Below are 72089 nucleotides of genomic sequence, written 5' to 3'. Positions count from 1 at the left end.
CTCTATTATGACATGCTGCCATGCTTGAATATGATGTCCTTCAATTTCTTATTCTACTATAGGGAACATACATGTAGAGGCTGATAATGTGAGAGTGTGCAATCTTGTGAGTGATTATTGGATTATATTGGATCATAAATTCAAAGTTTGAAGTGACCTTAGAGATCATTGAATCAACCATCCCACTCCCTTAGTTAGAGGAAACTGAGGCCTAGAGAAATTAATGACTATCCTTGAGTTATAGAACTAGCAAATATCTGAGCGAGAATTTAACCCAAGTCTTCCTGATTTCAAGTCTATCTACTTCCGTCTGTATGTGGAATCACACACACACACACACACAAGTTTATAGATATATGGCATATATGTATACATGTATATATATATGTCAATATGGAAGATCATAAAGTGAAATAAAGAATTTTAGAAAAATCTTTGTAATTTCCTAAAGGTAATCCAAATATATCTGTACAATCTATAGATATATCCATGCATCTTGGGCATTATGTATGTATGTGTACATTTTTATATATGTGTGTATCTGTCTGTCCACCTCCTATCTAGCTAGTCATATATCTTGGATACATACTGCAAAAAAACCATGAGTTAGGTTCAGGACTGAACAGAAAGAAAAGAATGGGCTAGATTACCTTTGGGAAACAGCCAGTTTCTTTTAATAATCATAAATGTCTTCCTGAAAGAAATACACATCTTAAAAAAAAACACCAATATTTTTCCAGTTATCTTATGTAATTGTGAGTCATGGAACACAATAGTCTCAGAATAATTGAAGTTGAAGATCACCCAAAGAGGTAATGGAGGCCTGCCTGGTTACCAGAAAGGTTGAGAAATGAAAGCTAAGGTCAAAGGATAAAGTATAAATGAGGACATAGCCTGCCTGGCTAAAGGGTGAAGGGAAAATACAGGAAAAAGAAAGTAAACAACGTCATTGAAGAAGAAAGACCCTAACAAGAGAACTTGGCAAGACACTCAGCATATTGGGTGAACCTCCTCCCCTAGCCTCCTGGAAACTTAAAGAGACACACAAAGGACAGGTAGACATGGCTGGGTCATGATCTGCATCTCTGGAGGGAACATGAACATCGACGAGATCTCATAGAAACATTATCTCATTTGTTCCTCAAACAATTCATTGAAGTATATGAGGAAACTGGGGCCCAGGAAAATTAAGTGATTGACTCACAGTCACATAGCACATAAGTGATAGAAATTGGATTTGAATACAGATCTCTCTGGTCTCTGAATTTAGCGTCTACCATGGGGTTAGACCAGCTGGCCTCTAAAACCCTGGGATCTTATTATTTCTCATCTTTTTTACCCAGTCTTTGAGGTTTGACATTTCTGCTAATTCAACACTGAATCTAATGTTAAAATAGAGATTCTTTGCCAGTAGCTATAGTTTCCTTTCTGCCATTTATTATTCTAGGTCTTACGTTCAGTATCTTAGCTGTTTCCAACTGATACTTGGGGCTTTCTGGCCTAATATTTACTGACTTGAGGACACATCTTAATTAATACAGGTTTATCTTGATTCTATGGGCTTACTTGTCTACTTTCTCTATGGAAGGTCATCTGGGGAAGGGTATCCCCATGACATGGTCTTTGTTCCCTAGAAGAACTTAAAAAACATCAGGAAGCTGAGACAGAAAAGGGCCTGAGAGCAGGTAAAGTATCCAGGGTAAAAGTTTCTGTCTGGTCTTTTGGCTGGTGGACCACAGAATAGACATCTGAGCATGTTTAATATGAGCATGTTTCAAGTATACATAGTAATAATAAATATATCTAACATTTACATATCACCTGAAAGTTTATAGAACACTTTACAAATATCTCATTTGCTCCTCACAGCAACCCTAAAAGTTAGGTGCTATTATTATCCCCATCTTACAGATGAGAGAAACGGAGACTGATAGAGGTTAAGAGACCTGCCCAGGGTCACATAACTAGCAAACCTCTGAGCCAGAATTTGAACTTGGGTCTGCCAGACTCCCCATCCAGCATGCTATCCATTATGCTTTCTTAGGTTCTTTCAGGTCTCCAACTGAATCCCACCCATCCTAGAAGGCAAATTGTACATGTACTAAATTAGTGATCCCTAAACCATGAAGATGGGAGGCAGCAGGTAGTACTCACTCGCTTGTGCCTCCTGGACCAAGCAAAGGTATCAGAACCAAAGATGGATCCATGAGTCCTTACCTCCACCAACTACCCTGAGCCTAGAGGATCCAGAAGCCAGGTTGGGGGAGCCAGGCAGTAGGGTGATGGACAGAGAGCTGAAGAAAAGAGTGGGGAATGGGGCACAGGAATATTAAACTCCTCCAGTTTCCCAGGAAGGCTCACAAAACAGGTTTTATGAGAGGCTGTGTCCTCATTTATATTTTATCTCTCGACCTTAACTTTCATTGCTCAACCTTTCTGGTAACTTACCTCAAGGAAGTTGCAAAGTTTACCTTTTTTATGAACAAGCTCATTTTCAACACAGCAAGTGTATCTTATGAAACTTGAGTAAGTTGTTTCTTCTTTCTCATGATACATTCCATTGGGTATAATTCTTTACAACTTGACTGTTGTGTAAATAAGTTTAATATGAAGATGTATGTAGAAGCCATATCGGATTACATGCCATCTTGGTGGGGGGGAGGAGATGGAGAGGGAGAAAATTTGGAACTCAAAAACTTGTGGAACTGAGTGTTGTAAACTAAAAATAAAAAAAAAGAAATTAAAAAAACAAACTTGAGTAAGAAAGGTTTTAGGGGAAGTCATTACATAGCAGGCTTGTAAAAGGTTTTCGAGGGAGCAATTAGAGAAAATTCTTCTAACACCCTGATCACCAGGGTTGTCCATATTAAATGCAAAGATAACTTTCACAGGACTTAGGAGACCTCTCACACCACTCCCTTCATTCAGGTTACTCAACCAAGGGTGACTTAAGGAAGTGAGAAGGTGATATAATTATGTAATCTTGGAAGAAGGAAAGCTTATCTCAGATGCATTTCACAATCTAAGAGAAGTTAAATTTCAATTCATTCCAATTGGATGAATGTTTCTAAGTACTTCCTGTATATAGAACACCGTTTGGACACTGGAGAAATAAGGTTTGAAGAGGAAATCTAAGCTGTTTGGCTGTAAGTCAAGGAATAAATGTGACAGTCTCCAAAGAATTAAAATTTATGGTCATCCTAAGTACAGCAGAGAGGTACATGCTGGGAGTGTGATACCTCTAACACTTTATGAATGAAGAATTAAGTGAGAGAAGCAGAGTAAGGGCATCATAAAGGAAATGTCTGACTAGAAAAAATTATGGGGCAGACATGGAGAAACACTGAGTCGTAACTGATAGGTTGCCATGTACTCCATTGGTATCCATGTGGTCTAGAAGAAAGCCCCCATCATGTTGGCTAGACTTTTTGTGGAGGGTTTATGGGAGAATATTGATATGAGTCATGTAGGATGGGCAGGCATAGGTAGGTTGCAATGTGCATCACTGAAGGTTATATCTGCACTGGCAAAATCACAGATCCATTGAAATATCAAAGAAGATATCATCTTTGCCCTCATGGAATTTTCTGTTGTTGTTTGGTCATTTCCGTTGTATGTGGCTCTTCGTCACCTCCTCTGGACATGCTTAGGCTTGATGATATCCACCTTTAAATATTGGCCCTTGAACTGATTTTAATGCTCCCAATGTGGCATGATCAGGGATTTTTACCCATGGTCCTGGGAACTATGCCACCACTTGATGCAACTTAAGATTTCATTGGTTTGCTTTGTCTACTGTTACACTATGGAATCAAGTTGAGCTCACAATCCACTAAAACTCCAAGTTCTTTCCCAACACACACATGTCCCCTGTTGCGCTTCTATAAAACCAAATGAAAAACTTCTTATTTATCCCCATTAAATTTTAATTCTTGGCCAGGTTGGGGTTGAACTAGACAGACTTTGAACTGCTTTCTAGCTCTGAAGTTCTGTGATTCTGAACCTGAATCTAGGTTGTTTTTGTGTTTTCTTTTGTTTTATTTTATTTTGTTTTTGCAATTTCTTGTGTCATAAATTTAGGACTAAAGATAGTTTTAGAGATAATTTGTTGCAACTCTTCTTTTTACAGATAAGGAAACTGAGGACCAGAGAGGTTAGACTACTTGCCCAAGGTCACACAAGTAATAAGTGGCATAATCAAGTTTTAAACTCAGCTCCTATGACTCCAAGTATAGTCTTTCAAGTACGCCATGTTGTTTTCCAACTTCTACCCATTGCTCTCTGTCTTCCCTCTGAACAGATCAAGTATAATTCTTCCTTTGCAAGATCATTGAAGATAGCTATCATGTGCCCCCTAAGTCTCCTTTTCCTAAGCTAAACATTTTCAGTTCCTTTGATTTTGTTTTTAGTATGGCCTCCAGTTCCCTCTCCATTTTGGTCACCGTACTCTGTATATGCTCAAGCTTGACAATTTCCATCTTAAAATGTTACTCCTAGAACTGAATTCAATATTCCAGATGAGATATAATCAGGGCAGAACCATCGGGATTATTACCTCTCCAAGGTGACCCAGGCTTTTTAAAAATTTTTGATAATATTTTGATAATAGTTTTAAACTTTTAAAATAATATTTATCATATTATAAAATGCCAAGATGATCATTTCTCAAATTTCTGTCTCTCAATAAAGGGGTAATAGCTCTTTCTTTTGCATTAAAATTCCAAGAGAAATGAAATTTCTCTCTTATTCATAGATTCTTTGAGGTTCTTGTAGCACCACCCAAGATTTTTCCAAAGTATTCTTTAGTAATTTTCTCTATTTTCAGGGTGATTTCCAAGGGGGTGGTGTGGAAGATCATGATCTTGATTTCTGTCTCCTGTCTTCATTGAGCCAGTACCCTTCCTATATTCATGGGCTTTGACATTTCTGGTATTTTAAAAATGCTTCTTAAAAGTCCATTCATGGGTGAATGCTGAAACCACAACATTCCCATTCTGATTCTCAACAATTGTTCCTATGTAGTGCTAGGTCTGCTCAACTTGCAACCTGTTCCAATACCCACCCCTTTATCTTCCGTGCTAAAGTAAAACATTCTAAATTTGGGGGTGTCCTTCTTAATGGATGCCATATTTATGAACTTGTGTCTCCTTCATAAGAATGCCCTTATTCTGGATGCTTGTCAGCTCTTTGGAGAGGAATGATTAACTCATGGCTATTGTACATATAAGCCTCACCCTAGAACGTGCCCTTCAAAGGAAAGAAAATGGGTTTGGCATACATGAAGAACAGACTTGGACCCTTGGGGGATCTTTGAGGACACTGAACTAAAAGTATTACTATTCCCAAAGTTCTAGGGTTCAGAGTCCTGGACATACTTAACAAGATTTGATGGGAAATGGTGGTCAAAGTGGTGGTAGCCTGGTGCATGCTGCATTCTGTCTCTCTCTTAGGGCTCTGTCTCCCTTGCTGCTTCAACTAGGCTGGCATGCTTACCCTCTGGGTGGCAGTTGGTGGGGACAGCTTACCCCTTTTCCATAGGAATCGCTTTCCCAAATGATGGCTGGTCTGAAAGCAAGAATGGTGGTTTGTAGGGGGTGTTACCACTCCCTAGGCTCCTATCCCAACCTGTCTGTTGGTGGCACTTGGTTAGTAGTTGTTAATATGATTATATTATTGCCTAATCCATATATCCTATCTTCTCCACAAGGATAATATGAAATACTTTATTAAAAGCTTTGCTAAAATCTAGTTAAACTATATCCATAGCATGCACTTCATTTATTGGTTTAATAATACTGTGAAAAAAAGAATTTAAGTTAGTCTGGCACTAGTCCTTGGCTATTTATAATCACCTCTTCCCTTTCTAGCTATTTATGATAATCCTTTAATGATCCATTCTAGAATTTTTCCAGGCTTCAGAGTGAAACTCACTGACCTGTAGTTTCCAGACTCCGTACCCATTTTTTTTTAAAATTAGGATATTGTCCCTTCTCCAAATATCCCTGTTATCACATCTGGCAATTTTTTCAGGATCTGAGGACATGATCAAGTGACTTGAATTTAGTAAGGATAGCTAGGTGCTCTCTTATCATCTCCTTACTTATCTTGGGTATTCAGGGAGAACTAATGTCTCTGGTGTGAGGGCTTTCTGTTCCCTTTTCAGAGCTACTCATCTACCTTTTGGTGTCCACCTTTCACCCAATTCTCACCCCTGGCCCCAAGAAGCTGTAGCATGCATAGCAGGCACACTCTGATAAAACTGTCTTGGCAGATAGGCTAAACTAGGTTGGTCAGTGAAGAGAATTTCTTCCCCAAGCATATGAAGACTTCGCCTAGTGGAATTTGTAGATGAGGACAGTTTGATCCGATGACCATGAAGGTGGCAGAAGCAGGTCCTATGGAGCACTTAGAGCTTGACAGATATTGAAGACACCATGGTCACCCACTACATCATGGGCCATAGCCATTTGTCCTGACGTGTCTTGCCACCTACTTTGATGACTCTGGAAGAGAGTGAGGCTGATACATTTATGCAGCTCTGCCTCATTTAAATCCAGTTCATGGACAAGTCAAAATATTGCCCCATGATGTCACTGGTACTGTTCAAAAATGAAGGATGAACAACAACTTATCTTGAGTATCAACTCTCCATTAGCCATTTTTGTTTCCAATATAAAGATCATTCTCCTTTGCAGAAGAAATAAATAAAATGAAAATTAATCCCATTCCTTTGCCTTGCCATCTGCCCTGCTTGGATTGCATTCTCTCCTTCACTCAATCTCACAGAGTCTTTTTCTTCCTTTAAGATACAGATCAGGCACCATTTTTGACTACATGAAGCCTTTCATGGCCCCCTACCTGCTAGTGCCCTTCCCCTCAAACTACCTAATATTTAACAACGTCTGCATATACTTATATCTATTAACTTTATATTCATGCTGCGTATATTTTATATGTGCTTGTTTATTGTCTCCTTCTTTGTACTCATATCCCTATTACCTAGCACAGTGCCCAGCACTTAGTATATGCTTAATAAATCCTACTTGATTGATTCTTTTCTTTATCATAAACTCTAGAAGGAAATGATTTCTTTCCTCCTGTTCCCATCATTTTCACCCCTTGGCAACCAATTACTCCATATTAGTGAGAATCCAATCCAAAACACAATTTCTCCTTGTTGTCTCCTCCACCTTGAACAGGCTAAGTTATCACTACGGCAAGTCAAAAAGCTATTAGCTGCTTTGTCAGAGAGCAAGCTCAAAGCAGATATCTGGATAACTGAAGCCTCTCATCACTATTATGCCTCTATGTCTGACTTGTGACATTCCTCATTTTTTTGCTTTTTTGCCCCTGTGGTCTATATTCCATCCCCATGACAAAAATCATTTCTATTTTTCTGTCCTTTGACTTTTATCTTAATATTCTCTATCATGTTTCCATGCTCTGATAATTGGACTTCATTGCAAGTATGCCTGCTTACACTGAAACCTCTTTTACTTCCCCTGTTTATTCTGAATACAGTATGCAGATCCAGAGCCATAGTTCAGTCATGACTTTCTTCATATCTAGTCTCAGTGATATCTATGAATTCAACTTTGCCCCCTTACCTTAAGACTTTTACTTCCTCTTGTATATAGACACTTGAGGGCATGATTTTTACTACTGACTCCTCATGTCTTCAATTGTTGTCTCCTGTGAATTAATGGGTATTCAAGCTGCCTCAATTTACTCATCTGTAAAATGGTAGGGGGGAAGAGGAATTGGATCAGTGGACTTTTAAGGTACCTTCTGCCCTGTGATTCTAGGATTATTTGGGCCTCTTTGCTGTTCATCTATTAATGAAGTGCCACCGCCTGCCCCTTCCTTACTTGGCCAGGAAATTGGGAACAGATAAATGGGGGGTTTTGTGTCTCTTGAGTTGATGGTTGGAAGGAGTCAAATGGAAGTAGAAAACAGATGCTAAAAATGAAGCTATACTGGAAACAGCAGTCACTGAGGATTGTATTTATTTCCACAGTACATTTTGATAGCTTGCTTAACCACAGGCACCAAATGGGAAATAAAAGCAATCCATTTTCATTCCTGCCACGTTCAAGAAGTTAACGCAATCAGCTTTCCAACTGAGGGCAGTTCCTTGGGCTCAGAGTAATGTAGCACTCTCTCTCAGAAAGATATTTTGGAAGTCTTGCATCAGGGAGAAATCAGAGTCCTTGGGACACTATAAAATCATCCTGGAAAATCCTGGAAACAAATTCCAGAATCTTGAAGTAGGAAATCTTCTAAGAAGTCCTATCTAAGCTCACACCCAGAACCATAGACAACAGAGTTGGAGGGGACATTAGTACACCTGAGGCAGTGTGGAACATGGACAGTGCTGGGCTGGACGTCAAGGAGAAACTGGGTTTGAATTCTACCTTATATACTTATTAATTTTGTAACTAGAGAATCATAGAATCACATTTTTCTAGGAGGAAAAAAGTCTAAAGGTTATCTATCAACTCATTTACTTTACAGATGAGGAAACTGAGGCTCCTAGAAGTTAAATGACTTGTCCTGAATAAAGTAGGTATTGAATGAGTTGGTGGCAACAGGAGAGGATTACTCAAGGTCATGACAACTGCCCGGGGAAAGTTTTCACTTCTGCTCTAGAATGTGGGAATTGCAAATTTTGCAGGGTGAAAGTGGGGAGAAGTATGAGTTCTTTCTAGGTCTCTGAGTATTGTTTGCTGTTTAAGAAGTAGGACAGGAAAGCAGATGGATATGCAGAGGGTATTTCTTTCCTCAAATACTACCATCAGTTTTTCATTTGTATTCTTATTGCCTAGCACAATGCCTGACACATAGAAGAAGCTTAATAAATATTAACTGATTGACTGACTGATCTAAATGTTCAATGTTAGGGCCAGTTTCAATGGTCAGTAAGCCCTCTTACATTGATCTTCCATAGTCCCATCTTTTGTCAAAAAAGGTTTATGAATAAATCTACAAGTTTTTACTGACTGCCAATAAAATTCTCCCCAAGTGTCTCATACCAGCATCATGGTGACTACTGGTTCTGAAAAACTGTACCAGGTGAAGGAAAGCTAGAAAGCTTTAGCTCTAGTCTGGCTAGAAAGGCTCCTCACTAGAAGGCTGAACCATAGGTGATGAATTTTATTTTGGTCAAAGTACCTTGCAAAGACACCTAAATCTACAATGGAATAGAAAGATTGATATTTGCATTGTCACAGGGAGTGAAATTCATCTTTGAAGATCTGAAGCAGGTATATACACAGCACCATGGGGACTGCAATGACTAGAGGTATGATCTTTGCTCCACAATGGGCTTATTGCCTAGGCAGAGGAACAAACATGATTTGGAACCAATTAAGTGCTAAAGAAATGGGTCCTGATTAAAATTGTTACGGGAGATCAAATCAATGTAGGCTACATTAGTTGTTGAGTTGGGCTGGGATTTTAACAGAGAAATGGAACTTAAATCAGGGGAGAAGGAAAAGGGATATATTCCAGATGTTATTAGTGAAAGTTGTTCCAACAAAAGGATCAGAGAGGAGATAGGAGTTCAATGCAAACACAGCAGAACTACTCAGCTCTGGTTTTGTTTGTATTTTTGTTCTCTCCTTCCCACCAAAAAAAAAAAAGGAAAATGGTAGTCTTCAACTACTTCAATGGCATAGCGTACTTCATTTTTATTCCCAGAAAAACCCAGACTATCGTAAAATGTTTTGTGTGTGTGTGTGTGTGTGTGTGTGTGTGTGTGTGTGTTTGCATTAGAAAAGGAAAGCAATGATCACTAGAACCAACATAGCTTCTTCAAGAGTAGACCATGCCAGACTAACTTCATTGTATTTTTTAAATGGTTTATTAGACTGAAAATGTTTAACAGTACTTGTTAGATGAGGAAATGCTATAGACATAGCATGCCTCCATTTTAGGAAACCATTTGGCAAAGTCTATCATGTTATTTGTATGGACAATGTAGAGGCATTGGATAGACACATAAAAGTTAGGCAGCTTCATCTCTAATTGATTGGCTGGACCCAAAGTGTGTTCATTAATAAATTAGTGTCAACCTGGGGGTTTATCTCCAGTGGCTTGGACCAAAGAAGACTCACTGACATTTTTATGGGTGAAAGCCCCACCTCCAAAAGCCTTAGAGTATCCTGGAACTCTGAGGGACATTGTAGGAAGCCTGGCCCCAAGAGAATAAGGCCAGAGCATACATGCTACTTGAAGAAAAAAAAGGGTTGAGTCCTTTAAGAAGAGAAAACTGAGTGAGAGAAGACTTAGAAGCTCTTTCAAAGAGAACCCTGAGCGCTCCAGATTTCCTCCACAAACAAGACAAAATAGTGCTTCATGGTGAATGTAGAGTGGCAAAAATAAACAAGATTTGGGGCAGGGCAGTTGTCCTCCTGGGACAACTGGAGAAGACCCCAGGATGAAATTTCCACCTGAGTGAACTACAAACCCCTCCAGGCTATCTTTACCAAAACAATGAACCGCAAGCCTTGTCAGCTGGGTTGGGAGCCTCACCTCACAGTGTGGGGGGGTCAGACATCTGAGCAGGGGAAGATTGAAGGACCCTCTGCTGCTGAGGGACACCAGGTCTAACTGTGCTGCTGATCCGTAGTTCCAGGCTGTGGTTGAAGGTGAGAAAAAACCAGTACGTGCCTAGTGAGTACAAAAGCAGTGGTGCAGGGACTCTGCTGCCTATGGAACATACAGGAGAGCTGAGTTCGTGACAATAGTGAGCGGAAAATGGGATGGAGGGAAATACACAAATATTAATTATAACTTTGAATGTGAATGGGATGAATTCACCCGTAAAACAGAAATGTATATCAAAATGGGTTAAAAATTAGAATTGGACAATATGGTGCTTACAAGAAACATTTAAAAATAAGAGATACACATAGAGTTAAAATAAAGGGCTAGAGTAGAATGCATTATGCCTCAGTCACTGCAAAAAAAGGCAGGGATAACAATCATGATATCAAAGTCGAAGCTAAAATAGATTTACTTAAAAGACATAAAAGGGAAATGACATTATGATAAAAGGTACCATAGATAATGAAGCAATATCCATACTAAACTTATATGCACCAAATACTATAGCATCTAACTTTTTAAAAGAAAAGTTAAATGAATTATGGGTAGAAATAGATAGTAGTACTATAATAGTGGGGGACTTTAATCTTCCCCTTTCAGAACTAGACAAATCTAACCAACAAATAAATGAAAAAGAAGTAAAAGAAATGAGTAGAATTTTAAGTAAGATAGATATGATAGATATCTGGAAAGAATTGAATGGAAATAGAAAGAAATACACCTTTTTCTCAGTGGTGCATTGTAACTTTACAAAGATTGACTGTATATTAGGGCACAAAAAGTTTATAGGTAAAAACAGAAAAGCAGAAATATCAAATGCTCCCTTTACAGAACACCACGCAATAAAATTATATTTAGCAAGGGAGCATGGAAACACACAAAACAAAATAATTAGATACTAAACAACCTAATCTTAAATAATCTATGGGTTAAAGAACAAATTATAGAAACAATCTGTAATTTCATTAAATAAAATAGCAACATAGCAAAACCTATGGGATACAGCAAGAGATAGAAAGAGAAATTCCATTCAAAGTTTCTGTAGACACTGTAAAATATTTGGGAGTTTATCTGCCAAGACAAACCCAAGGCCTATATGAACATAATTATGAGACACTTTTCACACGAATAAAGGTAGATCAAATAAATGGAAAAATATCACTTGCTCATGGTTAGGCCAAGCTAATATAACAAAAATGACAATTTTACCTAAATTAATCTATCTATTCAGTGCCATACCAATTGAACTACCAAAAAATTATTTTACAGAACTGGATAAAATAATAACTAAATTTATCTAGAAGAACAAGAGGTCTAGAATATCTAGGGTATTAATGAAAAGAAATGCTAGAGAAGGTGGCCTAGCCATACCAGATATTAAACTGTACTATAGAGCAGCAGTCATCAAAACTACCTGGTACTGGCTAAGAAACAGAGGTTTGGATCAGTGGAATAGGACAGGTACACAAGATGGAGAAGTCAACGACTATAGCAATCTACTCTCTGATAAACCCAAAGAGGCCAGCTTCTGGGCTAAGATTCACTATTTCACAAAAACTACTGGGAAAATTGGAAAATGGTAGGGCACAAACTGGGCATAGACCAATATCTTACACCATATACCAAAATAAAGTCAAAATGGGTTCATGATTTAGGAATAAAGGCTGAAACCATAAGCAATTTGGGAGAGCAAGGAATAGTTTGCCTATCAGATTTATGGAAAAGAAAAGAATTCACAACCCAACAAGAGATAGAGAGCATTACAAAATGCAAAATGGATAATTTTTATTATGTTAAATTGAAATGTTTTTGTACAAAAAAGCTAATGCAACAAAGATTAGGAGGGAAGCAGAAAATTGGGAGAAAATCTTTACAGCTAGTGTCACTGATAAGGGCCTCATTTCCAAAATATACAGGGAACTGAGCCAAATATATAGGAATGCAAGTCATTCCACAATTGAGAAATGGTCAAAGGATATTAACAGACAGTTTTCAGAGGAAGAAACTAAAGTTATGCTCTAAATCACTGCTGATTAGAGAAATGCAAATCAAAACGACTCTTAGATACCATCTCTTTCCTGTCAGATTGGCTAAAATAACAAAACAGGAAAATGATAAATGCTGGAGAGGATGTGGGAAAATTGGTGGACAACACTGGTGGAGTTGTGAACTGATCCAGCCATTTTGGGGAGCAATTTGGAACCATGCCCAAAGGGCTATGAAAATGCTTATACCCTTTGACCCAGCAATACTACTTCTAGGATTGTATCCCAAAGAGATCACACAAGTGGGAAAAGGACTCATATGTACAAAAATATTTATAGCTGCTCTTTTTGTGGTAGCTAAGAATTGGAAATCAAAGAGATGCTCATCAATTGGGGAATGGCTGAACAAGCTGTGGTATATGAAGGTAATGGAATACTATTGTGCTATAAGAAATGGGGATGATACGGACTTCATAACAACCTGGAAAAACCTACATGACATAATGCTGAGTGAGTGGAGCAGAGCCAGGAGAACATTATACACAACCACAGATATATGGATTCTGTCAGGACTAACCCTGACAGACTTTGCTTGTCTCAGCAACACAATGCGCAAAGACAGCTCCAAAGGACTCACGATGGAGAATGCTATCTACATCCAGAGAAAGAACTATGAAGTATGAATGCAGATTGAAGCACACTTCATGCTAGCCTTTTTCTCCCCCTTTTTTTCTCTCTTTAGTATTTGTTTTGGGTTGTGTTTTTTTTTTGGTTTTGTTTCTTCTTTCTCATGATTCATTCCATTGATCATAATTCTTCTCCACAACTTGACTAGTGTGTAAATTAATTCAATGCGAAGTTATACATGGAAGCTATATGGGATTCCATGCCATCTTGAAGAGGGAGGCAGGGAGGGAAGACAATCTGGAACTCAAAATTATGTAGAACTGAGTGTTGCAAACTAAAAATAAAAATAAAAAATAAAAAGGAAAAAATAAAAAAATAATAAAAACCTATGGGATACAGCAATAGCAGTAATCAGAAGAAAATTTATGTCTCTAAGTGCTTATATCAACAAAAAAAGGGAAAAAGAAGACCAATGAATTGGACATGCAGTTAAAAACTAGAAAAAGAACAAATTCAAAATCTCCAATTAAAACATTAAATTGAAAATCCTAAAAATTAAAGGTGAAATTAACAAAGTTGAGTGTATGCAAATCACTGAATTAATAAATAAAACTAGCAGTTGGTATCATGAAAAAATCAATAAAATCAATAAACAATTGGTTAATATGATTTAAAAAAGAGAGCAGAAAACCAAATTACTAGTATCAAAAAGGAAAAACGTGACTATTTCACCAAAGATGCAAAGCAAGTATAAGGACTTATTTTGCCCAATTATATGCCAATGAATTTAACAACGTAAGTGAAATGGGAGAATGTTTACAAAAATACAAACTGCCCAGATTAGCAGAAAAGAAAACAGAATATCTAAATAGACTTATTTTAGAAAAAGAATTTGAACAGGTCACAAATGGGCTTCCTGAGAAAAAAGCACCAGAACCAGATGGATTTAAAGGTGAATTTCATCAAACATTTAAAGATCAACTAATTTTAATATTAAATAAATCATTTGTAATAATAGGCAGAAAGGATTCTACCAAATTCCTTTTATGACACAAATATAATGCCAATACCCAAACCAGGAAAAGTAAAAACAGAGAAAGAAAACTATAGACCAATTTCATTAATTAATATGGATGTAAAAATCCTAAATAAAATATTAGCTAAAAGATTGCAACAATATATTACAAAGATTACACATTATGACCAAATAGGATTCATACCAGGAAGGCAGGGGTGGTTTAACATAAGGAAAACTATTAACATAATTGATTATATCAATAATAAAAGTAACAAATTCATGTGATAATATTAGTAGATGGAGAAAAAAAAGTCCAATCCTCATTTATACTAAAATCAATTAAAAAGAACAAAAAAAGTATAGGCATAAATGGGGTTTTCCTTAAATCAATAAAAAGCATTTACCTAAGGCCATTAGCAAACATTATTTGTAATGGGGATAAGCTAGAAACCATCACAGTAAGATCAGGTGTCAGCTAATATTATTCAATATTGTTTTGGAAATGCAAGCAATAGCAATAAGAGAAGCAAAATAAATAGAAGGAAACAGAATAGGGAATGAGGTAATAAAACTCTCTTTTTGCAGATGATATGATGATATACTTGGAAAATTTTAAAGACTCAACTAAAAAGTTATTTGAAACAATAATTTCAGCAAAATGGCAGAATATAGAATAAACCCACAAAAATCATCAGCATTACCACATATTACAAATAGGATACCCCATTTAACTCTAGATCAGGGGTGGAGAACCTGTGGCCTCGAGGCCACATGGGGCCTGCTAGGTCCTCAAGTGTGGCCCTTTGACTGAATCCAAACTTCACAGAACAAGTCCCCTTAATAAAAAGATTTGTTCTGTAAAATGTGGACTCAGTCAAAAGGCCACACCAAAGGACCTAGAAGGCCACATGTGGCCTCAAGGCCACAGGTTCCCCACTCCTGCTCTAGATAGTATAAAATACCTGTGAATATACCTAACAAAACAAACCTAGAACCTATATGAACAAAATCATAAGAAACTTTTACACAAATAAAATCAGATTTAATTAAATGGAAAAATGTTCACTGTTCATGGGTAGTCAGGGCCAATATAAAAAAATGACAATTTTACCAAAATTAATGTATATATTCAATGCCATACCAATTAAATTACCCAGAAAATTATTTTATGGGGTTAGAAAAAATAATAACAAAAGGCCAAGAATATCAAAGCAACTAATGGACAAAAATGTAAAGGAAGGGGGTTTAGCAATAGCAGATCTTAAACTGTATTATAAGGCAATAATTATCAAAACTACCTGGTACTGGTTAAGAAATAGAAAGGTAGATAAATGGAACACAGGAGACACATAATCCATAACAGCACACTAATACAGTTACCCAGTATTTGACAAGTATAAAGACTCAAGTTTTGGGGATAAAAATTCATTATTTGGTAAAAATTGTTGGGAAAGTTGGAAAGTAGTCTGGCAGAAATTGGGCATAGACCAATATCTTACACCATTTATCAATATAAGGTCAAAATGGATACATAACCTAGATATATCTATTGCAAGAAAATTTGAAAAACATGGAACATATTACCTGTCAGACTTATGGATAGGTGAACAATTTATGAATAAACAAGAGATAGTTGTGAGATGCAAAATGAGTAATTTTGTTTACATTAAATAATAAAGGGTTTTCACAAATAAAACAAATGTAGCCAAGATCAGAAGGAAAACAGAAAACTGGTAAAAAAAATTTCTATAGACAATACCTCAGATAAAGGTCTCATATCTTAAATATTTAAAGACCTTTGTCAGATCTATAAAAATGCAAGTCAAAGGATATGAACAGGCATTTCTCTGAAGAAGAAATCAAAACAATTTGTAGTCCTATGAAAAAATGCTCTAAATTATTATTGATTAGAGAAATGCAAATTAAAACAACCTTGAGATATCATTACACCTATCGGACTGGCTAAAATGACAGAAGGTGAAAGTGACAACTGTTGGAGGGGGTGTGGAAAAATTGGGACCTTTACTCATTGTTAGTGAATCTGTGAGCTGATTCAGCCATTTTGGAGAAAGATTTGGAATTATGCCCAAAGAGTTAGTAAACTGCTGATGCCCTTTGACCCAGCCATACCATTATTAGGTCTGTTTCTGAAGAGGATTAGGAAAAATGGAAAAGAAGTTACATGTTCTAAAATATTTATAGCAGCTTTCTTTGTAGTGGCAAAGAACTGTAAGTTGCAAAGATACCCATCAATTGGGGAATGGCTAAACAAATTGTGGTATATGTTCAAGACGGAATATTACTCTGCTATAACAAATGATGAGCTCAGTGGTTGTAGAAAAGCATAGAGAAACCATGAAAAAATGAAGATCAAAATAAGCAAAACCAAGAGAACATTGTATACAGTAGCAGCAATATTATTTTAAGAACAACTTTGAACAACCAAGTCATTCTATAATAAATATTCAAATTTACCTCAAAGATCCTATGAAGCAGCACGCTGTTTGAATTCAGAAAGGATTATTGCTGTGGTGTAGGAAATGATGAGCTGGTTGATTTAGAAAAGCATGGAAAGACTTGGATACGAAAGAAGATGCCTCCAGGAAGGAAGACCTCCAGAGAAACACATGTGATAGGAGGAAATAAGCATAGTAGTCTTACGTATATGTTTATGAGTGTATATGTGTATATATGTCTGTGTTTATAGATATCTATGTATATGTATATATAGCCATGCTTAATTCTAGCCTTAATTGGGGGTGGAGGGGAAGTAAAAAGTGCACAGCCCAGAATGAAAGAAAACCAACAAGGAAGCAAGGAAAAGCTGGGCAGACAGCTTTCAAAACAATGTGTAGTATTTATTACATAGAGTTTCTTGAAATGGAAATTTATTGTATTATGTAAATTCCTCCCTTATGGTCTGCTGTGTACATGGTAATTTTTTTCCTTTTCTCATTTTGTATTTATGTGTAAAATTTTTAAAAATTACCAAAAAAAGAGAAACCTGAATCACTGTTCCTCCTGACCTCACTAAGTGCAAATTTATTGCTACCAGGAAGACTTAAACAATCTGAGTAGTCTCTTGAGGAGGCAATAGAATTATGAGAGGCTGTAATGCAAATCCCAGAAACTTTTAAAAATAGCTTCAGCTATCATCTTTCTAGACAATTTGGGTTACACTTTCCTAAAGATTAGGGATTACAGTCAAAGACCTCTTGAGATCTTTTCTAGCTTGGGGGTCTTCAACATGATAGTTGTCTTTAAGTATCTGAAGGGCAATCACATAGAAGAGCATTTAGATTTGGAATGTGAAATTAAGAGTAATGGGTATAAGTGGAAAAGAAGGACATTTTAGCTCATTGTAAAGATAAACTTCTATTTTAAAATAATATTTTTACATGTAAAATTTTTTTAGCATTTTTTTCTTGTAAAGTTTTGAGTTCCAAATTTTATCCTGTCTTCACTCATCTTTCCCCTCTCTGAGTTGGTAAGCAATCTGATATAGGTTATATATGTGCAATTATGTAAAACATTTCCATATTAGTCATTTTGTGTAAGAAGACTTGAATGAGACAATAAAGAAAAAGTTTAAAATAGTATGTTTCAGTCTATGTTCAGACAACATCAGTTCTTTCTCTGGAGGCAGACAGCATCAAGAGTCCTTTGGGATTGTCTTGGATCATTACATTACTGAGAATATTAAGTCATTCATAGTCATGCAATAGTGCTGTTACTAGGTACAATGTTCTCCTGGTTTGCCTCACTTCACTTTGTTTAAAGATAAACTTCTTAAAAATTAGACCAGGGATTCTTAACCCAGAATCTGTGACCTTTTAAAAAATAACATAAATAAACAATAAAAATACTATTTTTATAACTGCATTTAAAGATAATTGATTTCCCTTGTAATTGTATTTATTTTATTTTATACATTTAAACATATTATTCTATAAAGCAGTCCATTGGCTTCACCAAATTGCCAAAGGGTTTTCAAGACATAAAAAAGGTTCAGAACAGAGCTATCCCAAAGTAGAAAGAGCTACTTTGAGAGGCACTGAGTTTCCCATCACTAGAAATATTCAGCCAAAGGTCTGAAGCCAATAGAAGACAGATGACCACTTGTCAGTGGTATTAGTTCCCCAAATAGTAGAACCTTAGGCATTAGAGACCATAGTCTAATTCCCACCCTGTACACAAGAGGAAATTGTTGCCCACAGCATTTAAGTGACTTGCCTAAGCCCATATAGGTTGTGAGTGGCAGAGTCAGGAGTCAAATATAGATTTTCTGACTCCAAAGCTGGTGTTCATCATTTAGGTTCAGCTGAAAAAGAAACTAAAACAAAAAAGAGAGACTATTCCCTGTTTACTAGATGGATTTTTTGAAGTCCTGATTTGTCATTGCATTGATCAGGGGTCCAAAGTCTTTGAAAGTTATTTCTCTTGATAAGCAGCATATATTGTTCTCTTAATTCTGCTCACTTCACTCTGCATCAACTTATAGAGGGCTTCCCAATATTCTCTGAAATTTTTTATTTTGTCATTTTTTTGTGATACAGTAAGACATTTTTCCATGTACCACATTTTGTTTAGTTGTTCTCCAATAAGCAGGCAGCCCACGAATTTCCAGTTTGGGGCCACTACATAAATAGCTACAATAAATATTTGTGTAACATGGATTCTTTTCATCTTTCTTTGGATCTTTTTGTGATGTAGACCTAGTAGTGGCCTAGCTGGGTCAGAGAATATTCACAGTTTATTAACATGTTGAACATAGTTCTAAATTTTCCAGAATAGCAGGACCAATTTCGTAGTTCCACCCACAGTGCACTAGCATAAATATTTTCTCACAGCCACTCCAATATTTGTGATTTTCCTATTTTGCCATCTTTGCCGACATGATGGGTATGAGGTGAAACCTCAGAATTGCATTGATTTGAATTTCTCTACTGATAATCTGGAGGACTCTTTTTTCCTTATGGATGTTAATACCTTAAATTTTCTTTCTTTGAAAACTGCCTGCTTGTATCCTTTGACTATTTACCTGTTGGGGAATGGCTTAGTCATAAATTTGAATCAGTTCCGTATATATCTTGTTTATGAGATCTTTATCAGAGAAACTTATTGTAGTGATTTTTCTCAGTTTCATTTCCTTCTAATTTTAACTGCCTTACATTTGTTTGTGCAAAAACTTCTCAGTTTTACATAATAAACACTGTGCATTTTATTTTCTGTGATCTTCTTTATCCCTTGTCTCTTTGCCTGTCCATAGATCCAAAAGGTAATTTCTTCCAATTTTTATGATGTTTTTTTTTATGTTTAAGTTATGTATCCATTTGGAGTATTATCTTGGTTTATGGTGTGAGCTATTGATCTATACCAATTTCTGCTAAACTTCTTTCCAGTGTTTGTGAACTAATGAGTCCTGACCTCAGTGCCTGGAGTCTGGGGGTTTATACAACATTATGCGGCTCTGCTCTTTTGTTTGTATGTTTTACCTATTCTGTTCCATCAATCGATTTCTCTACTTTTCAACCAGAACCAATTTTAATAAAATTATCAAATGTTTAAAGGCGAACACTTATCATATTTATTTCCTAGTTTAAGAACTTGACATGCTTTCTCATTGACTTCCCCCTCTCTTGACTAGAACCCTTGAGCAATAGTCATCAATCAGCTTGCCTCCTTTCCTTTCTTTGCTTTCTCCCTTTGTCATCCTCCTTGTCGACAGTCTTTGATCACTTAGAATGACTTACATAAAAAAGTTTCCATATTCATGTTGCTTTCCATTTTTTAGAAGTCCAAACTCATATTTTCTCTAGATATTCCAAGAGCTATGCTTTTTCTTTCTAGCCCCTGCAAAGGTAAATACTGTGGCAGAATCTCCCAGATTTCTGTCTTTCTGTCTCCACCTACTGGCCCAGCCCTTAAAGTGTCAGTCTTGCCTGGTCCCCTGGTCATGTCAGATCTCATTCTGTCTGTCCATTTAACAAATCTCCTATTCTGATCAATTCTCAAATAACTGACTGTGGACACTAAGCATAATAATAAACCTCTTCCTTTAATCTTCTTACCAACACTGTCATCACTGTCTTGTTGATGATAGTCCTTATTTTTTTTTATTTATTTATTTATTTTTTAAATGCAATTTATTTATTTAACATATTTGGTTTTCAGCATTGATTTTCACAACAGTTTGAATTACAAATTTTCTCCCCATTTCTGCCCTCCCCCCCCACTCCAAGATGGCGTATATTCTGGTTGCCCTGTTCCCCAGTCAGCCCTCCCCTCTATCACCCCCCTCCCCTCTCATCCCCTTTTCCCTTCCTTTCTTGTAGGGCAAGACAAATTTCTACGCCCCATTGCCTGTGTATCTTATTTTTTAGTTGCATACAAAAAGTTTTTTTGTTTTTGAACATCTGATTTTAAAACTTTGAGTTCCAAATTCCCTTCCCTCTTCCCTTCCCACCCACCCTCCCTAAGAAGTTGAGCAATTCAACCTAGGCCACACATGTATTATTATGTATAACCCTTCCACAATACTCATGTTGTGAAAGGCTAACTACATTTTGCTCCTTCCCAACCCATCCCGCTTTATTGAATTTTTTCCCTTGACCCTGTCCCCTTTCCAAAGTGTTTGTGTTGATTACCTCCACCCCCATCTGCCCTCCACTCCATCAAACTCCGCCCTTTTATTTTTTTTTTTATCTTCCTCCCTCTTCTTTCCTGTGGGGTAAGATACCCAACTGAGTATGTATGGTATTCCCCCTCAGGCCAAATCTGATGAGAGCAAGGTTCACTCATTTCCCCCTCACCTGCCCTCTCCCCTCCTCCCATAGAACTGCTTCCTCTTGCCACCTTTATGCGAGATAATCCACCCCATTCTATCTCTCCCTATCTCCCTCTCTCAGTATGTTACTCTCTCATCTCTTAATTTCATTTTATTTCTTTTAGATATCTTCCCTTCATCCTCAACTCACCCTGTGTCTGCTCTCTCTCTTTTACATATATATATATATATACACATACATACACATACATACATATACACATAGATACATACATACATACACATTCACTTATATATATACTTAAACATATATATATATATATATATATATGCATATATATATATGCATATTCCCTTCAACTACCCTAATACTGAGGTCTCATGAATCATACTCATCATCTTTCCATGTAGGAATGTAAACAAAACAGTTCAACTTTAGTAAGTCCCTTGCAATTTCCGTTTCTTGATTACCTTTTCATGCTTCTCTTGATTCTTGTGTTTGAAAGTCAAATTTTCTATTCAGTTCTGGTCTTTTCACTGAGAAAGCTTGAAAGTCCTCTATTTTATTGAAAGTCCATATTTTGCCTTGGAACATGATACTCAGTTTTGCTGGGTAGGTGATTCTAGGTTTTAATCCTAGCTCCATTGACCTCCGGAATATCGCATTCCAAGCCCTTCGATCTCTTAATGTAGAAGCTGCCAGATCTTGGGTTATTCTGATTGGGTTTCCACAATACTCAAATTGTTTCTTTCTGGCTGCTTGCAGTATTTTCTCCTTGATCTGGGAGCTCTGGAATTTGGCAACAATATTCCTAGGAGATTTCTTTTTGGGATCTATTTGCGGAGGCGATCGATGGATTCTTTCAATTTCTATTTTGCCCTGTGGCTCTAGAATATCAGGGCAGTTCTCCTTGATAATTTCCTGAAAGATGGTATCTAGACTCTTTTTTTGATCATGGCTTTCAGGTAGTCCAATAATTTTTAAATTATCTCTCCTGGACCTATTTTCCAGGTCAGTGGTTTTTCCAAGGAGATATTTCACATTGTCTTCCATTTTTTCATTCCTCTGGTTCTGTTTTATAATATCCTGATTTCTCATAAAGTCACTAGCTTCCACTTGCTCCAATCTAATTTTTAAAATAGTATTTTCTTCACTGGTCTTTTGGACCTCCTTTTCCATTTGGCTAATTCTGCCCTTCAAGGAATTCTTCTCCTCATTGGCTTTTTGGAGCTCTTTTGCCATTTGAGTTAGTCTATTTTTTAAGGTGTTGTTTTCTTCAGTGTATTTTTCAGTATTTTGTTGGGTCTCCTTTAGCAAGTCATTGACTTGTTTTTCATGGTTTTCCCGCATCCTTCTTATTTCTCTTCCCAATTTTTCCTCTACTTCTCTAACTTGCTTTTCCAAATCCTTTTTGAGTTCTTCTATGGTCTGGGACCAGTTCATGTTTTTCTTGGAGGCTTTTGTTGTAGGCTCTATGACTTTGTTGTCTTCTTTAGGCTGTATGTTTTGGTCTTCTTTGTCACCAAAGAAAGAATCCAAAGTCTGAGACTGAATCTGGGCGCGTTTTCGCTGCCTGGCCATATTCCCAACCAACTAACTTGACCCTTGAGTTTTTCAGTGGGGTATGACTGCTTGTAGATTACAGAGTTCTATGTTCTACGTTTGGGGGGGAGGTGCCAGCTCTGTCAGAGCCGCACTCCTCCTTCCCCAAGGACCCCCAGTCCAGACTGGGCTCAGATCTTCGGCAGGCTGTGCACCCCTGCTGTGATCCGCCACTTAATTCCCCCCACCAGGTGGGCCTGGAGCCGGAAGTAACAACAGCTGTAGCTGCCCCACCTCCGCTGCCCCCGGGGCTGGAAGCCGAACCGCGAACTCCTTCCACTCCCGCGAACTCCTTCCACTCCCGCAGCTTTTCCCACTAACCTTCTCCGCAGTCTTTGGTGTTTGTGGGTCGAGGGGTCTGGTAACTGCCGCAGCTCACATATTCAGGGCGCTAGGGCCCCCTCCGCCCGGCTTCTGGTCTGGATCGTCCACGCCGCTCAGGCTGGGCTCTGCTCCACTCCGTTCCCAGCTCCCAGCTCCCAGCTCCGTGTGGAATAGAGCTCACCCAGAGACCATCCGGGCTGTCCTGGGCTGGAGCCCTGCTTCCCTCTGCTGTTCTGTGGGTTCTGCCGTTCTAGAATTGGTTCAGAGCCATTTTTATAGGTTTTTGGAAGGACTTGGGTACGGAGCTCACTCTAGTCCGTGCTTACCAGCCGCCATCTTGGCTCCGCCCCCCCCCCCCATGATAGTCCTTATTAAAGCAGGTTTAAACTGGATGGATCAGGGGAATGATACGTGTGGGAAACTGTTGAAAGATAGGATATACTAGTAGGAACACCTGTACCTTGTGGCTTCTGGAGTCCTCCTAGCAAGGTGGTGTTGGTCCTTGGTTGGTTTTTGCCATATTTGTCTTCTTTTATTCTGACAGGAGTTGACTTCCTGCCCTTCAACTGCCTGTATTAGAAACTCAAAAGAGTTCTCTACCAGGAAAAACAGCAGATGTCAACTCCAGCAGCTGGAATGTGGCTAGGCTGTCCCACCCTCACTGAGCAAGCAACAGTGATCTCTGAGAACAAAGGTCCCAGATTGTTTTTAGAAAGAAAGTTGGGTATTTAATTCAGGGTCAACTATGGATACTGTGTTCTGGCTCTGGATGCTATCCCTATAGATGAAATCTGGTATGTAATGTGGGCCATCTGGGCTGCTGTAAATCAGGTTCTGTTTACTTTCTGTGGAGCAAGATAGGGCAACCCTGGCTGCTTTCATGCTGTCATCTGCAGCAACAGCATCAGAATCTGGGAGCAATTTCTCTGCTTTCAGGATATATTGTTAATGGCTAAATGGAGGGGATGTGACTGAGTGTGGACCAGATGTATGTGATCTGTGCAGGCAAGTCTGCAAAATTTAAGACGGCAGGTCTATTTTTTTTCTTTCTTAAAATGAGGATTTAGGGATTAATTTATTGGATGAAGTGTCTTTATTCCACTTCACAAAGTTCATATACACATAGTCCACAAAAACTATTCCTGCCTGTGAATTTATACTCAAAGCAATATATGTTCTTCATGCTGGACAAAGCAAACAATCTTTTATAACTGCCATTTTAAGGCTTCAGGGTTACATGACAATACTCGTCATAGGATGATATGATCACACCTTTAGAGAGAGAAGGGTGTCATCCATTCGATACCCCTCATTATCAGGGGCTAGCATTGAGGCCCAAAGTACTCCACTCCCTATAAGATCCCTTCTAGCTGTAAATCTGTGATCCTACGATTCACAGCAACTTGATCAAGATCTCACACCTTTTCCTCCCTCCAAACCTTTACACTAGCTGTACTCCATTCCTAGAATACTATGCCCCCTCACTTCTAACTCTTACTTTCCATGGTTCCTTCAAGGCTAAATTCAAATTCTATTTTCTACAGGAAACCTTTCCCAGCCTCTACCTTCCTCCCACTCTCACTTCTACTCCATTCCAGCTGCTAATGCCTTCACTTCTCAGTCTGGCTTTCATTTGTTCTGGTTATAATGTGTATTTACCATTTACATGTTGTCTTCCCCATTCGAATGGAAGCTTCTCAAAGGTAGGAACTTTTCCTTCCTTCCTTCCTTCCTTCCTTCCTTCCTTCCTTCCTTCCTTCCTTCCTTCCTTCCTTCCTTCCTTCCTCCTTTTTTATCTTCCTCTTTTTTAGTTTCTTTTTTTAGATTTTTTATTTTTAGTTTACAACACTTAGTTCTACATTACCTAAGTTTCAAATTTTCTTCCCTTCCCTCCCCTCCCCCTTCCCCCCAAGATGGCATGCAGTCCAATATATATTCTACATAAACCTTTACATTACCTTATTTACACAATAAGTCAAGTTGTAAAGAAGAATTATGACCAATGGAATGAATCATGAGAGAGAAGAAACAAAACCAAAAAAGAAGAGAAAAAAAAAGAGAGAGCAAATAGTTTGCCTCAATCTGCACTCAGACTCCACTGTTGTTTCTCTTAACGTAGCTAGCTTTTACAATCATGAATCCTTTGGAGCTGTCTTTGAATCTTGTATTGCTGAGGAGAGCCAAGTCTATTGAAGTTAGTTATCACAGAATCAATATGTCTGTGGTTGTGTACAATGTTTTCCTGGTTCTTCTCCTCTCACTCAGCATCAGATCATGTAGGTCTTTCTAGGTTATTATGAAGTCTGTATCTTCCCCATTTCTTATAGCACAATTGTGTTCCATTACATAGATATACCACAACTTGTTCAGCCATTCCCCAATTGATGGGCATCCCCTTGATTTCCAATTCATTGCCACCACAAAAAGAGCTGCTATGAATATTTTTCTACATACTGGTCCCTTTCCCACTTGTGTGATCTCTTTGGGAGTGGTATTGCTGGGTCAAAGGGTATGCACATTTTTATAGCCCTTTGGGCATAGTTCCAAATTGCTCTCTAAAATGGCTGGATCAGTTCACAACTCCACCAACAATGCATTGATGTTCCAATTTTCCCACATCCTCTCCAGCATTTATCATTTTCCTGTTTTGTCATGTTAGGCAATCTGACAGGAGAGATGTGGTACCTAAGAGTTGTCTTCATTTGCATTTCTCTAATCAGTAGTGATTTCAAGCATTTTTTCATGTGCCTATAGATATCTTTAATTTCTTCCTCTCAAAACTGCCTGTTCATATCCTTTGATCATTTCTCAATTGGGGAATGGCTTTTATTCCTATAAATTTGACTCAGTTCCCTGTATATTTTAAATATGAGGCCTTTATCAGAGACATTGGTTGTAAAGATTTTCTCCCAATTTTCTGCTTCCCTCCTAATCTCTGTTTCATTGGTTTTGTTTATCCAAAAACTTTTCAGTTTAACATAATAAAAATTATTCATTTTGCATTTTGTAATACTCTCTATCTCTGGTTGTGTCACAAATTCTTCCCTTTCCCATAGATGTGATAAGTAAACTATTCCTTGCTCTCCCAAATTGCTCAAAGTATCAGCCTTTATTCCTTAATCATCAACACATTTTGACTTTATTTTGGTATATGGTGTAAGATATTGGTCTATGTCCAGTTTCTGCAATACTATTTTGCAATTTTCCCAGCAGTTTTGTGGAATAGCGAATTCTTAGCCCAGAAGCTGGATTACTGGGTTTATCAAAGAGTAGGTGGCTGTAGTTGTTGACTTTTGTGTCCTGTGTACCTAACCTATTACACTGATCTACCACTCTTTTTCTTAGCCAGTACCAGGTAGTTTTGATGACTGCTGCTTTCTAGTACAGTTTGATATCTGGTATGGCTAGGCCATCTTCCCTAGCATTTCTTTTCATTAATTCCCTTGATATTCTGAACTTTTTGTTCTTTCAGATGAATTTTGTTATTATTTTATCCAGCTCTGTAAAATAATTTTTTGGTAGTTCAATTGGTATGGCACTGAATATGTAAATTAATTTAGGTAAAATTGTCATTTGTATTATATTAGCTCGGCCTGACCACAGGCAACTGATATTTTTCCATTTATTTAGATCTGATTTGATTTGTGTGAAAAGTGTTTCATAATTACGTTCATGTAGGCTCTGGGTTTGTCTTGACAGGTAGACTCCCAAATATTTTATGGTATCTACAGTAACTTTAAATGGAATTTCTCTTTCTATCTCTTGCTGTTGGGCTTTGTTAGTAATGTATAGGAATGCCGAGGATTTATGTGGGTTTATTTTATATCCGGCAACTTTGCTAAAGTTGTTTATTATTTCAAGTAATTTTTGACTTGAATTTCTAGGATTCTCTAAGTAAATCATCATATCATCTGCAAAAAGTGATAATTTAGCTTCTTCATTGCCTATTCTAATTCCTTGAACTTCTTTTTCTTCTTTTATTGCTACAGCTAACATTTCTAGTACCAAATTGAATAGTAGGGGTGATAACGGCCATCCTTGTTTCACCCCTGATCTTATTGGGAATGCATCTAGCTTATCCCCATTACAAATAATGTTTGTTGATGGTTTTAGGTAGATGCTATTTATAATTTTAAGGAAGGCTCCATTTATTCGTATGCTATCTAGTGTTTTTAGTAGGAATGTGTGTTGTACTTTGTCAAAGGCTTTTTCTGCATCTATTGAGATGATCATATGCTTTCTGCTAGTTTGGTGTTGATATGGTCAATTATGCTAACAGTTTTCCTAATACTGAACCAGCCTTGTATATCTGCAATAAATACTACCTGGTTGTAGTGTATTATTCTCATGATAAGTTGCTGCAATCTTTTTGCTAATATTTTATTTAAAATTTTGGCATCAATATTCATTAGGGAAATTGGTCTATAATTTTCTTTCTCTGTTTTGACTTACTGGTTTAGGTGTTAATACCATATTTGCGTCATAAAAAGAATTTGGTAGGACTCATTATTTGCCTATTTTCCCAAATAGTCTACAAAGCATGGGAATGAATTGTTCTTTAAATGTTTGATAGAATTCACATGTAAAACCATCTGGCCCTGGAGATCCTTTCCTAGGGAGTTCATTGATGACTTGTTCAATTTCTTTTTGTGAGATGGCATTATTTAGGTAATTTACTTCCTCTTCTGTTAACCTGGGCAATTTGTATTTTTGTAAATATTCATCCATGTCTCTAAGATTATCATATTCATAGGCATACAATTGGACAAAATAATTCCTAATTATTGTTTTAATTTTCTCTTCATTGGAGGCGAATTCACCCTTTTCATTTTTGATACTGGTAATTTGATTTTCTTTTTTTCTTTTTTTTTAATCAAATTGACCAAGCATTTATCTATTTTATTGGTTTTTTCATAAAACCAGCTCTTAGTTTTATTAGTTCAATAGGTTTCTTGATTTTAATTTTACTAATCTCTGTCTTGATTTTCAGTACTTCTAATTTGGAATCTAATTGGGGATTTTCAATTTGTTCTTTTTCTAGTTTTTCAGTTGCATGCCTATTTCATTGAACTCCTTTTTATTTATTTTATTCATGTAAGCATTTAGAGATATAAAACTTCCCCTAAGAACTGCTTTTGCTGCATCTCATAACTTTTGGTATGTTGCCTCATTATTGTCATTCTCTTGAATGAAGTTATTAATTGTTTCTATGATTTTTTCTTTGGCCCACTCATTCTTTAAGATTAGATTATTTAGTTTCCAATTAATTTTTAGTTTATCTTTCCATGGTCTTTTATTATAAATAATTTCTATTATGTCGTGATCTGAGAAGGATGTATTGACTATTTCTGCTTTTCTGCACTGGATTGTGAGGTTTTTATGCCCTAGTACAGGGTCAATTTTTTTTTGTTTGTCACTGTTTTATTGTTTTTTTTAAATTTTTTTTAAAATTTAAATTTATTTATTTAACATATTTAGTTTTCAGCGTTGATTTTCACAACAGTTTGAATTACAAATTTTCTCCCTATTTCTACCCTCCCCCCCCACTCCAAGATGGCATATATTCTAGTTGCCCTGTTCCCCAGTCAGCCCTCCCCTCTATCACCCCCCTCCCCTCTCATCCCCTTTTCCCTTCCTTTCTTGTAGGGCAAGATAAATTTCTATGCCCCATTGCCTGTGTATCTTATTTTTTAGTTGCATGCAAAAACTTTTTTTTTTGTTTTTGAACATCTGTTTTTAAAACTTTGAGTTCCAGATTCTCTCCCCTCTTCCCTTCCCACCCACCCTCCCTAAGAAGTCTAGCAATTCAACCTAGGCCACATGTGTATCATTATGTATAACCCTTCCACACTACTTATGTTGTGAAAGACTAACTTCATTTTGCTCCTTCCCAACCCATCCCGCTTTATTGAATTTTCTTCCTTGACCCTATCTCCTTTCCAAAGTGTTTGTTTTGATTACCTCCACCCCCATCTGCCCTCCCCTCCATCACCCTCCCCTTTTATTTTTTTTTATCTTCCTCCCTCTTCTTTCCTGTGGGGTAAGATAACCAACAGAGTATGTATGGTATTCCCTCCTCAGGCCAAATCTGATGAGAGCAAGGTTCACTCATTCCCCCCTCACCTGCCCTCTCCCCTCCTCCCACAGAACTGCTTCCTCTTGCTACCTTCATGCGAGATAATCCATCCCATTCTATCTCTCCCTGTCTTCCTCTCTCAGTATGTTGCTCTCTCATCCCTTAATTTCATTTTATTTCTTTTAGATATCTTCCCTTCATCTTCAACTCACCCTGTTTCTGCTCTCTCTCTTTTACATATATACATACATACATATACACATAGATATATACATACACACACATTCACCTATATATATACTATATATATAAATAAACATATATGTGTATATATATATATATGTATATATATATATATATATGCATATTCCCTTCAGCTACCCTAATACTGAGGTCTCATGAATCATACATGTCATCTTTCCATGTAGGAACTTAAACAAAACAGTTCAACTTTAGTAAGTCCCTTGTAATTTCCGTTTCTTGATTACCTTTTCATGCTTCTCTTGATTCTTGTGTTTGAAAGTCAAATTTTCTATTCAGTTCTGGTCTTTTCACTGAGAAAGCTTGAAAGTCCTCTATTTTATTGAAAGTCCACATTTTGCCTTGGAACATGATACTCAGTTTTGCTGGGGAGGTGATTCTTGGTTTTAATCCTAGCTCCATTGACCTCCGGAATATCGCATTCCAAGCCCTTCGATCTCTTAATGTAGAAGCTGCCAGATCTTGGATTATTCTGATTAGGTTTCCACAATACTCAAATTGTTTCTTTCTGGCTGCTTGCAGTATTTTCTCCTTGATCTGGGAGCTCTGGAATTTGGCAACAATATTCCTAGGAGATTTCTTTTTGGGATCTATTTGCGGAGGCGATCGATGGATTCTTTCAATTTCTATTTTGCCCTGTGGCTCTAGAATATCAGGGCAGTTGTCCTTGATCATTTCTTGAAAGATGGTATCTAGGCTCTTTTTTTGATCATGGCTTTCAGGTAGTCCAATAATTTTTAAATTATCTCTCCTGGATCTATTTTCCAGGTCAGTGGTTTTTCCAATGAGATATTTCACATTGTCTTCCATTTTTTCATTCCTTTGGTTCTGTTTTATAATATCCTGATTTCTCATAAAGTCACTAGCTTCCACTTGCTCCAATCTAATTTTTAAAGTAGTATTTTCTTCAGTGGTCTTTTGGACCTCCTTTTCCATTTGGCTAATTCTGCCTTTCAAGGCATTCTTCTCCTCATTGGCTTTTTGGAGCTCTTTTGCCATTTGAGTTAGTCTATTTTTTAAGGTGTTGTTTTCTTCAGTGTATTTTTCAGTATTTTTTGGGGTCTCCTTTAGCAAGTCATTGACTTGTATTTCATGGTTTTCTTGCATCCTTCTCATTTCTCTTCCCAATTTTTCCTCTACTTCTCTAACTTGCTTTTCCAAATCCTTTTTGAGCTCTTCCATGGCCTGGGACCAGTTCATGTTTTTCTTGGAGGCTTTTGTTGTAGGCTCTATGACTTTGTTGTCTTCTTTAGGCTGTATGTTTTGGTCCTCTTTGTCACCAAAGAAAGAATCCAAAGTCTGAGACTGAATCTGGGTGTGCTTTCGCTGCCTGGCCATATTCCCAACCAACTAACTTGACCCTTGAGTTTTTCAGTGAGGTATGACTGCTTGTAGACTAACGAGTTCCATGTTCCACGTTTGGGGGGGAGGTGCCAGCTCTGTCACACCAGCACTCCTCCTTCCCCAAGAACCCCCAGCCCGGGCAGGGCTTAGATCTTCAGCAGGCCGTGAACTCCTGCTCTGATCTGCCACTTAATTCCTCCCACCAGGTGGACCTGGGGCCAGAAGCAGCAGCAACTGTAGCTGCCCCACCTCCGCTGCCCCTGGGGCTGGAAGCCGAACTGCGAACTCCTTCCACTCCCGCAGCTTTTCCCACTAACCTTCTCCTCTGTCTTTGGTGTTTGCGGGTTGAGGAGTCTGGTAACTGCTGCAGCTCACATATTCAGGGCGCTAGGGGCCCCATCTGCCCGACTCCAAGTTTGGTTGTTCCACGCCGCTCAGGCTGGGCTCTGCTCCACTCCGTTTCCTGCTCCCAGCTCTGTGTGGAATAGACCTCACCCAGAGACCATCCACGCTGTCCTGGGCTGGAGCCCTGCTTCCCTCTGCTGTTCTGTGGGTTCTGGCATTCTAGAATTGGTTCCGAGCTATTTTTTATAGGTTTTTGGAGGGACTCCATATGGAGCTCACAGTAGTCCCTCCTTACCAGCCGCCATCTTGGCTCCGCCCCCCAAGGGTCAATTTTTGAGTATGTGCCATGTATCACTGAGAAAAAGTATATTCCTTTTTATTCCTGTTCAGTTTTCTCCAGAGGTCTGTCATATCTGCCTTTTCTAAAATTCTATTCACCTCCTTAATTTCTTTCTTGTTTATGTTAAGGTTAGATTTATCAAGTTCAGAGAGGGGGAGGTTGAGGTCCCTCACTAGTGTGTTTTTGCTGTCTATTTCTTCTTGTACCTCTCTTAACTTCTCCTCTAAGAATTTGCATGCTATACCACTTGACACACATATGTTAAATAATGATATTGCTTCATTGTTTATGGTGCCTTTTACCAGGATGTAGTGTCCTTCCTTATCTCTTTTAATTTTATCTATCTTTGCTTTTGCTTTGTCTGAGATTAGGATTGCTACCCTTGCTTTTTTCACTTTAGCTGAAGCACAATATATTCTACTCCAGCCTTTTACTTTTACTCTGTGTGTATCCTCTTGTTTCTAATGTGTTCCTTGTAAACAACATATTGTAGGATTATGGTTTTTAATCCATTCTGCTATCTGCCTCCATTTTATGGGAGAGTTCATCCCATTCACATTCATAGTTATGATTACAAGCTGTGTCTTTTTCTCCATTCTGTGCCCTCCCCTCCATTTATGCTTTTATTTCTTCCTTCTCCCTTCCGCTCCTCAAAAGAGTTTTGCTTTTGACAACTGCCTTCCTCAATTTACCCTCCCTTTTGATTTCCCTCCATTATCTTACCCTTTTCCCTTTCTACTTCTTCCCTCCCTTCTGACTACCACCCTTTTCTTTCCCCTTTCCCCTCCTACTGCCTGTAGGACAAGTTAAGATTTCTATACTTATCAGAGTATGTATTCTCTTCTTGAACCAAATCCAATGAGAGTAAGCTCATATACTACTCTTCTCCCTCCCTTCTTTACCTTTACTATAATATGTTCTTTGCCTCTTCATTTGATGTAATTTACCCTTTTCTATTACTTCCTTACCTTTTCTCCCAGAACCCTCCCTTTATACCTCTTATGTTTTTTTCTCATTATATCAGTTGTTTTATATTGACACCCACAGTCTATGTGTATCCCTTTCAATTGTCATAATAATTGTACTAGTCTCAAGATTGACACACATGTATATACACATACATACATATATATGTATATATATATATAATATATATATATACTTATATAATACAATATAATCCTATATAAGGATGTAAGCAATTTGTCCTTATTGATTAACAAGGTTTGTGGGAGTTGTTTTCCCTGTTTACCTTTTTATGTATCTCTTGAATTTTGTGTTTGAAGATCAAATTTTCCACTGAGTTCTGGCCTTTTCATCAGGAAAGTCTGGAATTCCCTTATTTCATTGAATGTACATCTCCTTGCCTGAAAAATTTTGCTGAGTAGTTGAGCCTTTGTTGTAGTCCAAGTTTTTTTGCCTTTAGGAATATCATATTCCAATTTCTCCTGTCAGTTAATGTAGAAGTTGAAAGATCCTGCACGATCCTGACTGTAGTTCCACAATATTTGAATCATTTCTTTTTGGCTTCTTGCAGTATTTTCTCCTTGACTTGATAATTCCGAAATTTGGCTATAATATTTCTTGGAGTTTTCAATATGGGATCTCTTCAGGGGGTGATTGGTGGATTCTTTCAATAACTACTTTCCCCTCTGGTTCTAGCACCTCTGGGAAATTATCTTTGATAATTTCTTCAAAGATCCTGTCAAGGATCTTTTTTACATTGTGGCTTTCCAGTAGATCAATAGTTCTTAAATTGTCTCTCCTGGATATATATTCCAGGTCATTTGTTTTTCCAATCAGATATTTCATATTTTATTTTATTTTTTTATTCTTTACATTTGGTTTGACTACTTCTTGATGCCTCATAGAGTCATTGGCTTCCACTTGCTCAAATCTAATTTTTAATGAATTTCTGTCTTCATTTTGCTTTTGAGTGTCCTTTTCCAATTGGTGGATTTTAACTTTCAGGGTGTCATTTTCTCTACTTAGATTCTGAATCTCCTCAGTCATTTCACCAATTTTCTTTTTAAAGATTTGATCTCATGGGTGTTTTTTTTTCCATTTTTTTTCTTTTACCTCCCTAATTTGGTTTTCAAAATCCTCCTTTAGCTCTTCTAGGAATGCTTTTTGGACTTGAGACCAGTTCACATTACCTTTTGAGGTATCAGATGTGGATATAGTGTCAATGTTGTCTTCTTCCAAATTGATATTTTGATCTTCCCTTTCTCCATAAAAAGAACAATGGTTCTCAGTTTTTTTTGTGTGTTCTTCTTCATGTTGGTTAGCTTTTGCCTGGCTTTACAATGGATTTCTGCTTTTGGGGCTCACGGAGCTCTGTCCCATGTTTCTTGTTCTGGGAATTGTGAGCCTAGTTACTGGCTTTGCTTGTTATGGCCTTAGGCTTCTTGAGGTGTGGGGGAGGGGTTGAATGACTGCTGGAAGTCTCCTCTTCCCCTGGGGCTGCTCTCCAACACGGGTGGTCTCAGCTGTTGTATGTACTAGTGTCTGCCACTTCCCCTGACTGTGCAAAGGCATGTCTGGGTTCCTGGTGTTGACCCTTGCTGGCTCCACCTATCTGGGACTCAGGAATTCCCACTGTTTGGCTGCTGAAGCCCCACCCCTGTCTCCTCTATTCCAGGGTTTTTCCAAAGGTATTCTGTCTGGGTCATGGAGGGAGGGAGGAGAGCCATTTACCTGGCCATTATGTCTCCCAGAAGTTCAAGAAGGTGAGTTTCAAACCTTTGGGCTGCAAGCATCAGGAGTAGATGTCTTGCGGCCGCAGGTGCTGTGCTGCTGCCTCCTGTCACTTTGACAGACTCCTGTCCTGTGTTGGGAGGCTTGGGGATCTCCGCCAGTTTCAGGCACCCAGCTTTCTCCTAGCCTGGATCAGGCTGGTTTCTGCAGGTGCTTCAGCTTTGGTGTGGTCTGGTGCAGCTCCATGCTCCAGGTGCTCTCCCAGCCTACAGATCTGTCCTGTTGACCTTATGGCCTCTTCTGGCTTGGAAATTTGCCCCACTCAGTCTACTAGTGGCTTATAACTCTCTCAGTCAGATTCTCTTTTTGAGAGGTATCTGACAGAACTTGTGAGAGAGCTCAAGTAGGATGTTGTTTTCATGTGGCCATCTTGGCTCCACCCTCCTTCTTTCCTTCTTTTCCTTCTTCCTTCCTTCCCTCCTCCCTTTCTCCTTCCTTCCTTCCTTCCTTCCTTCCTTCCTTCCTTCCTTCCTTCCTTCCTTCCTTCCTTCTTTCCTTCCTTCCTTCCTTCCTTCCTTCCTTCCTTCCTTCCTTCCTTCCTTTCTTTCTTTCGTATCTCCATTGCTTAGCCCAGTGCCTGGTAGATCACAAGTGATATTGACACAGTTAATAACTGGTAGAGCCATCAGGTTCTTGATCCCAAAATGGGCCCGCAGATTTCATTCTATTTCACAAGTAAAGTACTTAGAGACCATCCAGTATAATATCCTAATTTTATAGACAAGGAAACTCAGGCCAAGAGAAGTTATGTTACTTGCTCAATGTTGCATGAATAGTAAGTGGAGGAACCAGAATGTGAACACAGGTCTGCTGGCTCCAAGAACAGGATTTTTTCTATAAAATCACACTTACTTTTGTTTGACCACTTAGTACTTGGAAATGTGGCATTCTATCATTTTACCATTTGATGGGAAACTTTTTTCACATCATAAAAAGTTTTAGTTCACTCTTTCCCTTGCCATCAAGCAGAAATTGATCAATGCCTCTTGGCAATGATGGTTTGAATGTCTCTTCCCCATGGGCCAACTTTTTACTTTTTCCATACTAAAATCTAGTTAAAATTCTTTGTCATCTTTCCTGCAATTCTGTTAGTTTTTCTTTTTGCACATTTCATTGAATCAGAGTGTTAAACTTGTAGGATATTAAGGAGGTTCCATTCTCCTAGGCTATATGGCATTGGGGAGGCACTGTAGTGCAGTGGGTAGAGAGCTGACCTAGGTGTCATAGGATGTCAGTTCAAATTTTGGCCTTTTGGCTCTCTAACTGTGTGACTTTGGACAATTACTTCTCCTCTTTGGGCTTCAGTTTCCTCACCCATAAAAAGAGGATGTTGGACTAGTTGATCTCTAACCTCCTTTCCACCTCTAAATCCAGCATTTAGGCAGAGAAGTAAATTCCAAGTAATCTGGGAGAGGTTAAAAATACCAATAACTCAGGGAGGGGTGAAGCTTTCTCAAAGTAATTTGGGAGAGGAAAAAAGAACCAATAACTCAGGGTAGTGAGCAAGGCTTTTCAAAGATGCTGGTGCTCAAAGCACTGAGGGCTTTTACCTATATGACTTACAGTTCAGCACTTAAACACATGCCTACAGTGGAAAACACTTTCATTGTTTTTTACTGCTTAGTGGATAGAATGTTGGGCCTGGAGTCAGGAAGATTCATCTTCCTGAGTTCAAATCTGGCCTCAGACACTTACTAGCTGTGTGACCCAGGGCAAGTCACTTAAACCTGTTTGCCTCAGTTTTCTCATCTGTAAAATGAGCTGGAGAAGGAAATGTCAAACCATTTAAGTGTCTTTGCCAAGAAAACCCCAAATGGCATCATAAAGAGTTGGACATGTACAAATTGTTTTCCTTTAATGAGGCTGGGAGCTTCCTGAGGTCTGGAATCCCATTGTCTTCTTTTGTGCTCTGTACTGAACCAATGTATTCCCAAACTTCCTGCCAATGTAGTGATTCTTGGTTCCCTCCCAAAGGAAAGGTAGAGGGTGGGGGTGGAAGGGGCAGCGTTCAGTCTTGTGCTCTATCTCCATGTCCTCTAGACCATAGTTACATAACTTGGGGACTATGAGCTTGTATTTTTAGTATTTGGATAGCTATTTCAGTTTAATTGGTTTTCTTTCTACTTTATGTATTTTATTTTGTGCATTTAAAAACATTTTAAGGAGTTCATAGGCTTTACCAGATGGTCAAGGGAAACTATGACACAAAGCATTTAAAGAAACTCTGCTTTAGACATATATTGTCATCCGACATATCAATGAACCCTAAGGTTGATTTGGCCATCTGCACTACCGCTATATTCTTTTTTTTTTCTTGTTTGGGATTTCTTTTTTTTTCTTTTGATTTTTTTTATTTAGTTTTCAGCATTGATTTTCACAAGAGTTTGAATTACAAATTTTCACCCCATTTCTACCCTCCCCCCCACTCCAAGATGGCGTATATTCTGGTTGCCTTGTTCCCCAGTCAGCCCTCCCTTCTGTCACCCCACTCCCCTCCCAGCCCCTTTTCCCTTCCTTTCTTGTAGGGCAAGATAAATTTCTATGCCCCATTGCCTGTGTATCTTATTTTCTAGTTGCATGCAAAAACTTTATTTTTGTTTTTGAACATCTGTTCTTAAAACTTTGAGTTCCAAATTCTCTCCCCTCTTCCCTTCCCACCCACCCTCCCTAAGAAGTCAAACAATTCAACATAGGCCACATGCGTATCATTATGTATAACCCTTCCACAATATTCATGTTGTGAAAGACTAACTATATTTTGTTCCTTCCTAACCTACCCCCCTTTATTGAATTTTCTCCCTTGACCCTGTCCCCTTTCGAAGAGTTTGTTTTTGATTACCTCCACTCCCATCTGCCCTCCCTTCTATCATCCCCAACTTTTTTATCTTCTTCCTCCTTTTTTCCTGTGGGGTAAGATACCCAAATGAGTATGTATGGTATTCCCTCCTCAGGTCAAATTTCATGAGAGCAAGATTCACTCATTCCTCCTCACCTGCCTTCTCTTCTCTTCCTACAGAACTGCTTTTTCTTGCCACCTTTATGCAAGATAATCCACCCCATTCTATCTCTCCCTATCTCCCTCTCTCAATATATTCCTCTCTCATCCCTTAATTTGATTTTATTTCTTTTAGATATCTCCCCTTCATCTCACCCTGTGTCTGCTCTCTCTCTCTCTCTCTCTCTCTATATATATATATATATATATATATATATATATATATATATACACACACACACACATACATATATACACACATACACACACATATATACACACATACACACTCACATATACATATATGTACATATATATATATATATATATATATATATATATATATATATATATATATATATATGCATATTCCCTTCAGCTACCCTAATACTGAGGTCTCATGAATCATACACATCATCTTTCCATGTGGGAATGTAAACAAAACAGTTCAACTTTAGTAAGTCCCTTGCAATTTCTTTTTCTTGTTCTTTTTCTTGATTACCTTTTCATGCTTCTCTTGATTCTTGTGTTTGAAAGTCAAATTTTCTATTCAGCTCTGGTCTTTTCACTGAGAAAGCTTGAAAGTCCTCTATTTTATTAAAATTCCACATTTTGTCTTGGAACATGATACTCAGTTTTGCTGGGGAGGTGATTCTTGGTTTTAATCCTAGCTCCATTGACCTCCGGAATATTGTATTCCAAGCCCTTCGATCTCTTAATGTAGAAGCTGCTAGATCTTTGGTTATTCTAATTGTGTTTCCACAATACTCAAATTGTTTCTTTCTGGCTGCTTGCAGTATTTTCTCCTTGACCTGGGAGCTCTGGAATTTGGCAACAATATTCCTAGGAGATTTCTTTTTGGGATCTATTTGAGGAGGCTATTGATGGAGTCTTTCAATTTCTATTTTGCCCTGTGGCTCTAGAATATCAGGGCAGTTGTCCTTGATAATTTCTTGAAAGATGACATCTAGGCTCTTTTTTTGATTATGGCTTTCAGGTAGTCTAATAATTTTTAAATTATCTCTCCTGGATCTATTTTCCAGGTTAGTGGTTTTTCCAATGAGATATTTCACATTGTCTTCCATTTTTTCATTCCTTTGGTTCTGTTTTATAATATCTTGATTTCTCATCAAGTCACTAGCTTCCACTTGCTCCAATCTCATTTTTAAGGTGGTATTTTCTTCAGTGGTCTTTTGGACCTCCTTTTCCATTTGGCTAATTCTGCCTTTCAAGGCATTCTTCTCCTCAATGACTTTTTGGAGCTCTTTTGCCATTTGAGTTAGTCTATTTTTTAAGGCATCGTTTTCTTCAGTGTGTTTTTCAGTATTTTTGGGGGTCTCCTTTAGCAAGTCATTGACTTGTTTTTCATGGTTGTCTTGCATCCTTCTCATTTCTCTTCCCAATTTTTCCTCTACTTCTCTAACTTGCTTTTCCAAATCCTTTTTGAGCTCTTCCATGGCCTGGGACCAGTTCATGTTTTTCTTGGAGGCTTTTGTTGTAGGCTCTTTGACTTTGTTGACTTCTTCTTGCTGTATGTTTTGGTCTTCTTTGTCATCCCAAATGGGGCGGAGCCAAGATGGTGGCTGGAAAGCAGGGACTAGAGTGAGCTCCCTGCCGAGCCCCTCCAAAAAACTATAAAAAATGGCTCTGAACCAATTCTAGAACTGCAGAACCCACAAAATAGCAGAAGGAAGCAGCGCTCCAGCCCAGGACAGCCTGGATGGTCTCTGGGTGAGGTCTTTCCTGCACAGAGCTGGGAGCTGGGAGCAGAGTGGAGCAGAGCCCAGCATGGGCTGCATGGACCAACCAGACCAGGAGCCGGGCGGAGCAGGCCCTACTGCCCTGAATCAGTGAGCTGCAGCAGTTACTAGACCTCTCAACCCACAAACACCAAAGACAACAGAGAAGGTTAGTGGGAAAAGCTGTGAGAGTGGAAGGAGTTCGAGGTTCGGCTTCTGCCCCGGGGGCAGCGGAGGTGGGGCAGCTACAGAACTACAGCTGCAGTTGCTTCAGGCTCCAGGCCCACCTGGTGGGAGGAATTAAGTGGCAGATCAGAGCAGGAGTGAAGAGCCTGCTGAAGATCTAAGTCCAGTCCAGGTTGGGGGTTTTTGGGGAAGGAGGAGTGCTGGTGTGGCAGAGCTGGCACATCCCCCCAGGCTTGGAACATAGTTCTCTTAACTTTACAAGCAGTCACACCCCACTGAAAAACTCAAGGGTCGAGTTATTTGCCTGGGAATATGGCCAGGCAGCGAAAACGTACCCAGATTCAGTCTCAGACTCTGGAATCTTTCTTTGGTACCGCTATATTCTTAAGACCACCAGGATCTTCCATCTATCCTATCACAGAATCTTCAGGTGTGTGTTTTGACTTCTTCCTTTAGAATGTGAGCTCAGTGAACACAGGGGCTGTTTCTGTTTTATACTCATATCCCTAGTGACTGGGACAGTGCTTAGAAGATAGTAATCAAAAAATGCCTTTTCATTGATTCCTTAAAGTAGACATTCCAAGTAAGTACTTGCTGAATGAAAAGCTTAGTTGAATGAATGAATGAATGAATGATAATACATTTATTAAATGCTATGTGCTAAGCAAGGAAGTGCCAGGAAAGTAAGACTTTGTGATTTTTTAAAAGAGCAGGGCCCGGCACAATGAATGCCACAGTGTTTAGTGAACATTTAATGAGCTGAAAAGGTGGGACTCAGCTTGAAGACTTTTAGTAAGGTAGATTTAGAGCACCAGGTTGTGTGGTGGCCACACCATCAAACCTTTCTCATCTGAGGCCCTGGTAGAATTAGCTGGAGTCGCATTTAGAGAAGCTATAGCTAGCACAAAGTATTGATATTTTTATTTATTAGCTAGGAACAGTAAGATGACCCTCCACCTGACAATTTCCTGTGGCCCCCTTCACGTGCATAAGCCACAGGAGCATGTCCTCTCCTTATCTCACACCACACAAACCACATGTCCTCCAACTGCCAAAGCTCAAAATTCACAAATGATGAGATGTGGCTCTTCACATGGCTTGTCATTCCACTTGCCATTAGAAAAGATCTCAATGCAGTTCTCTCCACCACCCTTGTTATTGGGCTCTCCCGGTTCCCAGTTGGAATAGCCCAGTGGGTCTCCTGTTGGATAGACGAATTTGCCCTCTTTCTGGATATCAGTCATGCCAAGGAAGGCTGCCTTGCCATATCTTGAGACAATCTTCTGTACAGCTTTATTCTCTGCCTCATCTCTGGGAGAGGCCACTGTACCACCAGCTGCTTTGCATGATTTTGTTGCCTTATCAAAGTTGCCTTCAAAGCCACTGGTCTTGAATATCTTATTCCCAACTGCTTGACCACTTGGGAAGAGTTCAACTGGGAAAAAAAAGCATAGGAAAACATAAACAGAAGAGTTAGTTAATCTGGGTTTGGGATGACTAGAGAAGTTCAATGCTGACTACATCATTCCCTGGCTCAACAATCTCCACCTCTCCCTATTGAATTTCAAACAGTATTTCATAACCTTTTGTGTTTCATGGACAACCTTTGACAAACAGTCATTTTCTCAGAATGTTTTTAAGTAATTGAAGGAAAAATTAAATTTCTGTTATAGATCAGCAAAAATAAAGATGTATTTTTTCCCATCATGAACCCTCTAAAATCTATCTATGGATTCACTAGGGATCAATAGACACCAGGTTAAAAAGCCTTGATATAGAATAAAATACAAACTCCCAAGCCAGGGATTGAAGACCTTCTTCCATATGGGTCCAATCTCTCTTTCAGCCTTTCTTCATATTACTATTTTTTTTCGTATTCTGTGTTCAAGCCAGACAAGTCTACTTGCTTTTCCTGAACTCACCATTCCAGAGCTTGCCTCCATCCAGCTGCACAATTCATCCCCCATGTATAAAATGCACTTTCCCCCCTTAGGTTCTGATGCTCAGAAGCTTCAGCACTTAGCCCAGTGCCTGGCACAGATTAGACACTTAATAAGTGTTGATTGATTCCTCCTTTTTCAAGGCAAAGTTCAGGTACCTCCTCCTTCAGGAAGCCTTCCCAGATATTCACCCTCTCTAATAGCATGTAAATACCCTGGGAGCAGGGTGGCTGCTTTTTCCTTTTCCTTTTTATTTATTTATTTATTTATTTTGTATTTTTGTTCTTGGCGTTGATCGCAGTCTCTGGTACGTAGTAGGGTCTAATGAAGATTTGTTGAATCGAATAGTATTCTTTTTTCCCTCTTTTTAAGAATAGTATTTTTTTTTCCAATTATATGTAAAGACAATTTTTAGAATTCATTTTTATAAGATTTTGAGTTCCAACAAAAATTTTTTTTCTCCCTCCCTCCTCTCCCCTTTTCCTAGAATGGTAAGCAATTTGATATCGGTTATATATATACATACATACATATATATATATGCAATCATGTAAAATATATTTCCATATTAGTCACAATTATGGAAAAAAAGAAAAAAGACCAAAAGGAAAAACAAAACACAAGAAAATAGTATGCTTAGATCTGCATTCAGAGTCCATCAGTTCTTTATCTGGATGTGGGTAGCATTTTCCATCATGAGTCCTTTGTCTTAGATCATTGTATTGTTGAGAAGAGCTAAACAGTTGATAGTTGATTATCACACAATGTCGGTGTTACTGTGTACAGTGTTTTCCTGGTTCTGCTAATTTCACTTTACATCAGTTTATACAAATCTTTCCAGGTTTTTTTTTCCTGAAATTTGCCTGCTCATCATTTCTTATAGCACAATAGTATTCCATTACATTCTTCTACCATAACTTGTTCAGCCATTCCCCAATTGATGGGCATCCCTTCAATTTCCAATATTTTGCCAACACAAAAAGGACTGCTATACATATTTTTTTGCACATGTTTTCACTTGTTTATGATCTCTTTGAGATACAGACCTACTAGTGATATTGCTGGATCAGCAATGTAATTTTGCCATAGCCACTAAGTAATCTGTCTTTACATCTCTGTTACTGATGTTGTAGATCCTGTTCCCCATGTCATAAGTTTGTAGGGTAACTACTATCACAACAACAAAAATCTGTATGAATATAGCCTATTAATATAGAGGATTCAGGAGATGTCACTAAAAAAATGAATGAACATTTACTAGACCATAGCTTGAGCTAACTCTTTGGATTCCAGAGCTGGGAGAGTCCTTAAAGAAGAGATGCTTCAAGCCCTTTGTTTTCTAAATGAAGAAAGTGATATCTGGAGTGTGGAAGGGAGTTTTCTAAAGTCTAAATTCTGCCAATTAGTGCCAAAAACAAAATTAGCATTCAATTCTCTCAGGTTTCATGAATGGCTTTTCTGCCTTCACCGCATTCACAAAACGCTATGTGATAAATTTCCATTTGGAACTCTTGATGGGTTTTCCATTGGAATTCATGTTATGGTGGCATTGAGATTTCCAGACAAGCCCATGAAAGCTCATTGGAACCTTAACTCTTAGGGATAAGCATTGGAGCTAGTAGTTGAACCTCTGGGCTTCCAAATGCAAATTAAATATTCTTTCCACTATTGCATGATGTCTCCTCCATATTCATCTAAGATAATAAGATTTTGAGCTCAAAGGAAAACTGAGTGGCCCTGTAGTGGCCCTCATTTTACAGATGAAGGAAGCAAGGCCCAGAGAAGTCAAGGAACTTGTTCACCATCAGATAGTAAATCAACGGTGAAGTTGGGATTTGAACTCAGACCCTCAGACTCCTCATCCTTTACTCTTTCTACTCCACTATGTACCTCTTGGATTTGCATTTACTCTGTGTGTTTCTGAAGGTGCCAGGTACATGAGTCAATGGTGCCAATGACTCTGTTAACATATCATGTCTTTGACATTAATGTTTGAATTTCACCACCCCTCCCCATCCCCAAATCCACCATGATTATTTGGTCTGGTGTTTCCAGTCCTTTAGTTTAAGCAGGTCATGAAGTATTTTTGTTTCTGGAGATTAGATTCTGAATTGTAGACCTATAGTGTTGGCAGCAACCTTAGAAGTAATCTAGTTCATTCCAAAAGTCCCAGGGAAGTCAAATTAATTATCTGAGGTCACCTATGGGCAGCTAGGTAGTATACTGGATAGAGTACTGGGCCTAGAGTCAGAAAGACCTGAGTTCAAATCCAACCTCATTTACTAGCTATGTGACCCTAAGTAAGTCATTTAACCCTGTTTGCCTCAGTTTCCTCCTCTGTAAAATGAACTGGAGAAGGAAATGGCAAACCACTGTAGTATCTTTACCAAGAAAACCCCAAATGGGGTCATGAAGAGTACAACATGACTGAAAATGACTCAACAACAAAAAAGTCACCTAGCTAGTAAATGGCAGAACTGAGACTGAAACTCAGGGCTCTGATTCTAAACCAGCATTTTCCCCAGTATACTGTGCTTTCCTTAGTCACTCATACCTATTTAGCTTCCTGACACATTAAGATTCCTTTTTTTGACTCAACTAGCTCTTTCCAAATAATTACCACAAAAAGAAGATTGGACAAAATTTGAAAGAGACTTGGAGAGCTTCTAGAATCATCTAAAAGTCTCTCCAGACTGGAACATGGGAGGAGTCTTAACATGAAGCATGGTCCAAATTAACATTTCTTTGCTCTTTTTGCCTATTCTGAAGGCCCTGCAGTAGAAGAGAATCCCAAAGTAACAACAGAAGGATGCAATGTGCCATCATCACTCTGGCTTCCAGGCAGCTTGGCTCCAAAGATAAAGTTCTCTCTCCATAATGCCTGGCTGCAGCTCTGTAAGCCTTTCTGTTGGGGAATAGCCCATGGGAGAATGAGCAGACCAGACTATGGTGCTAAATAAAACCTCTAGCACTACACCTCTTGCTAAGACCAAGCTGTTCTCATCTGCCCTGGGTAATTCACAAGCTCCATTTTTGTGTCTAAGCCTGGATGCCTTGTTACTTAGGCATCCTAGGGCACTAACATAATTCCATGTTGAAGGCTTCTTGCCTTCACCCTATTTAAAAATGAAGTCAGAAATGTTTGAGACCTTTGGTGCAATGGAGATATAATACTCTAGGTGGAGGCAGAGGATTGGCTTTGCATTCTAGAGATTCCACCCACTCCCAGTCTGGTGTTGGGCAAATCCCTTAAACTGTCTGAGTCTGGTTTTTTTTGTCTTTAAAATAAGGGGGTGGGGGTAACCTCCAACATCCCTTCCAGCTCCAAGTCTAGAAGCCCGAACACCTTTCTCCTTCCCTTTCCTTGGCAGAATTTTCCATTCCCTTCAAATGGATTTATTAACATGATCTCCTCATCACTAGGCAGGAGAGCAGCCCAGGTACCAAGAATGAGGTTTGAAAAGCAAAAAAAACCAGCTTCAGAAGAGTTGGTAAAAAGCAGGGTGTGTCCAAAGAACAAGAGAAGAGGCCGAGACTAAAAGAAGACCTTGGCCCATCCTCAGCTCTGAAGGACTTACCTTTCTGTTGCTTGGAGAGTTGTTTTTGGAGGTCCTCAACTTTTGTGTGCAATTCAGCCACTTCCTGCTTCAGCTTGTTTATTTCTGCATGAGGCGAGAGAGGTTTTGAAAGATTCTCAGTCTAGCATAGGTTTTTTCTTGTATTAACACCCAAGGCTTTCAAGAGGGAGAGAGGAAAGTCTTTGAAGATACTCAGGGAACCAGCAGTCAGTAAGAGGTGCCTGGCATAAAGGCTGATGCTGGGCAGAGGCCTTAAGATTTGGCAGCTGTTTCTCTGCCTGGAAGGTTTTCTATCCCTCCTTCCCCATCCTGCCTAAAAGACTCACCAGCTACAGTGAGTAGGAGGCTAGTGCAATTTTCTTTTTCTTTTCTTTTTTTTTGTAGGGGGCGGGGCTGGGGGAGGCAATCAAGGTTAAGTGATTTGTCCAGGGTCACACAGCTAGTAAGTGTCTGAGGCTGGATTTGAACTTAGGTCCTCCTCACTCCAGGCCCTCCACTCTGTCTGCTGTGCCTGTGGTGCAATCTTCCATGAGAGTCTAAGGGCTGAGAAGCCCTAGCCAGGGGTGGGGAACCTGGGGCTTCAAGGCCACATGTGGCCCTCTAGGTCCTCAAGCCTGGTAATTTGACTGAATCCAAATTTCACAGAACAAATCCCCTTAATAAAAGGATTTGTTCTGTAATACGTGGACTCAGTCAAAGGGCTGCACTTGAGGACCTAGAAGCCCACATGTGGCCTCGAGGCTGCACCTTCTAGCCTATGGCTGAATTTCAATCATTTCCTACTTAGCAGCCTGTTTGCCTGAAGAAATGAGAATTCATTGACTTCTCCACAAGGTGGAGTGAGATTAGCTGTGAAGATACCTGCTTGGGTATTTGTCTGAAACGGTTTGGCCATGGAACATTTTAAAGCACTTTAATCTCTACACAGTCAGGAATAGGTTGTGATTACCGTTACATTTCCACCCAAAGTCATCTCCAGAGTAACAGCATAGAGCACTTGGACTTGGAATTAGGAAGAACTGTGTTTAAATTCTGTCTTAGACACATAAGATTTGTGAGCTGGGTAAGCCACTTACCCTCTCTGTGCCTTAGTTTCCTTATCTGTAAAATGAGGCAGCTGGACCTGATAGCTGCTAAGGCATCTTTCTTTCACTTTCTTTTCTACTGCTAAAACATCTCTTGCACTTGTCTCCTCCCTACTACCACAGCCTCATTACCTCTCACTTGCACTACTGTAGTGGTTTCCTGATTGACCTCCCTTTTCCTATTCTTTCTACCTTTCAATCCATCCTTCACACATCTGCCAAAGTGATTTTCCTGAAGTACAGGTCTAACCAGTTTGCTTTCCTACTCAATAAACTCTAGTGGTTCCCTATGGACTCTACACTTAAATATTATCTCATCTTTTAATTTCTGTTTTTTAGAAGTTTTAAAATATTCATAATTATTAATATCATAGTAGAGGTATCTAATTTATAAATAAGTAGATATAAAGAATGTGTGCAAAAATTATTTTTACTTATGGGTGCATCATCAAAAAATTTGGAGCTCTGGCCTATAGCAAGACCCAGTGCTTAGATCAACCTGCCTTGAATATAAAGACTGTGATGGTTTAGTTGAAGGAGGTTAAGTATTAGCCTTCTTACAAGGCAACTAACTTTGAGACCATATAGACCAGAGAGCATACTTGCTGTGAGTATGATGAGGTCCTTTTGAGGATTTTTCAGGGATGGAGGCATTCTTTCTTGATCTGCATTCAAATACCAACAACAGACATCCAAGTCTAGAAATCCCCTTGGCATTTCAAACTCAACATATCTCAAACAATTCATTTTTGAAGAATTGGACTTGTAGTTAAAGAGATCTGAGAACTTAAATCTTACCTTCAACACTTAATTATCATGGAAGGGTTGCTTTCCTTCTCTCAGCCTCAGTATCTAGATCTTTTCAATGGGAATAATAATATCTTTAGTAATACACAGAACTAGGAGTCAGGAGACCTGACTTCTATACTCAGCTCTGTCACAAATTAGCTGTGATCTTTCCAGCAAGTTGTCTACCCTCTCTGGTTTTCAGTTTCCTCATCTTTAATTGGGGATCGGAGTTGGATTAGCTCATAGGACCATAGATTTAGAGTTCAAGAAGGGCTTAGGCTATTACCCTCTAAGTTCCCATTCAGCTCCATACTTTTATCATTTAGTATCATACTTTTCATTACAAGCATCCTACTCATCTGTCCTATCATGGCATAGATGTGACCCTGAATCCTCAGTATGAAGCAAAAGCAGTGGAAGGTTTTGCAAAATTGAAATGCTTGGATTGCAAATACAGTAGCTTTCTCTCCTTTCAGAGGATCCCCCTGGTTAAATGCAGAGACCACCTTCAGAATGGTGGCTATGGGGTGATGGATTCTTTGGTAATAGACCAAGGTACAGAGTGGTCCTTTGTCCTGTAAATGTAAGTGAGCTTACATTTCCAAGCAACAATCGTGTGGTAATGAGAAAGGGAATACTTTTGCTTTTAAGAGAAAGCAGTGAAATACACAACATTATACCTTCTAAGAACATTAATTTAACTATTTATACGCATAGTTTGACATCTTTGTTTACCAACCAAAATGTTAGAGGAAAAGTATCCCATCAACACCACCTTTCTTATTTTAAATAGAATGAGGAGAGGTAAGAAGTTGCATCTTAGGAAAGATAGCTTACAGGTTCTCTTCAGAGGGGCAAATAAAGGGGTTGACAGTTAAATATTATTTCTTCAATAGAAGGCAAGTTCTTTGAGGGTTGGGACTCTTTCACATTTGTCTTCACATCCTTAACATCAAGCATAGTGCCTGGCACATAGTAGGGTTTAAAAATGCTTATTGATTGCTTGGTTTGATCACTTGGTTAAAGTCAACAAAAATGTCCTTTTGTGGACTATTTGGTCACCTGCCACAAAGTACTTTTTTAATGTAGGAAGACAGACTGACATAAAAATAAGTGTATGCATTAACATCTCTTGAAGATGATAAAGAAAAGGAGGAAAATCCGTGAAGAACTTCACCAGATCCTCTACCCTAGCTTATAGATACATTGGCAGTTGGTGACTTCAAGGCCGCTTGGGCTTGGGGTAAGGAAGGAAGAGTGGGATAGTGAAAAATGGGACAGAAAACATGGTTCAGGATCAAGAAATGAACACTGAGAAACCCATTTCTCATTAATAAGACTGCCTTCCAGAAGGGAGTACGAAGCTTCTAGGGTATAGACGACAGGTACAGAGAAGGAACCTGAGTATGGCTTGATAGGAAATGACAACTACCCCATGAAGGCAAAAGTCCAAATCAACACCAAATTAGGAGAAAGTATAAAAGTGAGAGAAACAAGTCCAGCCATCATTATAGGAGCTCCAACCCCTTTCATTCAAATAAGCTTTTGACTCTGGAGAAAAAAAGGAATATAGACAAAAATACAAACATTAGCTCTAATAACTGCTACTTTAAAAGAATCTTTTAACTATAAATCCATATCTTTTCCAAAGGAGGGGGTCAAGAAATCCCATAAATTGCCCCAGGCAGCAAGCATTTAATTTCCTTGTCAAGGGGGAAAAGCTGAAAACACGGGCAACACCAGTATAATTTCATTTACAAAACAAGACAACAACAACAACAAAAACAAAACCATCATGGAGAAGGAGGATGGTAGGTGACTAGCTGTGTCTCCTTACAGAACAGGAAAAAGCAATGGAGGGAGAGAATGAGCCAGAGGAAGACAGGCTGTCAGGCACAGACAAGCCAGATGCCATAAGTCTTTAAATTCAACAAGCATTTATGAACTGTCCAATGTGGTCAGGGGGGATTGTTGTTGTTGCTGCTTTTGTGGAATCATTTTAGTGGTATCTGACCCTTTGTGAACCCATTTGGACATTTCTTGGCAAAGATACTAGAGTGGTTTGCAGTTTCCTTTTTTAGTTCATTTTACAGACGAGGAAACTGAGGTAAAGAGCATTAAGTGACTTGCCCAGGGTCACACAACTAGTAAGTATCTGAAGCCAGATTTGAAGTCAGGAAGAAGAGTCTTCCTGACCCCAGGTATGGCACTGTACCCGCTGTGCCAGCTAGCTGCCCCAAGGAGGTAAAAAATTCCCTGCCTTCAAGTAACTTGCATTCTACTAAGCGATTTACTATGAAAAGGATGAATAAACAGATTATAATTTGAAGTGGGAGAGGGTGCTCATAACCAGGAGAAGCAGAGATTTCTCAGGTCCTCCAATCTAAGTATGTTTCACATAGATCAAAAATAAGAATTCTAAGAGGTAAAGAAAAGGAAGAGTATATCCCAGGCATGGGAATCAGCTTATTCAAGGGCAAGAATAGTTAATAGGTCAGTTTGACTGGAATATAGAATACGTGAAGGGGAGTAATGCAAAAAGGTCTGGCTGGGTAGGCTGGAACCAGACCGTACAGGTCCTGAAATGCCAAGCTGAGGATGTTAGCTGATCCTAGAGTCAGTAGTGACTTCTGAAGTTTTGTGAGCCCGGGATTGATATGAACAGACCTCTGTTTTAAAAGCATTTATCAATGAAGTCTAGAGGAAGACAACAAACTATTTCAATCTGTCAACTCATTAAGCATATACTATGTTGTAGACGCTGTCCTGGGCAATGTGAATCAAAGGCAGAAATGAAGCGGTTCTCACCTTCAAGGATCTTGTCATCCTATTTCCCTTTCAGATGTTATCTCTGACTCTCTCTGGACTTCATCACCAGTTACCTTCTCACCCTATAACTTCATTCATCATCTAGGGGTGGGGAACCTGTGGCCTTAAGGCCACATATGGCCATCTAAATCCTCAAGTGCAGCATAATTGGATTCAGTACAAAGGCTGAGAATTTAGAAGGCCACATGTTCTGCACTTCTGATCTAGGGCGTTCTCACCCTGAAACTACTTTCCATTCTGCCAGCCTCCTGCTGCCATTGGTGAGTTCTTTCTGGGGCCTCCATTTTGTGGATGCACCTAGGATGGCCATGCTTCATTCCCCTACTGGCTGTGCTCTCTAGACTTTACCTCCATATCCCTGAGCCAGTAACTTCGTCTCCTCCATTTTAGGTGTTTTCTTCCCCCATTAGAATGTAAGCATCTCAAAGGCAGGAACTGTCTCTCTTTTTGCTTATATTTGTATCATAATACTTAGCATAGTGCCTGACACTTAAACACTTAATAAATGCTGGCTGGTTGGTTGCCTGTCTATGGAGGGGAGACAACATATACATAATATATAGATATAAAAATATACAAAATTTTGGGTAGAAACAAGAAGAGAGTACATTCCATACCTGCAAAGGCACAGACATTGAAGATGAGGTGTCATTTCTGAGGAGCCGATTTTTGGCCAGTTTGACATTCTACAGTTTGACTGCATTGTAGAATATATGAAGGACAGTAATATGTAATATATTTAGAAAGATAAGTTGAAATCAGACTGATTAAGGCATTAAATGCCAAACCAAGAAGTTTAGATTTATTCCTAGAGATAATAGGGAATTATTAGAGTTTACTGAACAGGGGAGTTAAATGGTGGGACCTGTACTTTCGGAGATTTACTTTGGCAGCTGTGGAAAGGATAGATCATAGTGAGGAGTGATGAGGCTGGGAGCTCAACCAGAAAGTTAGTGCCATAGAGGTGACTGGGGCTTATACCAATGTGTGGGCTGTGTAAACACAAAGAAGAAGATGGATGCAAGAGATGTGGTATCCATGGATTTGACAAGAGTTAGTGCCCAACTGGAAATGAGGAACAAGGGAGATTGAGAAGGAAAATAGAAGGAAACAGATTTGCTAGCATTTCTTTAGCGATCTATTCCCAACCACCACGTCTGGACTCTAACACCACCCTGAAGTGTTGTGTTATATGAGAAAATGGCAATGGCTCTTGAGGATGGGGGGCAAAAGCATCTGGACCAGACCAAACAGCCCCAGAAGCAACATGTGCTGGAGAAAAACAAGTCATTTAGAAATTACTTTTCAAGGTATCTTAAAAAAAAGGATGATACCTAAAGAAAAGAAGTTATAATTCAAAATGAATACATATGCACACACTGAGAAGACATCAGCAATTACCAAACAAGTTACCCATTTTTATGTCTAGAAAATATTTATGGGAATAGTCGATATATGCACATATTGAGGGTTTTCTTGATGAAAATATGAGAAGGTACTAGCTGTGTGATCCTGGGCAAATCACTTAACCCCAATTGCATCCAAAAAAGAAGAAGATAAAGAAGAAGAAAGGAAAAAAGGAAAGAAAGGGAAAGAAAGAAAGAAAGAAAGAAAGAAAGAAGGGAAAGGAAGGAAGAGAAAGAAAGAAGGGAAAGGGAGAAGAGAAAGGAAGGAAAGAAGGGAAAGGAAGGAAGGAAGGAAGGAAGGAAGAGGAAGGAAGGAAGGAAGGAAGGAAGGAAGGAAGGAAGGAAGGAAAGAAAGGAGGAAGGAAGGAAAGAAGGGGAAAGAAGGAAAGAAGAGAAAGGAAGGAAGGAAGGAAGGAAGGAAGGAAGGAAGGAAGGGAAGGAAGAAGGAAGGAAAGAAGGAAGGAAAGGAAAAGAAGGAAGGAAGAGGAAGGAAGGAAGGAAAGAAGGAAAGAAGGAAGGAAAGAAGGGAAAAGAAGGAAGGAAGAGAAAGAAAGGAAAGAAGGAAGAAAGAGGAAGGAAGAAAGGAAGGAAGGGAAAAGAAGGAAGGAAGAGAAAGGAAGGAAGGAAGGAAGAGGAAGGAAGAAAGGAAGATATTAGAGTGGTTTGCCATTTCCTTCTCCAGCTCATTTTACACATGAGGAAACTGAGGCAAACAGGGTTAAATGACTTGCCTAGGGACACACAGCTAGGAAGTGTCTGAGCCCAGACTGGAATTCAAGAAAATGAGACTTCCTGGGAGCTCTCTTACTCACAGCAGTGGTGGCATGCGTAACTCTGGGCCAGCCCTTGTTCTGAGCTCCCAGGCTGAACCTAGATGTTGAAGTGAAGGGACTCTGAGTCCTGAAGTCTCTAAAACCATAGTGGAAGGGATCATAGAAGAAGAAGAGGAGAATGAAGAAGGAAGTGAATCTGTTAATAAAAGAACGAGGATGATACTGAGACCAAGAAGGACCATCCATACACCCAGAGAATTGAACTGGCAAAAACAGAAAAGTATTGGGATGGTTGGTTCAGAGGCTTATCCAATCTCTTCCTTAGCTGCCTTATCCCTAATCTACTGCTTCTGGCAGGTGCTGATAGAACTAGTGTCCCCAACACATGTAAAATATCTACGCATATTCTTGACAACATTTTGTTCAAGACCAGTGATGTGCATCCATCTCCCCAATTCCAAACTTCTTCGGGACCCCCAAAGCTTTCTTGTCTCCTTCCCATCCCATCCCATCCCATCCCACCCCACCCTACTCCCCTCCTCCCAAGAGGGGCCATATTCGCAAAACCAAAATGACCAGTTGTAGGGTGGAGTTGCCACATTTTTGGCACTTTGGCTGAAGCTCCTAAGTGAGCTCCTTGCTTTCAGTCTCGGGGAAACTTAACTGGGTCCTGCCAGTCTCCTCTTGGGGAGACAGGGCTGTGGCCTTGTTCAGTACTGGGAATTCTCTTTGCCATTCTTGGGGTGGCAATGGGAAGGATAAGGGTAATGAAGGGAATTTTTCTTTGGCCTAGCCCTAGACATCCAAAGTACACACGAAAATTACTTCATAGCCATGTTTAGGGATGAGGAAGCTTTTTTCCTTCAAATAAAATGACCAATCAGGTTACTATTTTCTGCATGGTTTGATCCTTTCAGCACACTCTAGAGGCTATGTGCTTCTGCCCAGGGGTGACAGTGACCCAGACTTAGGCACAATTCCCAGTGTGGTTCAGGCACATGGGATCACGGAGGGAGGGTACTGCATGTACCAGAGCCTGCCAGGGAAACCAGGTAGGGCCCATTCCAAGCACATTATGCCAACACCTTCTATTTAACCTGTACAATGGGTACTGTACTATCCTTTCTCTTAGATAGACCACACCAGACTGTACTGTCCTCTCAACAAACTGCCCACACCACACACTGAACTCTGGCTGGCTTATATTACTCCCTACCTGGAGGGGGGTAATCACCTACCAGCTCCCCTTGGCTGGCTTTCCTGCCTCCCCAGTGCTACCCTATCTGCCACTGACTGACCTTGCTTGAATGAGTGCATCCTGTCCAGGGAGTTGCCAGGATTAAGCCCATTCGTTGTTTACTATTGAGCTGTGGTGTGGTGCAAAGTGTGTGTTTGCCTTTCCCAAATCCACCTTTTCATAGCCTGAGTAGTTTCCATGGGTTTTCTTTCATAGACGCAGCACAGCTGAGCCCTCCTTGCTCCCTCCACCACAAGGGGAGATGTCATGTTACCCTAGTGTTTGAGGGAGGTCCCCCCCATCCCTATTCTGTGTCTTAGGTGCTGCTTCTGCCCTACCCTGCTCCTCAACTCAAACCACTCTGTCCTACTACACAGGCATCTGGGACCCTCTGTTCCTTTATTTATGATCTTGTTTAAAGAAAATAAATATTCCCAGCCTATCTGGCTAAAAAAAATGAGACTTCCTGACTCCAGGTCTGGCACTCTGTCCTCTGCACCACCTAGTTGCCCATAAGCTTTCTTTAACAATTCTCAAAGAATTATGAATCAAGGCATAAATAAGGTATATGCTCTGAAAGTATATGGCAGAGTAAATTGTGCAAAGTCCAAGCAGAGGAGGGATTCCCTAGCAAAAGTACCACCTACCTTCCTGTCTCCCAGGTTTGTAATCTTTAAGTCATCCTCATCTCCTTATTCTTCCTCACCCCCCATATTCAAATGTTTGCCAAATCTTGTTGATCCTACCACCACAGGATCTTTCGCATCTGTCCCATTCCCTGTATTCTCATCACCACCACCCTATTTCAGCCCCTCACCATCTGCTTACTACACTATTGCAACAACATCCTACTCAGTCTTCATGTATCAAGTCTCTTTCCTCTCTAACCCAAAATGATTTTCCTAAGGAACCCATGTCTGATCTTGTCACTTCCCTAAGCAGTGAAATCCAGCATCTTCCTACTTAGCTCTAGGGTCAAATGTAAACTTTTCTGTCACTTAACATCCTTCACAACCTGGATCTAGTCTACCTTCCCAACCTTATCACACATTCATCCATACAAATTCTTTAGTCCAGCCAACAGTCCTTCTTACTGTTATTCACACCCATCCTAGCAGCGTCCCCAGAAGACTAGGGATTAGTCTCTGCATTGGCAGTTGAGGACAAACTAGAGACACTGAGGAAAAGCAGCTTTGGGATGCTACAAGGGACACAGAGGAAACTTCTTACTATCCAAGCTTCCATCATCTCAAAAAAATGAACAGAGGTTGCATTATTGGATGATGGTGGAGTAGGTCAGAAATTTCCAGGCTCACTAGACTTCCTCTACAGAAAGAAAATTGCTATGAAATTAATGTAGAAAAAAGTAAGTAAAAAAATGCAGTAAAGTTCTTAAGGTCCTGCTTTTGCCAAGGCAGGGTAGAGAAGGAAGAGAGACTATAACCCTAACCTCCTACTTTTTCAAAAACTCTTCAGCATTCTTAGAGAATTTTTTAATCTTTCTTCTCCTATAGTGAGAGTCATTCAACAGTGCTATGAGGAACTGGATGACTTGGTCAGTTGGAGGTGTTGATTTCAAGTTTTTAGCACTAATTATTTGCAGACTCACCCATCCTGTGTCTTTGATGTTAGCATGATACATGTGTGTTCTAAATATGATCTTGGTGGGGGGAAGAAAAAAATTACATGATAATTTTTTTGTATATTTGGAAGGAATAGCAGGTTGTACATAGTAGATTTGCAGTTTCATGTGCAATCATCTTTTTATTGTAATGTTATAGAAATGCTTGTTTCATATCATAAATTAAAACAAAATAAATTTGATGTTAGGTCTTTTGAATGGACACTTGTCCGGCAATATGTTATACATTGTGATGGCTCCCTTGTCATGTGGAAGGTCAGCTTCATTGACCTAAATATTAGGAAAGTTTGTAATGTCCATTTTGATCACTTTGTACAGTTCCTCCATCACCTTCCAGCTGGAAGGAAATGTGGATCTCCCACCTAGAGTGACCTTCTATGATTCGGCTTTGATATCTCCTAGTACTGCTTTGCCCATTCGCTAAAATTCCAGAAAATAGGGAAGCACCAAGCTAGAAAACTGACACATGCCAAAGGCAGATGGGGTACCCCTGAGGGTTGGCTGACTTACCTTCCAGAGAACTTTTTCCTTCCTTCCCAGGTGATCCTCTATCTCCTTTTGGCCCAGGGAGGCCCCTTGGTCCTGTGATGCCTGGAATGCCAGGGATTCCAGGGGGCCCTAATGTTGAATGATGAGAAAGAGACCAAGAAAGAGTCAGTTTATAGGACCTGGCTGTTAGCAAAATGTTTCCCATCCTGCCTGAGCAATGGATGCCTTGAGTCTTCCAGCCTCCCTTGACCTTTCAGCATAAGAAGGTGTGGGTCTGACTTAAATGCTATACAAAAGAGACTTCAGAGCTTGGGGAACCTGAAGAGAGATGGCTTTTTCGGGAGTCCCAGGTCCTGCTCTAAGATTTCCAGGAGGTCCTTGATCTCCTGATTCTCCTTTCTCTCTCATAGGGCCTGGGGAAGGGGTGGGGTGGACATTGGGCTTAGGGGGCCTAGTACTCTTAGTGTTCCTGCTCCTCCAGAGGGTGGAACAAAAATCACTTAGGAATATTTTGGTCATTGCTTTCTCTTGTCTTTTCCCTTTTAATTGGCAGCAATGTACATACAGAATGTGCTTTGAACATTTCTCTGGAAATGGGCTGTTAGTGAACAGCAAGGTTACATTTTCATCTTTCTGTATGTTATCTTTCCTCTGCATGGAGGCAGGTAATTTCCAGCATGATACTACAAGAGGCCCCAACTCCACTTAGCCCACAATTGATTTGGGGCCAGATTCAATCAACCAGTCCACAAGTATTCATTGACTGTATACCCAGTCCTTTACTCCACAGACACTGTAGAATATAGGAGAAAGAAAAGACAGTTCATTGGATCATAACACCACAGATCCAGAGGTAGAAGTGACCCCAGAGGTAGTCTAGTCTCACCCCTTCATTTTACAAATGGGGAAACTGAGGCTCAGTGATGCCCAAAGTAAAAAAAAAAGTATCAAAGGTAGGACTTGAACCCAGATCCTCTGACTCCAGCGTACAATGTGGACACTGTTCTCTTTCTCAAGGAGCTTTTTGCTTCATAGGGCAGAAGACATTGACATAAAAGTCTAACTAGAAACTTTTGCACTTGGGTCACAAATGCCCCAAGCCATATCTGAATTACTACATCTGAACTACTCAGAAACCACTAAATTCTATTACCTTAGAAAAGCCGTATGTGCCCTACCTTCATTATACTGCTGGACATATTAAAAAAAATAGAGAGAGTAACACAGGACTGCAATCTAAAAACACATGTTAAAATTGTTGGTCTTGACTGCGGGATTTATGGAATAGAGGCTGGAGAGACCAGTAGAGGTAGGGTTTACTTGTTAGGTGGAATCTGGAAAGACTGAGAAGGAAAGGACGTTTTTGCATATCAAGTGCATGGTAAGCCAGATAGCGCTATTAGAAAAAAGACATGACAGCTATGATTTTTTTTTGTGCCAGACCAGTGATTTCACTGTCCTAAAGAAACCCCAGTGAGGAAATTACCTTTATGAATGTAGACAAGCTCCTTTTCTTAAACTTAAAATCTTAAAGGCCACTAAAAGAGTCCTGAGAATGACAATGATTTGTCAAGGGTGGCAGCCAGTATTGGCAGAGGGAGGGCTTGAATCCTTGATCCTGGATTCTTATGAATCCTGAGTCCATCTTTTTAACAACTATACCTGCTATCTCTCTTTGTGAGCCTGGTGCTGAATCTGCCCTTCTGTGAGTTGCAGGAAAATGAGGGACAATAGGAAATATCCAACCATGATGATAGTTGTGTGGTGGAGAAAGAGCTCAAGCTTCTATCACAGAATCTGGAGTTGAATTTAAGCAGTTTTGCTTACTCTTGGTATGTGCTTCTACTCTCTGGGTCTCAATTTGCCCATCTATAAAATGGGTGGGTGGAGCTGGAATGGACTAGATATCTTCCAACTCTAAAGTTCTACCTCTCCTAGAAGCTTTCCCTTACTAATTGTTCTTTACATTGATTGCTTTCTATTCTCTAGCTAAAGGTCATACTTGACTCTACTATATCCTTGACTTCAACCATATTTCTGTGTGTGTGTGTGTGTGTGTGTGTGTGTGTGTGTGTGCGTGTGTATGTGTGTGTGTTTAATTTTTCCAACCACTCTGTAATTTCCTTAACTGCAGGAACAGTGTCTGATACTTCTCTTGTAACCTGAAGGTACTGAGAGGATTGTGGATTTAGAGCTGAAAAGGACATGAGAAGTCATTTAACCAGATGAACCCCTTCATTTTCTAGATGAGGGCCCTGGAATTCACAGAGAAGGATGTATCTTGCTCAGCATCATGCAAATAGCAGAGTCAGAATTAGGATTTGAACCCAAGTCCAAATCCAGCACTCTTTCTACCACACCATGGTGGATTATTGTGGGATTCCCTGGCAAAATCTAGTAAAGGTCTGGGCATACAGTAGGCACTCCATAAATATTGCTGGAATGAATGAAGAGACTGAGGAGTGACAGTTATGCCCTTCGGGTCATGGATAGACAATTAAAAAGGATGATGCTAACTTTCAAACCTGTGGGGTAGAATTACTGAGGAATAAAGCATGCTCGGTTACCAGGTCCCTTCACAACAGAAAGATTTATGTATTAGAATCATACACCTGAAGAAGGACTTCACAGGCCATCTGTTCTAATTCTCTCCTTTTCAAATCAGAAAACTGAGACTTCTAGGGGCCAATATGAAATGATGCATTAACTAATGGCAGAGGAGGATTGTTGCATTTCTAGTTCTGAGCTCTTTTCACCCCCAAATACTTGAGATGACTTATTTCACCTGCAGGGGCACATCATGGAATAAATGTCAACACTTCCCCACCCCAGCTGCACCACCTACCTTTGGCTCCATCTTCTCCCTTGGGTCCCTGTTCACCTTGGGGTCCTTTGTCCCCTTGGGGTCCAGGGGAACCTCTGCTTCCAATAGGACCTGGAGCTCCAGGAGATCCTGAAGGAAGAACAGTTAAGATAATCTGTAGTCAGCTCTTTTAGGTCCATCATTTTGTTCCCAACTGGAGGTAGGAAGTGGAATGGAGAGTCATATTCAAGGAATGATTTAGAGGAAGTCAGCAGCATTTCACATGAATAAGTTTCACTGTTAGGCATTTCTAGTTCAAATTCAATTGAATTCATTTTGACCAATATTTACCCACTACTTGTAAGATACTGCTGGTACCTTAGAAAGACAAAACCATAGCAATCCTTGCTCTCAGGAAGCTTACATTCTACTGGAGGAAATAAACATATACACAAATAACTTCCTAGTATTACCTCTTATATAAAACTACTTCTTCCTTTTAGATGTGTGTGTGCTTTTTGTCACTTTGTTTCAATATTTCCTATTCTTTGTGATTTCCTTCTCTTGGTAAAGATACTGAGGTGGTTTGCCATTTCCTTCTCCAGCTCATTTTACAAAGGAGGAAACTGAGGCAAACACAGTTAAGTGACTTGCCCAGGGTTACACAACTAGTACACAACTAGTCTGAGACCAGATTTGAACTCATAAAGATGAATCTTCCTGATTCCAAACCCAGTGGTCTATCCACTGCATCACCAGCTGCCCACACATCAGTGTGCTTATATACTCATAAGTATCACAAATGCTAAAATATATGATTAGTATCCCATAGTGCTAGGATGCTAGGAAAATGATTTACTCCATTCAATTCTCATATATATATATATATATGTAGGTATATGTGTGTACATGTATATATGTGTGCATACCTATCTCTCCATGTATAGTAGAGATTACTAATCTCTCTCCTCAGCATGTGGCCACCCAAATTAGGAGGATCCGGTGCTATGTTCCCTGCTGTCTTCTTTTACCCCTTTCATTTTCTAGTTGTGCCAGAAAGCAGCCTTAGGTAATTTGAATAACTGAGTTCAGAAGCTCTGGTGGAAAAGGATAGAGAAATAGGCAGGGAGAGAGTGAACCCATGAAGAAATGTGGGTATTAGCTAGAGATAGTGTCTAGGTGTTGGAGGAGAGAGGTAGAAAATGGTAATAAGTCACAATGAGACTACATGGGGCTGGCAACCAGGACACATTTTGTTTTTTTAAAATATTTTATCCCCCAATTATGTGTAAAAACAATTTTTAACATTCATATCTTTTCAAGTTTTGAGTTCTGAATTCCATCTCTTCCTTCTTCTACTCCCCTCTCCCTGAGATGGTAAGCAATTTGATATAGGTTTTGCCATCATGTAAAAATATATTTCCATATTAGTCATTTTGTGGAAGAAAAATCAAAAAAGAAAGAAAAACAGAGAAAAAAGAAAGGAAGGAAGGAAAAAAGAAAGGAAGGAAAAAATAGTGTGTTTTAGTCCACATTCAGATGCCATCAGTTCTTTCTCTGGAGGTGGGCAGCATTTTTCATGAGTCCTTTCGGATTATCTGATTTTGGAGGCTGAAGAAAATATCATTTCTTTAACTCCAAGATGCATGAAACTATGGAGAAAGGGTGCGATATAGGACTTAAAAATAATGGAGGTATGTTTTTGAGCTGTGAATATACCTAGGGGTCATTTTCATATCAGTCTGAGTTAGAGAACTAGTCCCCTGGAAAATATTAAGTGTGATCTAAAGAATGACAGGGCTTAAGACAGTGAGGTGAGCTGGCCCTAAGCAGAATGGAAATTGAGGAGATAAAGCAGGGGAGGATAGAGAGGGCCCTTCAATATCACCTAATGTAAACTTCTCCATTTATAGAGGAGGAAATTGGCTCAGAGTTGAAAAAGTGAAGTGATATACCTTTGCTCACAGAGTCAATTAGTGCTAGAATCAGAAGTTGAACTCAGGTCTTGTGACTTCAAATACATCATTAAAAAATTATACCAAAGCTTCTTCCTATCCTAGCACTCACCTTTTTCTCCAGCATCTCCCTTTGGACCTGGATCCCCAGGGGGACCTTCATCCCCTTTGGGTCCAATGGGACCGGTTTCTCCTGGTGGGCCTCTAGGTCCTGGCGGTCCTGTTTCAAAAAAAAAAAAAAAGAAACAGGTTTTTGATCGGAGTCAGTGTAAAGATAAGAGAAACTCTTTTGTAGGATATGCTAAGAACCTTCATGCCAGGTAAGCTTTTGCCTTCCTTTTCATAAAGCAAACTCACTTCTAATAGAAATAGCAGCCAGCTGCCAAAACAAGCCATTATTCAGAATGTTTTTCTTGATCACCGAGTGTATGCAGAGCATTGTAACAATCATAGATATTTATAGATATTCAATCATAGATATTTATGAAGCCATAATTCATGGCCTCAATTCCCCTAGGGACTTATAGGACCTTTGCAGGTATGAGCAAATACACCTGGGGCATAGAGGAACGTGGCAGATTTGGGAATCAGAGGACCTGGCTTCAAATCCCTTTCCTGCTGATCAATGACTGCGTGATCTTGGGCAAGGACCCTCCGTTTGTTAATTTCTAAAACAGAGTTAGGACTAGGAGAGTTCTAAGGTCTCTTACAGGTATAACTCTGGAATTGTAAGATAACGTAGCTGTGATCATAGGAAATGGAGCTTACATATCATCTAGCCCAAATCTATCTTTTTATAAATGAGGAAACTGAGGTACAGAGAGGTTAGGTTACTCCCCTAAGGTCTCGCAGGTATTACATGATAGATTGGGGTTTTGAACCCAAGTTTTCAGTTTCTCAATCAATGCTTATTCCTTAACACCTGGCTTCCTCTCTAAGTAGCAGTACAAAGCAAAAGGTTTCATAAAAGCAGTCCTAAAGAAAAGGTGCAGACTGTTAATGCTATTAGTTTAGAAGGAGAGGCACATCTGTGAGGGCCGGCATGAAGGATGTGAGGTCTGAAGGAGGGCTAGCACTCAGGTTAGTGGGAAAAGGGGATTATGGTCTCGTGGAACGGGGCTTGATGTAGAATTCTGCTTGTCACTTACTAGCCATGCACATTTGAGCCATGATTCCTTCAAGGCATTGCCCCTTAGGGCTCCATTAGAGTGGCTCTGCACTGGACTGGTTAATGAGGGCCCTAAGAAACCTTCTTTGAGTCAGCAGCTTGTGGTCTGGGAGGCTGAGAGGCTTTCCTCTCCTCCTGGGAGAGGTTTGCATGCATCTGCTCAGATAGAAGGTCAGACAGCCATAAGCGGAGGAAGTAGTCACATATGTCAGACCAAGAAGGCCTCCTTGACCCAAACACTTCGTCCTCCAGCTCAGTGATATCTGAGATTGCTTTAAGGCAAGGCTTTCCATGATAGAATGAGAGACTTAAAATGCAGATGACCCTGGGGGAGGGATTTTTTTTCTGTACTTGTAATTTCATCAATGATTCCATCCACAGCTGGAACTCCATTTGAAGTACACTGTCTACCAATGCAGATCTGAATCTTCTTTGGGTGGAGATAGATTAAATGACATATCCAGGGTTATATAGCTTCTAAGTGTCAAGGGCAGTATTTGAAATCAGGTTTTCCTAACTTAGGCAGGTAGATGGCACAGCGGACAGAGCCCTAGACTGGAGTCAGGAAAACTTCAGTTCAAATTCAGCATCAGACAGTTATTAACTCTGTGACCCCAGGCAGATTACCTTTGTCTGCCTCAGTTTCCTCAGCTGCAAAATGGGCATGATAACAATAGCACCTGCCTCTCAGGGTGGTTGTGAGGATCCAATGAGATCATATTTATAAAGCATTTAGCACATAGTAGGCACAATAGAAATGCTTACTTATTCTCTTCCCTTTCCTTTCCTAACTCCTAGGCCAGCTCTCCTTCCACTGTACCATATAGCCTTATAGCTCACATTTCTTGTGCCTTTTTCACAGTCCTACTGTGAGCTAGTTAGTTCAAATATTATCATCACACTTAGTTTATAGCTGAGGAAACAGGCTTACAGAGTTTAAGTGAGTTCCCTTTGATCATATAAATTCAAAATGGGAGTCAGGACTTAAACCATATCTTCTAATCTTCACACCATTATGTATAAAATACAAATGACCAATGTCAGAACCTTTCTTGAGAGCAGGCTTTGTTAAGGGAGAAGAGAGAAGAGCACAGGGTACTTGGGTGCCTGAGAAGAATGGGGACTGATACTAATGGGGAGAGGGTGCAGAAGAGGGCCAATGGGCACCCGAAGAAATCTTTGATTTTGATTTTTTTACATTTAGTTTAACAATTTGTCCTGCTCTTCTGGTTAGTTCAGGGTTTTATCTTTCACCATGTATGGAGTGAGACAGGACCTTCAAGACATTTCTCTCTATAGATGGGCAAATAGCTTTATTCTACTAGGGAACCAATTTCTCAGGTGAGGTTGAGGCCAAAGGAACCTGAGCGACTGCTAAAAAACTGACCCTCCGCCAAGAGCAGTGAGAAGTGGAAAACCTTTTTGATAGCTCTGAAATTAATATTTTTCTTAATTTCAAAATCCAACTAAGATGCATAATACAGAGAGAGAGAGAGAGAGAGAGAGAGAGAGAGAGAGAGAGAGAGAGAGAGAGAGAGAGGGAGAGGGAGAGGGAGAGAGAGAGAAACCTTGCTATCAGAATATATGTCTTCTAGTCAGTCAAACTCATAGATACTTCTTTACCTGGATCTCCCTTTTCTCCTTTGGGACCATCTTTCCCATCTCTTCCATCTCTCCCAGGCAATCCATTTTCCACAGGGCCACAAGTGATGAGGGCACAGGCATTTGAAGTTTCTTTATTGCAGGAGGGTGTCAGCTCTTCATCTTGGGCAGCAAGGGGAGTGGGTTTGAAGAGTGCCAGTACAGAGAGGTAGAGAAGAAGCATGGCCCTTGACTCTGAGTCACAGTGGGAGAAGGAGGTTAATTCAACTCATTGTCTGCTCCAGAACAGGGGGAAGGATCAGTCATAGTGATAGCTTATGGCCAGAGAGTTTGTTCTTCATTTTAGCTAAGGAGTGTCAACAGAAGGCATTTGTGAATGTTTTGGAAATGTTGCGTTTAGGTTTCTAACTTCAGTCAATGACCCCTCTACCTAACAAACATCCCAACAAATCTGTCCCCACTAGCTTGTATGTTCCCTCACATCTGCCTTTACTTTGGCCCTCCCTGAAGTAGAACAACCACCCAAAACCCAAATGGACAATGAAATACTTATATTTCCTAGCCTGTCACAGCAGAGGAAGAGGGGGAGGCTTTAGAATGTGACTAAGAAGGATGGGTTTCTATTGCTGGCTCTGCTACTAAGTCAGTTTGTGACTCTGGTCAAGTTACCTCCTTGAACTGCCACTTCCTAATTAGGAAATAATAATAAAGTTCTTATTTTAGATGGTAAGATTCTCCAGATGTCTCTTTTTGTAGGTGACATTGTGATGATTTCACCAAGCCCCAGAGCAACCAAAATTCTGCTAACTGAAATCCTGAAACACTCAGAAATATTTAGCCTAATTCTCTATACAGGAAAAACCATGTAAATAAAGATTACTTATTGTCCAGAATAGTTTATGATAATGGATACAGAAGCTAAAGAATTTTTGTACTTATTTTTCTATATATGTATTGATCTAGACTGTTACTTATATAATGGTTGCCCATCCAATTGCACATCACATATGTGTGTATTTGTATTTATAAAGATATATAGACTACAGATATAAATATAAATATAGATAAAGATACAGACATAGTCACAGATATACACATGGACCCAAATAGACACACAGAGATAGAGGCAAAAGACATAAATACAGATATAGAGAAACAGAATTAGATATGTCATAGACCTAGAAAAAGATATCTTGGATATATGTTGCAAAGGAACCTTGTGTCGGGTCTAGAAATAAACAAGAAGAGAATAAGCTGAATTATCATTGGGAAATTGCAAAACTCTTTTAATGACCAAAACTCTATGAAACAAAGACCTATCTTTTGTTAACACTGATATTCTTCCACTGATATGGTATGACTATGAGTCAACTTATAGTTTCTAAAGTATTAAAGCTGAGGATTACTCAAAATGTGATGAAGGCCAGTATAGAAATAAGCTTGCTAAAACATTACGTACAAGGGAATTATATAGGAAAAGCCCTGTAAATGATGTCATTGAACAAGTAAGACCAGAATAAAAGAAGTATGTCAGATGCATATCTGGAGAGAAGAATAACTAAGGGATAGGCCGCATGCTCCATTGGTTTACATATAATATCAGGAGCACTTGAATAAAGGAACTAGCATACTGAGTGGACCCCTGACCACTTTTTCCTACCCCTACTGCTCAACTTCCCCCACCCCCCAGTAAATTTATGAATCATACAGGACAGACAGATGTGGCTGGACTGTGACATTGAAGAGATCACAAATACAGTGGAGTAAGGCATTTTATATATGTTATCTTACATGATCCTCATAATAACTCATTTTGATGGGTGAAGAAATGGGCTCAGAAATTAGGTGAATAAAAGTTTGGAGGTGGGATTTGAACCCAGGTCTCAAGTCCAATACTCTAACAGAGTATTGGACCAGTTGCCTTATAAAACCCTGTGATTCTATTATTTCCTATCTTTATTTTATTGAGTCCTTGGAATTCGACATTTCTGCTAATTCAAGACTGAATCTAACCTTAAAATAGATATTTGAGGTTCTTTGTAGTAACAATAGTTTCCTTTCTGTCATTAATTATTCTGGGTCCTATGTCTCAGAACCTTAACTGTTTCCAACCAGTACTCAGGGCTTTCTGATATAATATCTACTTAGCTTGAGGATACATCTTAATTAATATGTTTAGTTTAACTCTATAGGTTGCCTTGCCTGCTTCTTCTATGAAAGGTCATATGTGGAAGGGTGTTCCATTACATAGCTTTTGTCCTGTAGATTAACTTGAGAAATACCAGGAAGCTGAGGCAGAAAGAAGGCTGAGAATAGGGTTGGCTCCAAAGGTAAAAGCCAACTGGTTGGTCCATTGGCCAGTGGACTACAGCCTGGACATATCAGGATAAATCTGATACAGTCTTGTGCAAATGCAAATGATCATTCAGAATCTCAAATCAAATTCCACCTAACTCAGAAAGCAATGTATAATGGGTAACTCACAAAGGAGATTGGAGGCAGCAGATAGTACTCATTCATGCTTCCTAAAACACATAAGGGAACCAAACTAAATCATGTATTATATGGATCCGTGAATACTTACCTCCACCAGCTACCCAAGGCCTATGAAGTCCAAGGGTCAGCCTGGGGGAGCCAGGCAGTAGAATGGCCAACAACAAAGCTTGAGAGAAAGCTAGAGAATGGGACTCGAGGGTATTCAATGCCTCCACTTCCCCTGGAATACTCACAGTACAGTTTTTCAGGGAGGCTGAGTTCTGCTTTATATACTATCTTTCCATCTAGGATCTCATTGCTCAATGTCTCTGAGAATTTGCTTCAAGGAAGTTTGAGATTTGCTTTTTCAGTTGACAAGCCTATTTTAATAGTTCAACATAGCAAATGTTTCTTGTGTACTTGAGTAAACAAGACTTTAGGGAAGTTGTTACATCCTAGACTCAAAGTGTTTTGAGATAGCAAATAAAGGAAAAAGAGGTGGCATGACCTAGTGGGTAGAGCGCTGGCCTTAAAGCCAGGACCTCAATTCAGTATCTGTTTCTAACAACATGCTGGCCGTGTAACCCTTGATAAGTCATTTAACCTAGAATTGCTCTAAACAACTCTAAGAGTGTGAGTTACAGAAAAACTGTTGACCTAGACTGGTTGAACAATTTCCCTTCTCTAGGAGTTTATTGTGCTCATGGATTCACAAGTCCAAGTTCTATCCCAAGAAAAGGAAAGAGAATAATATCCCAGCTCACCTGGAAAGCCATCAATATCCCTCCCTGACAGAATTGTCCCAACTCATAATCACATAAAGGAATTACATTCTCAGGGAGTCCTCTCACACCTCTTTCCCCATTCAAGTTACTTACCTTATGGTGATATAAGAAGGAGGGAGAGTGATATAAACAGATTATAGGGTTTTAGAAAGAAAGCTTATATCCAGTTCATTTGCAATCTGAAATAAGTCTTGTTTCAATTTAATCCAATTCAATGAACTATTGCTAAACATTTGCCCTTAGAGAACTGGGAGGATAAACAGTTTTGTTAAGACTACGATCATCCTACTAGTCATGGAATGCCAGGGTTTCCAAAGAATTAAAGTGAACTGTCCTGCAGAAGGCAATGGAAAACTTCATGGTATGAGAGTGTGACCTTTAAGAAATTGCAAATGAAGAATTAGGAGAAATTAAGGACGGTATAAGATAAATGTATCATCAGAAAGCTAGATTGCATGCCACATTGATATACTTCTGATATAAAAAGATCCAAAAATAGTCCCCCATTAGGTTGAATGGATTCCCTGTGGACGATTTATGGGTGAAAAGAGCCACACAAGGTAGACAAGTACAGATGGGTTGTTTTCTGCATCGTTTACCCATATCAATGAGATCACAGATTCTTTGGAATATTGAAGAAAATACCATGTCTGCCCTCATGAAACTTCTAATCTAGTAAAGGAATGTGATACACATACAAATAAGTACAATACAAAACCAGAATAGTAGAATCACAGCATCTCTGAGTTGGAAAGGGCCTCAGAAATTTAGTATAACTGAAATGTGAAAAGCAATCTTCTCTAACCAGCTAGCATTTAGATAGCATTTTAAGGCTTACAGAGCACTTTCCAAATATCTTTGATCCTTACAATACCCCTGGGAGGTAGGCTTCTATTATTTTCCTTGTTTTACAGATGATGAGACTGAGGATGAGAGAGGTTGGGTGGCTTCCCCAGACTCACCCAGCTAGTTAGTGTCTTAGGCTAGATTGGAACTCAGGTTTTCCTGACTCCAGGACTAGTACAGTGCTCTCCCAACAAATACTTATCCAACCTTTGCTTTAAGCATTGCAATAGTTAATCATACTTATAGTTTCTCTAATATTGAGCCAGCCCTGCATTGCTGGTATAAATCCCACCTGGTCCCAGTGTGTGATCTTTGTGACATATTGCCATAATCTCCTTGCTGGTATTTTATTTAATTTTTTGCAACAATACCTATGGAAATTGGTCTATAGTTTTCTTTTCCTGTTTTTGCTCTCCCTTGCTTAGGAATCAAAACCATATTTGTGTCATAAAAGAAATTTGTTAGGACTCCTTCTTTACCTATTTTTTCAATATAGTATTAGAATTAATTGTTCTTTAAGTTTTTGGTAGAATTCACTTGTAAATCCATCTTATCTTGGGGATTTTTTTGTTATGGAGCTCATTTATGATGTTCAGTTTTTTCCCTCTGGGATGGGATTATTTAAATATTATTTAAGTATACTATTTTCTCTTCTGTTAATCTGGACAATTTATATTTATTTATATTTATTATATTCATCAATTTTAGACTGTCAGTTTTATTGGCATATTATTGGGCAAAATAGCTCCTCATAATTATTTTAAGTTTATTTTCATTGGTGGTGCATTCACCCTTTCTATTTTTGATATTGATAATTGTTTTTCTTCTTTCTTTTTTTAAATTAAGTTAACCAATTTTATCTATTGTGTTGGTTTTTGAAAAAATAAAACAAGCTCCAAATTCAATGACTTTTTTTCCTTTCAATTTTATTAATCTCTCCTTTGATTTTCAGGTTTCTATTTTGGTGTTTAATTGGGAATTTTTCATTTGTTCTTTTTCTAGTTTTTTTTTTCAGTTGCATGCTCAATTTGTTGACTTGCTCTTTTTCTCCTTTATTGATGTAAGCATGTAGAAATATAAAATTTTCCCCAAGTGTAGCTTTGACTGCATGTCATAAATATTGCTACATTGTTTCATTGTTGCCATTGTCTTTAGGGAAATTATTGATTATTTTATGATTTGTTCTTTTACCTACTCATTCGTTAGGATTAGATTATTTAGTTTTCAATTAGGTTTTTTATCTATGCTTCCGAGGCCCTTTAATGAATGTAATTATTTATTATGTTGTGGTCAGAAAAGGGTGCATCTAATATTTCTGCTTTTCTTCATTTCTTTGTGAGGTTATTATGCTCTCACATGTGGTCAATTTTTGTTTGATATGCCATGTACAGCTAAAAAAAGGTAGACTCCTTTCTATTCCCATTCAATTTCCTCCAGAGGACTATCATAGCTACCTTACCATCTCCTAAATTTCTCATTTATTTTATGATGAGTTTAATCTAGTTCTGAGAGGGATAAGTTGAGGTCCCCCACTAGTATAGTTTTGCTGTCTATTTCTGCACCTCATTCAACTTTTCCTTTAAGAATTTGGATGCTATGCTATTTGTGACATATATGTTTAGTACTAATATCACTTCATTATTCATGGTAACTTTTAGCAAAATGTAGTTTCACTGATTTTCTCTTTTAATCAGGTCTATTTTTGCTTTTCCTTTGTCTGAGATCATGATTGCTATCCCTACTCTTTTTAATCTTCATCTGAAGCATAATAGAGTTTTCTCCAGCCTCTTCTTTTCCCTCTGTGTGTTTTTTTTCTATTTCAACTGTGTTTCCTACAAACAATGTATTGTTGGATTCTAGTTTCTAATCCATTTTGCTATCTGCTTCCATTTTATGGGTGAGTTCATCCCATTCAAATTCACAGTTATGATTACTATTTGTATATTTCCATCCATCCTATTTTCTTTGTTTCTCTCTCTCTCTTTTAAACCCTGTCCCTCTAAAGTCTGTTTTGCTTCTGAGCACTATCTCCCTTAAATCTGCCCTCCCTCTTCTCACCCCTCATTTCTTTTATCCTCTTCCCCTCCTACTTCCATGTTGGGTAACATAGATTTCTAAGGCCAACTGAGTGTGTAAAAATATTCTTCCCTCTTTGATCCATATTTCATATGAAAATGAGGCTCAACCACTGCTTGGGCCCTCACATTTACCCCTCTACTAGAAGTGCTCTTTCTTATGTGCCTCTTCGATATGAGATGATCTCCCGCATTCTTCTTCTCCTTCATCTTGATGCATACCTCTTTCTCATCCCTCCATTTTTTGAGATCATTCCAACATAATCAACCCATATCCATACCCTTGGTCTATGCAGACTTTTTCTAACTGCCCTAATAATGATAAAGTCCTTATGAGTTACATGTATCATCTTTCCATATAGAAATGTAAATAGTTTAATGTTACATTCCTCAAAATTTCTCTTTCATATTTACCTTTTCATGTCTCTCGAGTCTCATGTCTGAATGCAAAATTTTCTATTCAGCTCCAATTTTTTTCACCAAAAATGCTTGAAAGTCCTCTATTTCCTTATCATTTCTCTTCCCCACACCCACCCCCCCCCACCTCAGAAGGATTATACTAAGTTTTGCTGGGCAAGTTAGTCTTGATTATAATCCTAGCTTCCAGAATATCATTCCAAGGCTTCCCCCCTTTTTTATTGGGGTAGCTTCTAAATCTTGTGTGATCTTGACTGTGACTCTGCTACATTTGAGCAGTTTCTTTCTGGCTGTCTTCAATATTTTCTCTTTGATCTGGGAGCTCTGGAATTTGGCTATAATATTCCTGGGAGTTTTTATATTGTGATGTCTTTTGGGAGATGATCAATATGTTCTTTCAACTTCTATTTTGCTTTCTGGTTCTAAGCTATCAGGGTAGTTTTCCTTGATAATTGCTTGAAAGATGATGTCTAGGCTCTTTGGGTTTTTTGTGGCTTTCAGGTAATTCAATAATTCTTAAATTATCTTTTCTCAATCAGTTTTCCAGGTAAGTTATTTTTTTCTGATGAGAGATTTCGCATTTCTCTCTCTTTTTTTCATTCCTTGAATTTTGTTTTATTGTTTCTTAGTGTCTGATAGAGTCATTAGCTTCCACTTCCCTAATCCTAATTTTTAAGGAATTATTTTCTTCATTGAGCTTTTGTACATTCTTTTCCATTTAGTTTATTTTGCTTTTTAAGAGATTATTTTCATCAGTGAAATTTTGTATCTCTTTTACATGACCAATTCTGCTTTTTAAATAGTTCTTTTCTTCAGTGAAGTTTTGTTCTTCTTGTACTATTTGGCCAATTCTGTTTTTAAGGTGTTATTTTCTTTAGTATTTTTTTTTGTTCTTTTACCAAGTTAATTCTCTTTTCATAGTTTTTTTTAATGTTCTTATCATTTCTTTTCCTGAGTTTTCCTCTACCACTCATTTGATTTTCAAAATCTTTTTTTTGGCTCTTTTTATCTATTTCTTTAGCTGTCCTAGGAATTCATGTTGGGTTTGAGTCCAATCTTCCTTTTTCTTTAAGGATTTCCTTGTACCTGTTTTCATGTCAATGTCTTGTATTGATCTTCTCTGTCACCATAGTAACTTTATCAGATTCTTTTGTTGTTATTGTTGTTGTATGCTCAATTTTCTAACCTATTTCTTGATTTTAAACTTTATGGTAAAATTGGACTTTGCTTACCTGGGGGCAGTAGTGGTGGTATTGTAACAAGCTTTGGGCTTTTTGCACTGCTGTTTTCATAGCTAGTTCTCAAGGTCTGTAAATTTTTGGTGCTTCCAAGGTGGTGTGGTCCAGGGAGAGGTGTGGTCACTATTCTTCTGATCCATCCTCTGGTCCTTACCCAAGAAGGGCCCTTGCTCCTTTGCAACTATAACCACTAGCCATCCTCTCCACCCTGGAACTGCAACTAGGGCCCCTAATCCCTTGTTACCACAAATGCTCTTCCCCATCCTGGAACTGCAACTCAGAAATGGGTAATGGGCAGTGGAATTACCAAACAGCATTGTGTCCTTTGCCCAGTGCTAGAACAAGAAAGAGTCCCTTGTAATCTCTTTTGACACATTGTTCAGTCCCCTTACTGTCTCTAGGCTGAGATTTCCCAAAGCTGCTGCTGCTGCTGCTGCTGTCATAGCCACCTCCAAGGCCCATAACTGGTGTTACTATTGAAAGTGCTCTGGGCCACACCCAGTGTCACAGACCTTTCCTTCAGACCACCTAAGTTGTCTTAGACTAGAAAAATAACTAATCCTGACCTTTTGTTGGCTATGCCACTCCAGAATTTGATTGGAATGTTATTTTAAAGTTGTTTAGAGAGGAATATTGGGAGAATTTTTCTGGAATGCTCCCTCCACCATCTTAACTCCACAAACTAAAGATTTTGTTAGTTTGTTTTACCTACACCATTATATTACTGAATCAAGTTGAGTCAGCAAAACTCCAAATTCTTTTTGAACAAACTTTTATTTAGCTAAGCACATTTAGCTGGGAAAGTTGAAAACAAAAGCATTTTTTTTTGTAAATTGCATCCTGTGTTACACAAATTTTTGATGCTCCATGAAAGGCTTTTTGTTTTTTTGGTGGTTAATGCAAGGAGTTGGACATGTACCATAATCTGTTTTGTCTTTTCTATATCTGAATCTGCCTCAATGCATCAGATAGAGCTCCTGCCCAATACTTAAATGTGAATAGTTCCCAGGCAATGTGTCCAAGATACTATGATCAGTAACTTCTGAAATTAGATGAGATCTCCATTTGAAAAAAACAACTCACATAATAAAAATCATGCTAATGGTTAATGAAGGACTTGGATAACTTGGACAACTTATCAGCTATCCATTCTATACCAACTTGGTATGATAAGCCAATCTGGGATATTCAAACTTCAAAATATAGAACATAGGAGGAATTTTAGGGCAAAATAAAGAGATTGAGTTTCACTTTCAAGAATTCTTTCATCTTCCTTTGGATTTGGAATAGATACAGCATGATTTTTAAAATTCTATTTTATTGATACCTTTTAATTTTGATATCAAGGTCATTTCCTGGTATCTCTTGTCTCACTGAATTCCCCTACCACTATCTCCTTAATTTACCTATGCCTCTCCAAATCCCCACCTTCCTTCAAAGCTAAGCTCAAGTGCCATCTCCTAAATTAGACCCTTTCTGATCTTTCCCCAATTGCTAGTGACCATTTCCTATAAATTACTTAGGACACATTATGTCCCCTAATAGAACGTAAACTCCCTGAGGTAACAGACTGTTCATTTTTCCCTTTGTAGCTCTAGCTAGCACACAGCACAATGCCTGGCATTGGCAACAAATTTGTTTGATGACAGCTTTTACTCTACTGCTCCTTCCTACTTCCTTATTTGGAATGTATTGCTGCCTGCTCACATCCATCATGGGTCTCTCCATTTGTCTTTTTGTCTAGCCCTAACTTCAGTTCTTTGGAGACTGTGCTGTTCCATGACCCATGGTGATAAACCAGTATAAATATCAGTAGGCTTTGCACATGCCTAGATCACTTAGCATGGTAGCATTCTGCTTCTAGGAGAAGACACCCTGAATTTCACTAGAATGTGGGTGGAAATACCCTTTTCCCAATGATTGTGTAGCCAAAACCGTCTTTAAATACTGCCAGACTGAGAC

General features: G+C 39.0%; 1 protein-coding gene across 1 annotated transcript; it reads right to left on the bottom strand.

Moving 5' to 3' along the window:
* Positions 1-40053: 40053 nt before the first annotated feature.
* On the bottom strand, positions 40054-62514 carry LOC118829535 (pulmonary surfactant-associated protein D-like). Its single transcript, XM_036736517.1, has 7 exons — positions 62313-62514; positions 59634-59741; positions 57609-57716; positions 55117-55176; positions 54785-54895; positions 44514-44597; positions 40054-40430 (listed from the first exon to the last, which is right to left on the bottom strand). The coding sequence occupies exons 1-7, from the start codon at positions 62512-62514 to the stop codon at positions 40054-40056; spliced, it is 1050 nt and encodes a 349-aa protein (XP_036592412.1).
* Positions 62515-72089: the final 9575 nt, after the last annotated feature.

Source organism: Trichosurus vulpecula, chromosome 8 (genome assembly GCF_011100635.1).
Source record: "Trichosurus vulpecula isolate mTriVul1 chromosome 8, mTriVul1.pri, whole genome shotgun sequence".
Taxonomy (NCBI): Eukaryota; Metazoa; Chordata; class Mammalia; order Diprotodontia; family Phalangeridae; genus Trichosurus; species Trichosurus vulpecula.
This window is presented reverse-complemented; position numbering and strand designations above follow the sequence as displayed.

What these genes read in the sequence shown, in the direction of transcription:
- LOC118829535 (XM_036736517.1), bottom strand. Translation starts at nt 62,514, where the DNA reads ATGCTTCTTCTCTACCTCTCTGTACTGGCACTCTTCAAACCCACTCCC. An exon ending in AGGAGAAAAGGGAGATCCAG is followed by an intron (nt 59,742 to 62,312) that starts GTAAAGAAGTAT and finishes TTTTTGAAACAG; the next exon opens with GACCGCCAGGACCTAGAGGC. An exon ending in AGGAAAAAGTTCTCTGGAAG is followed by an intron (nt 44,598 to 54,784) that starts GTAAGTCAGCCA and finishes CGCCTCATGCAG; the next exon opens with AAATAAACAAGCTGAAGCAG.